The 70519-nt window shown below is 49.7% G+C and overlaps 2 protein-coding genes across 2 annotated transcripts in view; both read left to right on the top strand.

The window, feature by feature from the left end:
• The first annotated feature begins 13673 nt into the window (after positions 1 to 13673).
• On the top strand, positions 13674 to 43263 carry Tnfrsf1b (TNF receptor superfamily member 1B). The gene is made up of 10 exons (XM_051173633.1): positions 13674 to 13836; positions 30607 to 30709; positions 32530 to 32658; positions 33951 to 34103; positions 34545 to 34638; positions 34922 to 35157; positions 35792 to 35869; positions 36348 to 36382; positions 40054 to 40261; positions 41556 to 43263. Exons 1-10 carry the CDS (start codon positions 13759 to 13761, stop codon positions 41867 to 41869), a joined length of 1428 nt encoding a protein of 475 aa, XP_051029590.1. The 5' UTR covers positions 13674 to 13758; the 3' UTR covers positions 41870 to 43263.
• A 15965-nt stretch (positions 43264 to 59228) lies between these two features.
• The window catches only part of Vps13d (vacuolar protein sorting 13 homolog D), a 213117-nt gene continuing 201826 nt past the window's right edge, over positions 59229 to 70519 (top strand). Inside the window, exons 1-2 of the mRNA XM_051173625.1 lie at positions 59229 to 59259; positions 64046 to 64215. Coding sequence (XP_051029582.1) covers positions 64119 to 64215 — 97 coding nt within the window. The 5' untranslated portion in view covers positions 59229 to 59259; positions 64046 to 64118. The remainder of the gene's footprint in view (positions 59260 to 64045; positions 64216 to 70519) is intronic.

The following is a 70519-nucleotide window of genomic DNA, read 5'->3' as shown; positions in this document are numbered from 1 at the left end:
GACGATGCAGTAAGAATGAGACTCCTTTGTTAAATGGATATTTATCAAGCCCAAACTGCAGGCTCATGGTGCTGAGGGCATAGGCCATGCCCTTGTGGACCACTGAGAATCCGAGCTAACTCTATGCGGTGCAACTGATAAAGACCTGAAGGAATGGAATGATCCCAAGAAGCTAAAAGTTTAGAAATACTATCCAAAAAGCCCTAAAAACCTCAAATCCCAGACCCTGTCCTCGGCCAGTAAATAGGCGAAAGGTCACACTTCTTGCCATTTATCTGACTTCGTAAACTGCTTGTGAAACCTCTGCCCCAGTGACCTATCCTAACTGCCATTTGTCACCCCACTTAGGAGCCCACGCAAATGCAGACCTCCGGGGCTATAGAAAACTGATTGGTCTATAAAGCGCAGGCTTGGATGATTTAAAATGATTGATCTAAAAACTATAAAATGGTTTAAATTGATTGGTTCGCACCACACGGGCTCTTAGTGCTATGAGATGATTGGTTTGTGATGTGTGGGCGTTGTTGTAATCCTATAAAAGCTGTCTCAATTCTGCACTCGGGGTCTTCAGTCCTCTATCCTTGCGTGGCATATGACTGTGGACCCCAGTGCACTTGGAATAAAAAAGTTCTCCTGCTGTTTGCATCAAGACCGCTTCTCGTGAGTGATTTGGGGTGTCGCCTTTCCTGAGTCGGAGCGTGAAGGTCCATACTCTGAGGGTCTTTCAGACCATGGCACAGGGGGACCTCACAGTGGGTCAGAGTCACAGTAGGACTTGAGGATGTAGCCCAAGCTATGGGGATGTGTTTTAGTTATTTTTCTTTGTGACAAAATACCCGAGGAAGGCAACTTAAGGAAGAAAGGATTTTCTTTGGCTCACACTTTGGGTCCACCCTAGTAGAGAGGGCACAGAGGCAGGTGCTTGAGGCAGGTGGTCACATTGTGTCTGCAGTCATGGACAGAGGTGAACTCAGGTGCTCAGTTGGCCTTGGAATGGATCTGTCCACATTTAGGGTGCATCTGCCCACGTCCTTAGTTCAATTTAGGAACTCCCTCCAAGGCAAGCCCAGAGGTTTGTCTTCTAGATGCTTCTACATCCTGTCAAGTTGACTACTAATGGTCATGGGGGTGGGGTATCTGGAGAAGGAGGTGATGGATAGAGCATCAGGAGGAAGTGAGTGACAAAGAATGGGTAGTTTGTGAGTCTGGGATACACACTGCATGTGCTTTCCAGGTTGCTGAAGGGGAATTGGGGTGAAATGATATGTGGACTGAGTTTTTTTTTAATGTGCTCCAGGAAGAGAATCTGGGAATGCTGTGGGGGCAGTCAGCGGAAGTTGTATTGGCCTCAGGAGGGGCTGGAGAAACGGGGGTATGGGGTTTTCCTCCTAGTCTGAAGGGGAAGAGCAGAGCTGACATTTCAGGAAACTCTTGCCTGCATCATCAAGTTCAGAGTCTACATTTAGTTACTTATTTATAGCAGGAACTATAGACATATGCCTATGCATCACACCTGGTGTGTGTGCTGTTAGGAATGGAACCCAGGACTATGTGCCTCCTAGGCAAGCACCCTGCCAACAGAGCCACATCACCAGACCCTCTGAGTCTGCATTTGCTGAGTACCCAGTAGATACCGGGTGATGTGGGCTCTGATGTGTACAGAACCCTCGCCAACAGAGGCTTGCCACCTCTGTCCTGCAGGTGAGGGGAGGTGGACTCAGGAAGGTGAAGAGATTGGTACATGGTCAAGGCTTGATCCCAAGTTTGGGTGACTGCTAAATTGTTAGCTCAGCTATCTAAAGTAGCTTTCTCTCTTTCTTAATTTCACTGTTTATTTTAGTTAGTGCACAAAATAGTGGGTTTCAGTGTATTTTCATTTGTGTATGCTGTGGTATGACCTAAAATAGCCTCATTGGGAAGCTCCTTAGCAACTGAAATGCCATGTGGTTCTAAGAAGTAAAGATTGCTGGGTTCTCTTCTGGGGCACAAGGCTGTATTTCAATTGAACGAAAGTAAACGGGCATAAGTTATTCTGCCTGGCATACAGTAGGAGCTTAATATATGTTGAGTTTTCAGGGTAAACAGAACAGGCCTGGGGATGGGGAAGAAAATGCTGAAGACAGACTTCATCCCAAGGACCAAGTAGAGATAGCTTAGTCACGGTATCTTTGAGGAGCCCCAGGGCTCCTCCATCACTTCGTTCCTTTATTTGGTCTGTCTACAAGGAGCTGGTCCACACTGAGTCACTGTGTTCCACTCTAGTCAAGGCTACTGCAAGGTACAGAAAGACTCACAAACATATGACCTAGTGAAGATTGAGAAACTGAACCCAGGGAAAATTCTTTCTTTTTCCTTTTGAATAGAGGAAGAGGAAAGACTGGTTGGGGAAACCGTGGTCAGTGACATGGGGACTGTGGGCTTACCCAGCTCCTTGCTGATGAGCATAGGCTGTGGCTCACTCTCAGGAGCCAGCTCCGTCAGAGCAGGACACGGGAGGCTGAGTGCTGGCCCATGAAATGGGACTTGAGCCGTCCTGTGTCCAGCCTGGCAGGGAACTGACCCCATGTCCACCACTGCCCCTTCATCTTCTGTCTACTGGGGCTCTAAACGGAAGACTTAGCAATTTAGAAATGCAAACACTCCATGCTGGCCCTCAGTAGTCCCCCCCCCCCCCCCCGAGGCAGAGTGGTGGCAGAGGAAGCAGAGTGTGCAGGGCTGAGCTGAGCTACACAGGGCTTCATAGCTTAGAGGCCCACGCCCCCCTGGATTGAGAAACCGAGGCACAGGGACAAGTGAGACACACTGAAGTCATACAAAGTCAGTGGCCATAGAACAAGATGGATCTGTTGTTCAACCCCTCCCAAGGCACCATTCCTGGAAAAAGCCATATTGTTTTAAGAATGTCTTCCCAGCGGGAGACAGAAACAATGTGTACCCCTTTGATAAGGTTCTGAGGACAAACCAAAGTATGATTTTACCAAAGTTAACCCTGAAAAGTTTCTACAAACCCCCCCTCCCGCCCCGATAAGCCTCTCCACCAATGCAGCAATCCAAATCAGCCCAAATCAAACCCAATTAGAAAAAGCTCGTGTTTAATGGATACAACACTCCCGGATGGCCTTCTAGCACCCCCAAGAGAGGAGACAGGAAAGGGAGACTAGAAAACAGACTTGTCTGTTTTCTGCAGGAGTAGTCCTGAGCATCTCTAGGGGAGGGGGTCATCATTTGCCAGGCTTTCTGAGATGCAGCAGGGTAGGGGAGGGGTCTTGGGGTGGAACTTCCACCAGAGCATTCCAGATTCTTTGGGTGTATGGATGCCAGGGGCTGGGATCAAGCTTCCACCAGAACACACCCCAGGAAACTAGCAAGTTTATTGGGCTTCTTCACAAACAAGAATGAAGGGCTACTTGCAGGAGCCTAGACGACCCCACAGCTGTTACACTGGAATAGATTTCATGCCACATGGATGGTGGTTTCCCTATAACCCCATGGAAGAACCCTCTTAGTTAGTATTCACTAGTCTATGTACTCCAGCATCTCCCGAGACCACAAACCACACGCACTTAGGGTAGAATGGAGTTCCTGGGAGCTCAAATGAGGGTCCAGTGAGCCTTCTCATTCTATGGATGGATGTCAGCAGTCAACGGGCCAGATCATAAAGGACACTTGTGAGAAGTGCCCCTAATTTGATGAAGATGGTGGCCTTTTTGCTCCAATGAGTTCTGCATCCCTTATGTTCAGGGCACCTGAAGAACTTTAAGTTCTCTTTGAACTGGAGCTTCTCTGGAGTGCCTGGTGCAAGATAACAGGTAGCCATTGCCTGGCAAACTGCACTACACAGACTGGAAACTATAATGAGGTTTGTTCTCTATCAGGTGCCCACAGTATACAGACCACGAGGACTCATGGGAGTTGATTAAACTAAAAGGTGAGATTAGGAAGCCCTGCCATTTGGCTGTTCTGGAGTTACTGGGAACCCAGATGTGAAGTGGGCGGGGGAGTCAGGAGGAGGTGTAGTCTTCTGGCCCCAGCCACATCTAAATGTCCAGAGAGAAAAGAAAACCGTGGGGAGATGTGAAGGGAACACACGGGTGAACTGTGCTCATGGGTGGAGTAAATCTGTTCTTCCCCAGAAACTCACCTGTCAGGACGGTGAAACCTCAATTTAAATGTTCTACATTTATTTATATGTGTGTATGTGCACAAGCACGCATGGCATGGCACTCATGCGTGGAGGCTGGGGGACAACTTCGTGGAGTTGGTTCTTTCCTTCCAGAGTATGCCTCTTGGGGACCAAACTCAGGCAGTTAGACTTGGCACCAAGTGTCTTCACCGCCTGAGCTATCTCTAACTGGTCATGAGATCACAGTGCAAAGCACAGTTGGTGTTGGGGGGCTTTGGATTTAGTTGAGGGGGGTGAGGAAGGGGTGATGGTGCGTACGTCCATCTGTGCGTGTACAGAGGACAGGTGAGGTCATGTGGTGCCCTGCACTCTCCCTATTTTCTTCCCTTGAGGGAGGCTCTCTCACCAAAGCTGGAGCTAGGTTGGCCGCCAGCAAGCCCCAGAAATGCTCTGTCTCTGCCTTCTACAGCACTAGGGTTACAGGCATGCATGACCACACCTTTTTTGTTTTTAATGTGAGTGCTGGGGATTTGAACTCGGGACCTCATGCTTGTCCACCAAGCACTCTTATCCACTGAGCCATTTCCTCAGCCCTTATTATTATTGCTGTTGTTGTTGTTGTGGGAGCAGTCTTACCTTAAACCAATTATGAAAAAGAATAGCGAATCAAGAGAATTCGCCCTGTCTACTAAGCCTTCTTCAAGGCTCTGCTAACAACAATGTGGAATCTCTCCAGAAATAACAAGACCAAAAGAGGAGATGAGCTCTCTCAGGAGAGACCCCTGTACTTGCAATAAATGGTGGGAGGGTGGAATATTTGGCTGGTAGTGTAAGAAAGGCAGGCTGACGCTCGCTCTTTTTCAGAGTGGCTTTTTAACATTCTTACTAGGAATGAATGAGAATTTAAATTCTTCCTCATGTCTGTCGGCGCTTGTCTGATTTGATTGTTACTGTTTTAAAGTTAATTGATTTATTTTGTGTATGGGTGGTTTGCCTGCCTGTATGGCTGTGCCTAGTGCCCACAGAGGCCAGAAGAGGGCATTGGATCCCCTGGGACTACAGATGGGTGGGAGCCACCACGTACCAGGGTCCTGGGGATTGGACCCAGCCCCTCTGGAAGAGCATCCACTGCTCTTGACCACTGAGCCGCCTCTCCAGCCCCATTTTTTTCTGATAAAAAATTATGTCTAATCAATGTGAAATGTCACCTTACTACCGTTTTGATTGTCATTTCCCAACTGAAAAAGAAAGATGCTGGACACCTTTTATGCTTTTATGATGTATCTTCTTTGCAATTCAAGTGTTTTACCCATTGTAAGTTAGATTGGTTGATTTTTGTTTGTAAGTTATAAAGATTTATTTTACTCAAAGTTAATAAATAATTGTGTGGGAAAAAAAAAGACAGGCTGACAAAAATAAAGCTGGATCCTTGGATCTTACATACTGCGTAAAATTCAGGTGTTTGACTGGCGCAGCCATGGCAACTAAGATTATAATGCTAACTAAAGGAAAAGATAGGAAAAATATCTCCATGACTTCCAAGTAAGGAAGGCCCTTTCAACCATGATCTAATGGAGAATATTGATGGATGTTTGAAAAATGAGGAAATTTTCAGACCAGCGATGGTGGAAAACCTTTTAATCCCAGCACTCAGGAGTCAGAGGCAGGAGAATCTTCAAATTGGAGGCCAGTCTGGTCTACAGAGCAAGGTCCAGGATAGCCAGGGCTACATACACACACACACACACACACACACACACACACACACACACACACACACGCACCCCACTCCCCAACACACACACAGACTTTTAAAATGGACCTAAACATATCTTGGGTTATCTTAGACTCTTTTTATAACTGCCTTTATTTATTGGTGTGTGTGTGTTTGGGGGAGGAATGTGTAGGTGAACAACTTACAGGGGTTAGTTCTGTCCTCCCACTGTGTGGTCTCTGGGGATGGAACTCAGGCCATCAGGCTAGCCAGCACTCACTCTCTATCTGCTGAGCCCATTAGCTCTCTAGCTAAGGAAGTTTTAACTAATAAGGGGAAAGCATGAATAAGGACAGCAAACACATAGCAGAGGAGGTATTTATGATATCTGAAAAGGAGAAGGGATTAATATCTAGAAGATACAGGGAATCAGAGCAGATCTACAAGAAGACAGGAAATAATATGAAAGGGTGTTGAAAAGCAGTTCACAGAAGGGGAAACCCGAATGACTCAGCAGCAGCGAAGAGGTGCTTAGACTCAAGAACTTCAGAGAAATGCAAATGAGGCACCCGCGGGTTCCACTGCACACCCACTGCAGAAAGCTGGCTAATGGCGAATTCAGGGGAAAACGTGCAGAAATAGGAACTCTCTGGCCCTGCTGGTGGGGGTGTGACAGCGTGGGTGGCACAGAGGAATAGGGCAGTGTTAGGGAAATCGATACACATGTACCAGGCACCCTGTGGTCCCACAGCCGCTGCTCCAACATCCATAGGCCACACCAGATTGATTTCTTTACAAGGATGGATGGATTGTAGTAGTAGAGATGCTGTGCAAGAAGCTCTAGGTCAGGCAACACACACACACACACACACACACACACACACACACACACACACACGAGCCTTGTATGGCAAGATCTGAATATCATTCACTCTATCCTCTAGATCCAAAATCCAAAAAGCAAATGACCAAGAGGAGTTATATTAAAAACATTATGCTCAGAGCAGCTCAGAATCAGGGCACGCCTAGGAGATACAAGGAGACACAAAGGAGAGCGGAGGGGCATTTATAGAGGGGAGCACGGAAACGGAGGCCAGAGTCGATAGAGTATGTAAGGGTGAGGGCCAAGGCAGCCATTGCTCATCCACAGATGAGACCAGCATCTCCCTGTGTCCCTTAAAAATGGAGGGAGAGCAGGTGAGATGTTGAGGGGCAGAGAGGGTGAGTGGTCTGGAGAGAGACAGAGTGAGCTTGGGGGAAAGGAGAAGTAAAGTTGGAGGCATGAGGGAGGGGGGATTGGCCCTGGGAAGGGCTCTCTCAGGTATCAGGTGAGAGAAGTCGGGCTGTGGGGAGGCAAAATTAAAAGCACTTTGAAGATAAAGGGGACAGGGTTGGAGGTATGACTCCTTCCCCAGGGTTTACAGAGCTCTGGGTTCTGGTTCAAGCACCAAGAAATAGAAATAAAGAATCAAAGGGGACTGGAGATAAAACTCAGTTGGCAGCATCTTGCCAGCCCTCGAGAAGCCCTGGGTACCATCCCTAGCATGGCATGAATGGACACCCTGGTGAACACCCTGGTAATCCTAGCACCAGGGAGATAAAAGCAGGAGGATTGGGAGTTCAGGGGGCTTTAGCTACATAGTAAGTTTTGGGTCAGCCTGGGCTGCATGAGAGCCTGCCTCAAAAAGAAATCTTAAACAGAATTTGAAAGAGAAGAGGAGGGGGAGAAAAAGATAGTTAGGAGAGGAAGTGCTCATGGAGATGAGATAACACTGCAGATGTGGGTCCTGGGAGTCTGGAGTTGACAGTACACGACCCAGTGAAAATGAAAACGTGCACCACCTCCTTCCAGAAGCCCTGCTTTCTAGGTTTATCACCTGGGGAAACTCTCCCATGCCCCCAAAGTCCATACCTGCAGAGAGAGCATCGAAACAAGGGGTGGACCTTCCTTGGGGCAAGTACACAGCCCAACCACCCAGCAGGCGAAAGAGAAGTAAGCCAGAACTGAACTCAGCAATGTGGGGATGCAAGCATCTCAGAGACAATGCTGTCTGCAGGCAGGACCATGCCGCTGCTGTGTGGGTTGGTATAGGTGAATAAGCATGGCTCCCAGGAATCCCTCCTTGCAGATACCCAGACCCATGGATGCTCACATCCAGGAGCCCTGCTTTTCAGCATGCCCATGCTGTGCCTTATGTAGAAGCGCATGGTGCTTGCGAGTAACACACACATTTGCCCGTAGCCTTCCATAAAGTACCTCTATGTCTCTCGAGTACCTTTATCTCTTTATAAACTATCTTTATATAGTTACATAGTACACCTATATGAGTTTGGAGAATAAACAGAGAAAAGCTCTGTACGTGTTCTGTTCAGTATGCACACACAGTGGGTTTTTTTTTTTTTTTTTGGCTTCTAGAACATGCCTGATCCCTGGTAGGGTAGATCCTAGGATGTGAAGCCCACAGATCTGAGTGTCTGCTGGAGTCCTCTGTGTTGTTTGTTTTCATATGAAGGCCTAAAATAGACTAGAGAAACAGTCAGCTCAAAGTAGTTGTCCTTGGGAAGAGATTGCAAGAGTGAGAACTGGAATGTGAGTCAAGGACCTTTGGTTTAATGATAGAGTGAAAGGGTTTGACATACGGGGCTGGAGAGAAGGCTCAGCAGTCACGAGGGCTTGCTGCTTTCAGGGATTTTGGTTCCCAGAACCCACACAGGCTGCTCAGAACCACCTGTATCATCAGCTATAGGGGACCTGGTGTCCTCTTCTGCCCTCTGAGGGCACCCACAGACCATATATCCACCTGTACACATTAATAAAAATAAATCTTAAATTGGGTCCTCTGAACGAGCACTAAGCACTCTTAACCCCTCGGCCATCTCTCCACCCTCATCTATATAGTCTTAAGTGTGTGTGTGCGCGTGCGCGCTCGCTCGCGTGACATGTATATGTATTTGAATGTGTGTGTGGGTATATAGGCCTGCCATGGATGTGGGATGTGTATGTCTTCCTCAGCCATTTTTCACTAGATTTGCCTAGTCTGGCTAGCGAGCTTGCCCTGGCGATATGTTGTCTTCACTTCTCACATGTTGGGATTGCAGATTGGCTACCACACAGCATTTTGTGGGCGCTAAGGGTCTGGACTCTAGTCTTCAGGCTCATGTGGAAAACACTTTACCCACTGAACCATCTCTCCATGTCCTTCTTTATTTATTTCTCTTTAAATGGCGTTTATTGATCATACATAAAAACACCCTTATGTCACAACTATATACAATGTACATGGATATACAATGTAATCTATTCCTCAGAGGCCAAACCCAGGACCCTCCTCTCTTAGATAACAATTTAGCAATAAAATCTGACCAAGACTTTGGCAGCTGTTTTAGAGAGTCTGAGAAAAGAAAACTCAAAATGAGGTATTTTGGTGGCCTCGTAACAACCTTCCTCCAATTGGTTGGGCCCTCTGAGGCCTGGAAACCGGAAGATCTGTGTCCCCAAAGCCCTCCTATGTCTCAGAAAGAGATGGGGACAGGACACAGAATTTGTGGGTCAATACACCACCTTGCCAGCATGAATGACTAGCTTAGCCCAAGATGTGCAGTCACGAGTGCATGCTTGCATGTGTGTGTGGGTGTCTGCAGGCACGAGAGTGCGCATGTGCATGTGTGTGTCTGGGGGTTACAGGGGGAAGACAGCCAGGGGAGGCAGTTGTGAGTCTGTGGGTAACACCAGGCACAGCTTCCTGTGACTCACCAAGGGGCTGGCCCAGCACACTCAGGGTGTGGTGATAGTAAGTGCAGGCAAGAGTCGGTTAAGAAAGGTCCTTGCTGGGACCACTGAGGGGCATGGCAAGGGATCCCCTTGCCCAGAAGCAGCCCTCTTTGATGGGAGTCCCTGGACCTTTAGAGGCCACATCAGAAGGAGCTTGTTTTGTGGCTGTTTCTAGGAATTCACATAGACAAGAATATCAGAGATTTTCCCTCTTAGTGGAAGCTACCTCTCCCAGCATACTGAAAGCCACTGAATGCTGCACCTACGTCTCTGATGGTGTCTCTCAGTCCCAGGTATGTGTGAGGGCTCATTAAAAACAAACAAACAAACAAAAAACAATCAGACCATCGAGGGGATGGGGAGATGGTTCCGTGAGTACTTTCCAGGCAAGCAGGCAAGCATGACACCCACTGTTTGGATCCCCAGCGTCCATGGAGGGAAACCAAAGCACAGGGATACGGTGGCCCTGCTGTAATCTTAGACTCAGGAGGTAGAGACAGGACCTGAAGAGCAAGGTAGCTAGACCAGCTAAGTAGGTGGGCACTAGGCTCAAGTGAGAGCCCAACCCGCACATATAGGGAATTGAGGAAGACACTTGACGTTAATTTTCAGTCACAATGCTCATGTGCTCATCTGTGCCCCTGAGAGTGCACACACACACACACACACACACACACACACACACACACTGTTGCAGAAGGCATTCTTCCTAGAAAACATTGCCATCTTCCTCAGATCTGCTGTGCTGAAAAGATCCTATCACAGCAGGGGCCTATGGACTGGTGAATTTTCCTCAGACAAGAAGCAGGTGGGGACGGCCATTGGATCCTCACCTGACATTCCAACCACTGCTCCAAGACATTTGTGCACAGTTCTGTCTGAATTGCTGCCGGGGGCCTGGGTGTGTTCCCAGAAGTGCCAGAGGACTTGGTTGTAGAAGCCTAGAAGAGGAAATCTATCTGTGTGGCCGTATGGAAGTTGTTACCCTTGCTGGGTGAAGATGCTCTGGTGTGGGTGCACCGGGGTCACCCATGTTCTGTAAGGAAGTCCAATAAACTGACCAGGCTGACCATGGGTAGAATCATATGAGGAGGAGGTAGGCCAACACAGGCACACCATACACACATAAACAAAAAGTCATGGGATCCTGGCACCGTAGCCTTTGGGATACCGTTTCTGGTTCAGTCTCCCTGGGTGCATATGGTGGGTGAGTGTCTTAGAAGCTGAAGCTGGAGTGCTTCCTCCCAGAGGCTTGCTAGGATACCTGGCATGCAGTAAGTGCTCAGTTATCAGCGTGGGCAATCCTGCACACCTTGCCTTTCCAAGGTAAGTCTTCTGTTTGTAGAAACAGAGCTGCCGGGTTTTGGGGTGTAAGATGACAGGAGGGTCTCTGAGGGTTGGAGATGCCCTGGAAAGTGTGGAGAGGCTCAGGAACCCCATGGATTCATATGCTTTGTCTGCAGCCCCTGTGCAGGCCACCATCCTATCTCTGCTAGTCCTATATAAGAACAACTGGGCCTTTTCTGCACTATTGGGCTTATGGACTAAGAGATGCATGGTGGGGTGGGTAGAGCCAAAAATTAACTGGATTAGACTAGAGTCCAACCCTGATGCACACTCACTCACTCACTCACTCATTCATTCATTCATTCATCCATTCATCGATTCATGCCCCGTCCAATTGGTGTTTTGAGACAGGGTTTCTCTATGTAGCCCTGGTTCACCTTATATTCACTGTATAGATCAAGCTGGCCTTGAACTCACTGAAATATTCCTGCCTATGCCTCCTTAGTGTTGTCATTAAAGGCATGCACCACCATTTTTTTTTAAATCTTATTGCCTCCTGTGTGTACTTAGAAGTTTTCATTCACTTCTGCTTTATTGAGGCCTACCTTCTGTGTGTTTCCTGGGTACCAAGTGAATAGCCAGGACTGGATGGTGTACCTGGGCTGCAGAGGGACTGGACAGTGGAGTGGCATGAGCAGTAACTGCTGGGAAGGGGCTCCTTGGTACAACGGCAACTAAACTGGGTTTGCCTCTAAGGTACCCCCCCCCCCAGCTGTGCAAGGACGGTCCTACGAAACTGCAAGACCATGTGTACCAACAGCAAATGTTGGTTACCCAGAGTAACCCTCCAGTAACTGCTAGTTTCATGATTACTAATCATTAGTGTGAACCACAAGTGACCCCTGGTGAGCATTTGCAAGGCACCTGCACTGACCGCTAGGTTAGCAGTCCGGGGTGGGTCGGCAGGCTGTGGTGTTTTCACAGATTGACAGTTGATGCTATAAAAAAGCAGTGACTAGCATTAAAGGCAGGGTAGAGGCCCCATGGTTGGTGTTGGTGGCTTCATGAGAAGAGAAACACACACACACACACACACACACACACACACACAATTCACATTTATCCCTTGGCCTCTTGCTATGTGAATTTTTGTCAGCGAGGTCATCATCAACTGTGACTCCTTGATCTTTGACCAGAACCATGAGCCCAAACCATTCCCTTCTCTTTATAATGAACCCAGCATGTGGTGCTGACTTAGGAGCTGCAGAGTACAGACTAAGATAGGAGCTCGCCTGTGGCCTCCTATGTGTGCTTTCTGGTGGCATTGTTCCCTGGCTGGAGAGGGTGAGTCTGCTGGACCAACCAGTTAGGGTCCAGGGCAGATCACTGACTCTTGCTTCTGTCTGGCGACACCCATTCCTGGCTTTCAGCTTTCTCAAATAGACCGGAGCACCCCTGAGATGTCTTCCGTAGGAGGCTTAGGGACCAGAACTCTCCCTGTCTGCTCAGTGGCTGCCCCTCTTCAGGGTCAAGGCTGTGGATATGTCCTGTGTCTCAGAAACATGTGGAACCAGGTGATTTCCCAGGCTCCTGCCCATCAGGTGGGATTTTCCATCCTGAGAAGGTTCACTTCCCAGTTCCTCTCCCAGGACCTAGAAGTACCATCCTGCTGTTGCTCTACCAAGGGTTATCGGCTGTAGGGCTCTCTCCTGTCAGCCTATACTGTGTGTGTGTGTGTGTGTGTGTGTGTGTGTGTGTGTAGGAGGGGCAGAATAGTCACCTGTCCCACTGTCCACCCCACCTCGCCCAGTGCCGCTTGTTCAGGGCTGGAGGGATAATGCACACTGGCCTTTGGCTGGCACTCAGATGGCAGGTAGAGCCAGCGCTCTGATGAGATCAGTTCTAGAAACATGACTTCCTGGGTGGCCTTCTCCCTCCGCCTTTGTTTACCTGTCAGCCAAGGGGCTCAGAAGAAGAGGGCAGAGTCTGCTCCCACCGAAGGCTCCAAGCATGCTCAAGGGAACTGGAACAAATGAAATGTATTAAAAATAGCTGTACCTGTGCAAAGCCGTACACTGTACTTGTATACACCAAGTAAGCCGACACATGCCACATGTTATAGGAGCCATATTATATAGCGTATATTAATAAGCTCCGTGGAAAAAGGCAAGCATTCCCATGTAGCTAGTCTGGCTCTAGGGCAGTGGTTCTGAGCCTGTGGTGGCACCCTGTTTGGAGTCTCGTATCCGGCCTCCTGCATTTCAGTTATTTCCACCACTATTCACAGCAGTGGCACAATTGAAGGTATGAAGCAGCAATGAAAATAATCTCATGTTCGGGGAGTCACTACAAGATAGGAACTGTGTTAAAGGGTCTCAGCGTTAGGAAGGTGGAGAACCATTGCTCTAGGGGGCAAATGACTGAGAGCTCTTTGGTCCTCCAGAGTGAGTGTCAGCTTTGGGGCTGTTCTCCCCAGTGTCCTGCCACTGGAGAGTGGGACGTCAGTGAGATTTGGGACACAAATACAGTGGATACCTATTACCAGTGCCAGTCCCTTCCTCTTCACTGGGAAGGTGACCCGAAGGGGAAGGGGTGATGGAGAGAGCCTGAGTCACTGGGGGCCGGGAGAGATGCTGGAGAAAGAGGCCCAGAGTTGCTAGGCGAGTCCAGGTGGAGGTGCCAGGGACAGCAGAGGACACTGTGAGGGGGCGTGTCTTCGGGCCGTGGCCCCACCCCTTCCCGCCTCCACCTCCCATGGTCTGCCCTAGCTCAAAGCCTGGGGCTTTCGCTTTCAGTCACCAGCCAGATCGCAGCAGAGGCACTAGAGGTCCAAGCTCAAGGGCGGGAGCCACCGCCGTCCCTATGGCGCCCGCCACCCTCTGGGTCACTCTGGTCATCGGACTGCAGCTGTGGGCCACCGGGCACACCGTGCCCGCCCAGGTGGGTGATTTTCAGGGTCGGGGGGGAACAGCCACGCATCGCATCACGTAGTGCCCATCGTGACTACAGCACAATTCCGGGACAGTGCCAGAGGCCGTCCCATCCCCAGCCTGACATGCACCATGCGCCTTTGGGGAGCGACCGCGGACTCGAACGAAGACTGTCACATTGGGAGCCTGGGGTGGAACTCGGGTCCCAGCAGCCACATATTCCAGAAATGCATTGTGGCTCTCTCCATGAGCGCAGACCCGGCTTGGGTAACACCCAGCCACTCATCCCTGCGATGCTGCGAAGTCCCTTCTCTCCTCCACGCTTGAGGCAGGAAGGACCTTACTGGGGTCATTGTCCCACTGCCCAAGTGCGTTGCCTGTTGTGTCTTTCTTGGAAACCCTGGGGCTGCTAGTTGTTGTCGGGCCAGGAGTCTAAGTAGGCGCTTAACGTAAGAGTCGGGCCAGGAGTCTAAGTAGGCGCTTAACGTAAGAGTCACTTGGGCAGTGAGTCATTTCTCTGCCACTTACCCAGATCCCTTCCAAGGATCCGCCTGATGTGTTCAGGGGCCATTTCAGAATGATCTCTGTGTGCCGGGGACAGTGGAGGTCAGGGCAGCTACCCAAGGAGCTCCAGGAAAATGGAGAGTAAAGACCCCAACCTTCATTCAATTTCTCCTTACTCACACCAAGAGCAAGGTCAAGTCTACAGAGAAGCCCTTTTATTTTATTTTTCCTTCCTGTCTCCATTGTTGGTAAGACGGACTAAAGGGAACACAGCGTCTGGGTAAGGCCCAGAAAAATCACCGTTTTTGAAGGGTATGGAGGAGGGAGCTTGCTACATAGGATATGCCTTCGCTTTGCTCCACAGTTGGGTAGCTGGGCATGCCTTCTGCCCACCCTGATGGACAGAGTATATTTACCTGTCTGCTGGGAGAGGAAGGGGAGAGGTGGCTTCTATGGTGTCCTGAAATGACTCAATGGCTTAAGGTCACGATGGATGTTGGGCCTCAGAGAGGTATCCAGGGATGGCCTGTGGATCAAGAGGGTCCCAGTTCTGAGGGCTGAATGTCAATGTGCGAGGTTGTGGTTACCAGCAGACTGGAGATCGTGCTCTGAGCTGCAAGGAAGGGTAGGTTTTTGGGCACTGAGCTCAGGCCTGTCCCTGGGACCCCAGGAGGGGTAGCACAGGCCTGTGGGACTCAGGCGGAGTGCTAGCATGACTGTGATGGGAAGGGCTTCCCTCCTGCTTCCTTCCCTACCTGACCAGTCCCAGGTCAGCTTAGACTCCTACTACCTTCTGTGACTGTGGCCACGGGCTCTTAGCTGATCTGCCCATTCCTACTCGCACAATCCTTCTTCGACAGGGAGACCTTGCTCAAGTCCAGATGCCTGTCTGCCTGTCTGGGAGCCTCTGTGGCTCCTGGTAGTGGAGGCAGAGCCCTCACCTTCCAGGTCTGGAATCGCCTGCTCACATGCCCCTATGCCCCGTGAAGCTGGTCACTAGGTGCCTGCCATCGAGCGTGTATGAGCCCTGTGCATGTTTTTTCCGCTCTACAGCTTTAACTCTTCCAAGCCTTTTGTAAATACCAGTTCTCCAGAAAGGCCTGTATACATGGGACCTGGGGATTTAGGTTTCACCCAGCCAGTGAGGCATCTGTGCTGTGCCGCCCCCCCCCCCACCTGACCAGGAAGTAAGAGAGTGAGCTGGGGTCCAGGACCCCAGACCTAGCCCCCCACAGCTCATGTCCCTATCTGTCCACAGGACCCAATGGGCGTGGTCAGCACAACAGGTGCGGGTGGGGTGGATGTCTCACTACAATTCTCCTTTTAGTGTAAAGAAAAGATTTAGGCTTGATACAAAACTGTATTCAAAGACAGTGAATACCAAGTATGCTCTAGGAGAAGGAGAAGTAAGAACATACACACTTAAAACCTAGTCTATTGCCAATGAGGTAACAAGAGCAAATGGCAAGAACTACAAGCCTGTCTACATTCCCACTTAGCTATGACCTGTTCCTTAGAACAGAGATTTCACGCTACCTTTTGTTCTCTGTCTTACCTGCCTTAAAGATGGAAGGGGCCTGGAGCTAAGAACTGTGCAATCCTCCTTCTCATGATTAATTCCACAGTAGCCTCTGGGTTGGGACACAGGCACTGTGTTGGGCACATTGCCACAGAGAAGCATGGAAACTTCCCTTCCAGTTGTTTCTACAAGGTGGGTCCCGCTGTTCCACTGAAAGGGTGAGAATGGGTGACAAGCTGTGGCATCTCCCAGCACCACAGAACTGGGAGGTGGGGTTTGAAGGCAAGCTGGCCTTACTCCCAGTGTTATTTCCCCAGACCATCTTTACCTGTATCCCCACTCCTATTCCTGTTATGGGACTCAGAGATGTTGTATGTAGCTAGACTGGGCAACAGAGAGAGCCTTCTGGAGCAGGTCCTAGGGGCAGCAGGCTCACTTTACCCTTGGGGCTCTTGTCCTGTTTGACGGGGAACCCACCATTCACCCCTTCATTTAGTCTTTCATTTATTTGGTAAATAAAAGCATGTGAAGACAGGACACTTGTTCTGAGCAGGGATAAGCCATCCCTACCCTGCAGTCTTGGGGCTGAGGGCTGCTATTTGCTGGTTGGGCCAGAGTCAGCAGCATCTCAGGCTGGCACAGGAGTAGAATCTGGTACCTGCAGTATTGCTGGGCCTGAGGGTTTTTTGCTCCTTTCCTCGTGTCTTTGCCCTCTTGTTCACTGTTTGAAATCCTTCTGAGGCATCTGTATTGTGACTGAGGGTGTAGCCTGGTGACTGGGACCTTCAGATGGTGGTGGCCTGGTGGTCAGGCACCCTGATTCATTGCCATCCATCCATCAACTCTCCCAGTGTTCATGGCTACTTGCTTCACACACTACCTACTGCCTAGTTCTAGGAAGCCACCTCCAGAACCCCAAGAGCCACACTGCCAGCTTACATACCTTACAGATGTAGGTTTCGCTCAAAACTGCCTTTGCTTGCCTTTTTTTTTTTTTTTTTTTTTTTTTTTTTTTTTTTGAGACAGTGCCTCATGTACCCAGGCTGGTCCTCAGTTTGTTATGTTGGTTAGGACGACCTTGAACTCCTGATCCCCCTTCTCCGTCTCCAGTGCTGGGATGGCAGTTGTGTGCCACCAATACCTGACTTACGTAGGCCAGGACATGTGTTTCTGCATGTTAGGCAGGCACTCTACCAGCGAAACTATACCCTGAGTGCTTGCCTGGCATTCTTGGGTCGAAGAATAGCCTGGACTATTGTCCTGGTGCTTGGCCCAGGGACTTCCTGAAGCATTTGTCTGTCCCAAGGGCTAGGTGACACTTTGACACTTTATGGCCTTTGCTATCCAATACTAGAGGAGTAGTCAGGGTGGCTTTGATGGGGGGGGGGGAAGAGGTTTGTTACCATGTCTGGTATATGAGTTGCTCTTTCTGAGAACTTAATCCCAGCACTCAAGGAAGTACGGACAGAATTATCCATTCAAGGCCATCCTTGGGTACATAGGGAGTCTGAGATAACCTTGGGCTTCATGAAACTGTCAAAATAAAAAAAAAAAAAAAACAAACAAAAAAAAAACAAACAAAAAAACAAACCAAAAACAAAAACCAAAATGTCTGACTAAATGTCAAAGACATTTGGTTGACCTTTGTAGTGACTCGTGACCCCATTCTACAGCCAAATGTGACAGGTCGATGGGTAGATCCAGGTTCTGGTGGCCTTCCTCTTTCAAAGTGTCTCAGGGCTCCTCCCCCGTGCTGTGGCAGATGTGATGGGGTGGGACCCTCTCCCTGAACAGCTCGCCCTCCCTACCCCTCCCTACCCTAGGCTATGATGGGGCCAGGCTCTGGAGCAGGCAAGCAGTGGAGCTGGGGGTTTGGCTTGGGAGAGGCCCCAGCAATGTAAAGTGAAGTGGACATGCTACACTCCCGTTTCAGACCCGCCAGGCAGCGGCTTCCTCAGTCAGGGCCCAGTCACACAGATGCCAGCTCACCGCCTTCCTCCGAGTTCCAGGGGCTGTGAGGTCTGAGCCCACCCTCCCCCCATAATGGAAGCACTACCCCCATAATGGAGCCACAGATAGCCTGTCCTGGCTTGGTTATATGCAGCACTCATAGCTAGGCGGGGAGGAGGGACCACAGTACGCTCAGGTCAGGCCCCCATTTCAGGGAGCCATAGGACCCCAAAGCGTACGTGTCAGATATCCAGTTACCCCAAGTTCCTGCCTCAGTGACTTTGCTGCCTGGAACTCCAAGACCAACTTCCTTCCTGTCACCTTTCCTACTATACTTCCTGCCCCATGCCCCTTAGTTGGGCCCCTCAGATCACTTGCCTGCCTGCCTGGGGTCCAGGACCCCGTGTAGCAGCTATGTGGTCAGGAAGTCACCACCCCACCCTGTCAGTGGCAGGTGCTAAATGTCATTTGCGGGTGATGAGGAGTGTGTTTGATGAAGACATGAGGTGTGCAGAAGGCCTTAGCTCAGTGGTTGTCAACTGTGGGTCCCGATCCTTTTGTGGGTGGAACGACCCTTTTGCAGGAGTTGCCGAAGACCATCTTGCATGTCAGATATTTACATTATGATTCATAACAGAAGCAAAATCACAGTTAGGAAGTAGCGGCGAAATATTTTATGGTTGGAGGTCACCACAACATGAGGATCTGTATTAAAGGATTGCAGGATGAGGAAGGTTGAGAGCCACTACGTAATTATTGCCAGTAGATCCCAGGCTCTCTCGAAGCTCTCTTCCATCTCTCTCTCTCTCTGTGTGTTTCTGACATTCTGTTTACTTAAATGACCCAAGATGGGGAAGCCCTCTTCTGATGGATGCTGCCCAGTCCCCAATGCCCACCATGTGACTTCTAAGACAGCATAGCCTTGAGGAAGGAACATGGCCTGGGTGTTAGCAGAGCAGTTTACCAGCTTGCTGTGTGTCCTTGTGGTTATTTAACCTCTCTGAGCCTAAACCTTCCAGCAGCACCAGTCTCAATGTCTCAGAAGACTGGGGTGTGGGGGTGCTAGCTAAAAAGTCAGCCAAGAAAAGAGCTGATATCCTTTTCCTTCTTTTTTTTTTTCTCACTTTTTTTTGGTATGTACATATGCATGAGTGGTGTATCTGTACATGTGAAGGTGTGTTTGCATGTATGAAGATGCATGTCTATGTGTGCAGGTGCCCAATTGTCTTCCACTTTATTTCATTGAGGTTGGGTCTCTTGCTGAAACGGAGCTCACTGATGGAGTTAGTCTAGCTATGCTGTTTGTTCTGAGATCGCTGTCTCTGCCTCCCCTATGCTGGGTTTATAGTTAGCTGCCACATCTCTCCAGCCCTTCTCGCTCACTTTAGTCCCTCTTGTTTGGGCTTGAATTATTTCCCTGCCTCAGGCCCCAATGGCATCAGGATTCCATGGCTGCCCGTCAGTCAGCTTGCCCAAAGCTGGGATGCTGATGTCCCAGACAGGCCTGGAAGTCATGGGTTTCCTGCCCCTGGTTCCCTAGAATTTAACACCTTTCATGTGTCAGCAGGGAGGCGTGTCCCCAGATGCTGAGGAAGTCAGAGTTTCACAACAGCGAGCGAGCGGCAGAACTATCTGGGAGCCTGTAGGTTCAAGGAAGCCCTAGTGGGGCGGGTGTTTCCTCGAAGAATCTCTTTGTCACCCATAAAGGGCACACTTTGGTGCCAATTCTGGCCTGACAGTGTATCTCCTTGTCCTGGAGCAAAGGGTAGGGCTTTGGGGTTTGGGACCCACCCGTCCTGTGGGACAGAGGCTCTGCAGCTCCCAGACCCACCCTTCTGGGGCCCACATATTTTTTCCCACCTCGATACCTTGTGATGTCATAGCTGACGGTGACACCGCTGTGGTTTGGGCCGCTTGGCTCTGAGCCAGGGAAGAGGAAGTCTGCTCAGCTCACCAGTGGGAGGCTGTGAGTGTGAGCGTGTGGGCCATGCTAGGGCTCTGGTGAGGAGGTGTGTTCCCACCTGTGTAGCTCTGTCTGACCCTTGCCAGCTTGAGCAGGGTGAGGCAGACTTCGTGACCTCTCTAAGGTTTTCCACATCCACCCTGTTTCTTCTTGTTTTCTGAAACAGAGTCTCCCTTTGTAGCGTTGGCTGCCGTGGAACTTGCTTTGCGGACCAGACTGGTCTCAAACTCATAGAGATCCACAGATCTTCTCAAACTCATAGAGATCCACAGATCTTCTCAAACTCATAGAGATCCACAGATCTTCTCAAACTCATAGAGATCCACAGATCTTCTCAAACTCATAGAGATCCACAGATCTTCTCAAACTCATAGAGATCCACAGATCTTCTCAAACTCATAGAGATCCACAGATCTTCTCAAACTCATAGAGATCCACAGATCTTCTCAAACTCATAGAGATCCACAGATCTTCTCAAACTCATAGAGATCCACAGATCTTCTCAAACTCATAGAGATCCACAGATCTTCTCAAACTCATAGAGATCCACAGATCTTCTCAAACTCATAGAGATCCACAGATCTTCTCAAACTCATAGAGATCCACAGATCTTCTCAAACTCATAGAGATCCACAGATCTTCTCAAACTCATAGAGATCCACAGATCTTCTCAAACTCATAGAGATCCACAGATCTCTGCTTCCTGCGTGCAGGAATTAAAGGTTAGCGCTACCGCCCCAGGCTCCGTTTCTTCTTTTTAGAGCGGGAGGGGTTAGGTTTGTGGGTGACATGCTGTTCCTCATTTAAGAAGGCCTCCTCCCAGCTGGCACGTTCAGTGTGGGAGGCTGCAAGAGGCCATGCAGCCTGAGTGAGCATGCTCTCCTGTTAAAACTGAGTGTTCCATGAGCTGCTCAGGGGTGCTGGGTCCTTGAGAGGCCCAGGGAACCACCACTGTGTTTTCTTTGAGATCTGGGGCCCTGGGTTAACCCCGTCACTCTGTCAAGATGTGGGGAGACCCTTATTACCTGGGGGTAGTGTTTGTCAGGGTGGCCAATGTGGGTTTCATCTGACCTTAGCCTTAGGACTGTAGTGACCTGGGGTGCAGGAAATCGAGTTGGTGAGGTTGGGAGGTCTTGGAGGTAGTTTTACAGGCTGTGCACAAAGACATTTTCTGTCTTCTCGGGACGGGGTAGAGCAGGGTAGAGTTATGCACTCTGCGTTGTGGAGTCTGGGGCCCAGGCCTGGTGTGGCTCCCACTTTGGGCAGGAGTTGGCTCCTCAGCTCTTGTCTCTGTTCTGAATCTCCATCGCCCCAGCCCTGACCAGGTCAGTAAGGACCTCTCAAAGCCAGCATTGGAATCCAGACCTGCAGTTGTTGGGAGGGGGAGGATGGGCGAGGCTGGGCAGCTTGAGCAGAGGGTGGAGTGGAGCTCTGGGCTGGACAGTGAGTCTATGGGGAACGGCTCTGGCCATTAGCAGAACCCCTGCCAGTGGCTCAGCTATCCCCGGTGCCTGACCTCCTCAGCTGACCTGCAGCCTTGGCTTCTGTCTACAGCTCCCGGAGCCAAGGTTCCTAGTGGGGCCGCCACCAGCTGTTCCCTCTCAGGCTGCCTGAGGCTCTGGCCATGAGCCTAGGTCCTGCTCCTTCCGGTTCTCTCTGGCAGGCATCCAGCCCTGTCTACTCTTCACCCCTAGGCCTCTGTGCTTGCCTCCAATGGCCTGGTCCTGCCGTCACATGGTCACCTTCTCTTGTCACTCTTTGACTCTCCCCACACTCTGCCCTCCTGCAAGAACTGTGGGAGAACTTTCCCAGCCTTGAGTGCCCAGCATGGTGGACTGGAGGTGAGTGGATACCAGGTGGAGGCTGGAGGGCTAGACCATCATCTGGGGCAGGAAGTTTGTTAGAGTCAACAATGACACACGCGGCTGTGTGTCTGTGGTAAGTTTGTGAGAGAAGTACATACATTAAATGGCTGTTGGGGCAGGTGTGGCAAATCGCATCCTTAATCCCTGCGGAGGTGGAGGCAGGCCCAAGAAGTATGTACGGTTGCCAGGCTCACACTGCAGAGAAAAAGACCTTTATATTTGAAAATACAATAACAGGCTGGTGCTGGGGAGACGGCTCAGCAGTCAAGGGTTCTGGCTGCTCTTCCAAGGACCTTGGTTCAATTCCCAGCACCCACACAGCACTCCCAACCATCTGTCATTCTAGTTCCAGGAGAACTGATTTCCTGGGGTACCAGGCACACACATACAGGAAGAACTCTCATACACATAAAATTTAAAACAATATGTGGGATGGTGGAGACACATGCCTTTGATCTCAGCACTGGGAGGCAGAGGCAGGTGGATCTCTGTGAGTTTAAGGCCAGGACAGCCAGGGCTACACAGAGAAATCCTGTTTTGAAAAACCAAAACCGAACAAACAAAAAAAGAAAGAAAAGAAAAAAAAAACCCCAACAGCAGCAATCCAACAACAATGACAACAGCAACAAATGGGCTGGGGAGCTGAGTCAGTGGTCAAAAGCACTTGCTGCTCCTGTAGAGGACCCAGCTTCTACTCCCAGCACCTACATGGCAGTTAACTGTCTATAAGTCCAGTTCCAGGGGATCCAGTGCCTATTCTGACCTCTGCAGGCACCAGGCATGCACATGGTACATAGATAAGCATGTAGGCAAAGCATTCATACACATAAAATAAAAATAAATTCGTCTTTTAAGTATGTAACAAATATTCAAACGAAAATACGACAAACAGGTGCTGGGGTTACAACTGTGCAAGAAACAAGTCATGCTTAGTGTGTATTTTAAATTAACAATTACATTGAATAATTAAAAAATAAACCCCACAGAAAAACAATTCCTTCAAGGTGCCTGCCAATTAGAGATGTGGTCTGAGTTCAAAGTCAGGCTTCCTGACTCTAGTACCTGTCGCCAACTACCACACCCTTTCCCCGTCAGGAGATGAGCCAATGGGAGCCACTGATAGTTTGGAGGCAAGGAGTGGCCTGGGTCAGAGAGTAGATGAGCTAGCTGGTCATTCAGGTCTTAACAGGAAGGGCAGAATGGGTTGGAAAGGCTGGAGGCAGGGAGGCATTCTAGAAGCTGTGGTGGTGATTCCAGTGAGGTGGGGAGAACCACAGAGCGAGGGAGTCGTGGGAGGGTTGACAGAAGAGGAGGCTGAGGGTCAGCGCATTTTTTCCCTGCATCTCCATCTTGCACAGCGGATTGCTGCCCAGCCTGAGATGCATGACCGTTTTGGTCATTGTGATTGGCAGGCCCTGAAATCACTATGTATTGGAGGATGGACTTGATCTGATTCTCCTGGCTCCTTGTCCCGGGTGCTGGCATTGTAGATGTGCAACACAGTACCTGGCTTTTTAGTGCAGTGTTGAGCACAGACCCCAGGCCTTCATGGGTGCTGGGCACCCACTCTGACAGCTGAGCCGCGCCCCAGTCTTTTCTAGGTCTTTCACAGCCAGCCACAGGAGCAGCCTTGCCACAGTCACCCTGGCCTCCCACTCTGACTGGGGTGGAATTGAAGCTGGTGTCTGTGGTGTCTGCTGAGAGCCAGGCATGGGTCTGATGCATCGCGTGCATGGAGCACACTTCCATCCTCAGCCTGTGGGGTGGCAGCCTGAGGGGTGAGAGGGCCAGGCCTGCTCATGGGCCTACTGCTCTCCCCAGCCAGAGCCTGGCTTCCATCCTTAGGGAAGCAGAGTCACACTTTGGCTACTACCCAGATGTGATGGTGGTTGCTTGAGGCCACTACATGGGCCTCCCTTCAGTTTCTGGGGTCTGGGGACACTGCCTTGTCCATTTCTTCTCCAATTCTCATGTGGGTCAAGCTTAGCTCAATGAATCAGCAATGAAATCTTTTTCTTTTGTCATTCGCGCTGCATCTACTGGACGCCCGCCCCGGCCTTGTGCAGCACCCAGCTCTTGGCACGCGCTGGCTCGGTGAATCAAGGCCCTGGGTATGGTTCACCCGGCTCTGTTCTCATTCTTTAGATGCCAAAACCAAGGTGGGAGAATAAGAGAAGGGGAGTCAAACCAGGTTGAGGCTCAAGGAGAGATCGCGTTAGGGTGTCAGGGGCAACAGAAGGGAGCCAAAGGATTAACCTAAACATATATGGTTAACTTAGGAAATGTAGAAAGAGCCCTAGGTCGCCACAGGTGCCTCTTGGGGGATTCTGGCCATCTGGGGTTCAGATTTACATGAGAGTGAGTTGATGGGGGTGACTCCAAAGAAACTGAGAGGTTGGCTCTGCAGAGTGTGTGGTCGGGGTTTGGAAGAGGAGTGTGGGAGATGGAGGCTGCGTCTCAGGTGACAGGTGAGCTGAGGGTGAGCAGCAGATACTGGAGAGGGTTTGTTCCAACCTGAGGGCAGCTGTTGCTGCCCAATATGTTTAAGTAGTGCCAGTCTTGGAAGTAGAAAGGTGGCTTAGGTCTGTCTTCAAAGGGACGTGTGCTGGGGACCAACAGTGAGGAGACTTGTTGACAAGAGTTACCCAGGTATGGAGGAGAGCCAGCAGGAGATGGAGACAGCTGCTCCAAAGAGCCTCGAGGAGGTGATAACGGAAAGGGCGGGGCATTCTCCATCACCCATCACCGAACCCAGTGCTACCTGGGGGCAGACACCTTGGCATACAGCAGGGAGCCTGGCCCTAAGAACCGGATCCCAGAGTGGGTTTCCTGTCTGCTGCCGCTCACTTCTGAAGCACATCACAGGCAGCAGCTCCAAGGAGAGATGTGTCACCCCTGGGCCACCCACCTGTGATGTGGTTGGTCCTTCCTGACGCCAATGCTCTTTGTTTCCATGATGGTTGACAGGCCTGGCCGCTTAGGCTTTGCGTGGCTGTGACAGCCTAGCTTGATGTGGCTGTACCCTCACAGTCCATGGGGCTCCTTTAAACCTCCAAGGTCAAGACTGAAATGTCCCCCTCCACCTGCCATGCAAATGATGTGGTCTCTCTAGTGCTCGAAGATAGCTTCCGGCTGTGTGGGGGGTCCTTGTGCAAATGTCGCTGCCTGTCCCCGACAGCTGTCTCGTTTACCCTGGCATGTGGTCTCTCTTTTGTCTGGAAACATCGTTGAACTGTTTACCACCATGTGAAGCTAGACAAGGCTACAGGCTGTGAAGTACTTGCTGTACAAGCATGAACCCTTGATCTCTAGAACCCATGTAAACATACCAGGTGTAGCACATGCTTGGTATCCCAGTGCTGGGGAAGTGGAGATAGGCAGATCTTTGGGTTCACCAGTGGCCAGTGTAGACAAATTCATCCACCACAGACCCAAGGGAGACCTTGTCTTGAAACTCAGGTGAACAGTGCACTGAGAAGAGTCCACTGGGGTTGCCCTCCCTCCCTCCCTCTCTCTCTCTCTCTCTCTCTCTCTCTCTCTCTCTCTCACACACACACACACACACACACACACACACACACACACAGATCACAGGGTATAAAATTGTCAGAGCCATGGATGTGGATATAGCTATAATGAGCTCCCAGCCTGCACCTGCATTGAACTTCTGCATCGTGAACCAAGCTTTGTTTAGTTAGTTTTTGATTGCTGTGAAGAGACACCATGACTCACTCAATTTATAAAAGAAGGCATTTAATTGGGGGCTTGCGGACAATTTCAGAGGGTGAGTCCATGCCCATCATGGTGGGGAGCATGACAGGCAGGCAGGTATGCTCCCAGAGCAGTAGCTGAGAGCTAATATTTGATTCACAAACAGGAGAGAGAGAGAGAGAGAGAGAGAGAGAGAGAGAGAGAGAGAGAGAGAGCCATGGGCTTTTGAAACCTTGAAGCCCCCCCCATCATTTCACACTTCCTTCAACAAGGCCACACCTCCAAATCCTTCCCAAAATGGTTAGACTAACTGAGGGAGCCATTTTCCTTCAAGCCACCAAAGGCTTGTGCGGGCCTCAACATTTGGTTCAGAGAGAAAATTGGAGCAATTCATGTGAGCGTGCCCAGAATGGCACCTCACACAATAGGTACTTGTGCTGGGTCTAAGCTTTTGCAGTCCTTCTAGCTCGTATAATGGCTGTGCTGGTGGGAACACATCCTTTACCACCAGCTGAAGGCTCTCCCATGTCAATGTCACCTTCTCCCTCTTGTTAAATTCCTGTCTCAGTGGCAGATCCACGCCCAGGGAGGGGTCTTGCCATTTACCATCCATTCATCTCTCAGTCTGTCCATCTTACATCCATCCATCTGTCCGTCCATCCTTCAGTCCTTCCTTCCATCTCTCTCTCTCCCCCCCTTCCATCTATCCATTTTTCCATCTATCCATTTCTTTATTCGCCTCCATCCATCCTCTTTCCAGTCTCTGTCTACCAGGTTAAATCCTATCTGTGCAGTGGGTGTTAGTTCTTACCATAGGTTTCTAGTTCTGACCTGGAGGGTTACCTTTTGCGAGGGGCAGAGCCTCTCGCTCTGGCTGTCCTGGAACTCTCTATGTAGTCCAGGCTAGCCTTGAACTCATAGAGATCCTCCTGCCTCTGCTTCCTGAGTGCCAGGACTAAAGACATGGGCCACCTCCCCACACCCTGTTTGGGGCTTTGTCTTTTGAACAACTGGCTCCAGTAAACATGCTGAGAATGGCAACAATAGTTGGGTTCATTTCCTCATTTCTCGGAGTCAGATCCTCACGGGCTGCGGGTGGGGGCAAATCTGCATCTTCCCAATGCAAAGCAGAAGACTGGAGTCCTCTCCAGCCCCATGAAGCTCAGGATTTATCTGGCCCCACCCCCTCCCCTCCCACTCTGCATGGTCCCCTTAGTGGCCCCAGGCCCAGCTCCCCAGGCTATGTTTTGGGTCTCTGGGGAGCTCCCCGAGCGGGAGTGACCTTTTGTTCTGTATTGTGCAGGGGCTTTCTGTTCCTCATTGTTTAGCCCTGACTAGGTTGTGGTTTGGTATACTTTTTTTCTTTCTCTGTCCAAGAGAATAAACAGGCCTTGAGGTTGTTGAGGGAGGGCTGGGCCCCTATGCCAGTCCCTGGAGAAAGCACCAGGGACCTTATTGATAGTGAACCTGGGTACGAAGAGATCCCTGGGAGGAAGGAACTGAAGGCCATGGGGTCCAGCTGGCTACCAGGAGCACTTGTCCGTGGGTGGGTCAGTGAGACAGTGCAATTTGGCGGAGCCAAGGCCTTTTCCCATCAGGCCCTCTAGGTCTGGAAGGAAATTGTCCCCTAGCCAAAGCAGTGTTTCTCTGGGCAATTAGAGCTGCTCAGGGCCCAGATGAGGTAGGGGCTCCTGTGGTCACCATCACCCAGGATACTGGAGGGGATAGATAGGGTTCCCATGAGATCCAGCCCACACCCCCCCCCCCTGTGGGGAGGGAGGCTGCTGTTTGAGGAAGAGGAAAGGGTGGAGGGAAGGGAGAAGGTACTTAGTTAAATGAGACAGTTTCTCCAGAGAGGCTAGACTGGGAGTTTTGTGGGGGACACTGTGATTTCTGGGGTTCAGCGTCCCTCCCCACGTCTGCTCTGTGTGTCCTTCCTCACTGCTTCTCCCAGCTTACCTTGCTCTGTCCATGGGGTGTGGTAATCAGACTGAATGGAGTAAGCAGAGCTCTCTGCTGCCTGGGGAGAGTCCCTCCATATTTTCCCTTTCCTCTTTTGGAGGGGTATGACCGACCCCCTATCCCCGAGACTCCCCTGTAGGTGTGGAGGGGGCAACCAGCCCCACTGACTCCCTCTGCCCTGGACACAGGCAGCGAGGCCCCAGAGTGTGGAGCACCCTTAGAGTGGGTGCTCAGCCCCAGTGTGTGCACACGTGTGTGCCTGTACTCGCATGTGTATGCCCCTGTCTAGAAGGAGCTGCAGTGCCTTTTCAGACTGGGTACCCATCATGGCTGGCTCTGAGGCTTCCCTCACCCAGCTGTCTGCATGGCCTTCCTGAAAAGATGGCTCTGGTGGGGGACTCAGAAACAGGCCATGGCGGCAGGTGCTTTTCTGCTCAGGCCTCTTGGCTCTAGTGCCCAGGGTGAGGACCTCTCCCTCAGGAAATGACATTGGGATTACTGCCCTGCTCAAGGTCTCCTTTTCTGTCTGGATCTGGGTAGATTAGCTCTCACTGCAGCTTCAGAGCATAACCCCCATCCCTCAGGCCCAATTTGGGAGTACTGGGAGAGCATGGAAACAAGTTGGGGTCTGCATTGGGTTGTGCATCCAAGGTAGTGACCTGCAGAGATGATGCCCTCTGGGGGCACACGTGGACTTTGGCTAGAAGGAGCATGAGACAGCCAGAGCCCAGGGCAGGACCAGAAGGACCAAAGACTGGGAACTCCAGTACCTTGAGTCATGGCCCCAGGTGGCTTCCAGCTGTTATTAGTGAATGACTTGCTGGCTGAACAGGAAAGAATACTAGGGAGCAGCTGGCTTGTCACCGCCTGCTGGCCAGGGTAGTGATGCTCTCAGACAGTGCTAGGCACCTTCTCTGACTGACTCGTTTACAACTGCTGTTCAAGGGAACTGATCAATGACTTGGTTGTGTCAGTTGTCAGATATTCTGTGTATCTCTCTTGCTCCCGTGGAGTTCAGTCAGAAACTGAGGTCCAGAGAGGCGGAAACATTCGCCTGTGATCCTACAGCTGGCAAGTGGTAGAATAAGAAAATGAAACCGTGCCTCTCTAAGTCTCTATCAGAGGACTTGTCACCGTCACTGCTTCAATAAACGAGCTCCTATTGACCATGTGATGGAAGCTGTTGGTACCAATAGAGTATAAACCAGCCCTCAACTTTGACCTAGAACCACCCCCTGGTCATTTTCAGGTGACGTCGTCGGCAGGAACTTTCAGGGACACTGGGTGTGTGTGAACCACCCTCTTTGTGCTTCTGGATCCGCGCCCGTGTTTGCTCATGAGCTCACATCCTTGCAGAAGTGGCTAACACATGCTTGTCCCTAAGGGCTCCGATTGCCATCCCGACTCTTGGAAGGAAGGCTGGCGCTCAGGCAGGTCCCCAGGGTACTGGGGCAGGCACAGTGCTGACAGCTGCTGCTGCTGCTGCTGCTGCTGCTGCTGCCAGGGCACACTCCCCAGGGCCACCTGGAGATCCGAGGGAGGGCGCTGTGTTTCTCACTGCTGGCTCTGTGCCATGCCGGTGCTGTTTCCTTTTTCTCTCCTCCCCTTCTGTCTGCCTTGTCTGTCCGTCTTTCTTTATTTAAAAAATGTGCATGTGCCCAAGTGCGTGTATGTGTGCCATAGGCATTCGGGATGGAGCAGAGCTTAGAGGTAGAGTCAGACGCCCCGGACCTGGAGTTGCAGGCAGGTGTGAGCAGCCGTGTTGGGAACCAAACCCAGGTCCTCTCTCTCCAAGACTAACAAGTGCTCTCAACCACCGAGACTTCGCTCCGTCTCACCATCATTCCTGACCTTGCTGGTCTCTCCAGGGAGGTCCTTGGCACAGCCATTGAAAACATGGGCAAGATGGGGCTGGAGAGGTGGCTCAGTGGTTAAGAGTCCTGCCTGTTTTTCCAGAGGACCTGGGTTCCATTCCCAGCATCCACATGGCAGCTTACAGCTGTCTGTAACCTCAGTTCCAGGGGATCTGATACCTTCACACCAATACACGTAAAATAAAGTTAAATAAATAAAAAAAAAAAAAAAAAAAACATGGGCAAGAGAACAGACAGGACCCAGTTTCAAATTTCCACTTACTGTGGAACCCTGGGTGGGTGATACGCTCTCTTTATACTCCTGTTTCCTTTCTATACACCAGTCATAGTGCATCTTGGCTGGTTGTTGGAGACCTGCATTAATACACCCATCTCAGGTTCAGTTTATGGAAGCAGAGCCTGAGCTGTGGCCTCTTGTGACAGGAGAAGGCTCTCAGTCAAGAGGGTGGGGTGACAGGATGTGGCAACAGGGCCACATGCTTGCCAGCCAAGAGGTATGGGCGTTGGTCCTGGTTTGAGGACAAGGTTAGTCGGAAACTTGTTCTTAGACAATGCTGCAGCCATTCCTGCCCTGGTCCAGACCTTTCCAGCCCATAGGTTTGTTTCCATCCTGTATTCACTTCCTGAGGCAGCTCTGCCATGGCCTATGTCAGAAGCTTGGGTCCAGAGGTGACGAGGCCACTGCCTCTGCTCTTTGCATCATAGGTGTCAGCATGTGAACATGTGTATGTACACCTACATGCATATGCATGGATGTGAGTACAAGGAAACACGGCGTCACGTCAGAACAATGACACAAATATTGTAAGGGGCCATATCCATGTAGCGAGAGCCCAGAGCAGGAAGAACCTATAGGAGGAGGCAGACCTCAGCCAGAAGGACAGAGGGACAGATGGGTAGGCATCCTAGAAAGAGAGCAGCTTTGTGTAGAGGACCTTGTTTCTGTGATCAACGCCATTGTCTTAAAAAAAAACTGTGTCTTCTAAATCTGTCAAGTCATTTGAAGTAGGGACTAGGACTTCTCTCCTGTCTCTAGGTTAAGGGAGCATCCCTCCATGGGGGATGTGCCCGCAAGGTCTTTTTGTGCACCAGGGATACATCCTGGCTCCACTGCTTAGGTGGAAGGGAGGGAGGGAGAGAGAACTGGAAAAAGAACAACAACAAAAAAAACCTGTCTTCTCTGAACCCTACTGGGACTCATCCAGCAAGAAGGAAGGCCTAACGTAACCCACTCCCTGGTCCAGCCTCTCCACCCGCAGACACAAGTGTGCCCTGCTGAAGAGAGAGGGAGGAAGGGAAAAAGCCAGGACTCTACTTCCTCAAGCCTTCCTCCTCCTCCTCCAAAGCCCAGAACCCATCCAGGAGGCCCGGTGACAGGTGCTCTGGAGCCCAGGGTCATGAGCTGACGGCTGTCTCACTTGCTCTCTTCCAGGTTACCTTGACACCCTACAAGCCAGAAGCTGGGGACACGTGCCGGGACCCGAAGGAATACTACAACAAGAAGGTTCAGATGTGCTGCGCTACGTGTCCACCTGGTGAGAGGCAGATGCTGGGCGTTTGGACGCTGGTGCCGTGGAGAGAGTGCTTGTCCAGGGATGGTGAAGAGGGCCTTCAGTCCTCACTGAGCTGCTTCCAGGGACACACAGTCTAGGGTCCATTAGTCATCTTGCCCTGGGCTTTTGCATATGTTGTTACCTCTGCTCAGCACACTTCTCAACGCCTCCTCTTGGTTAATGCATCCCTACATTTTAGACACTGTCTCCTTGTCCAAGAAGCCTGCCCCATACCGCAATGATGGCCTGGTTCTTCCCAGAGCCTTACTGTGTGCTCCTCTAGAGTGGAGACTGTAACTTGGTCCCTGTGCAATTCTCGGCACATGACTTGGACCTTATAGGTGTCCTGTACATAATTATCAGGTGAATAAGTGTGTACCCATTTCATAGATGGTGGATCTGAGCCCTAGCCCCAATGTGGAGGACTGAGTAACTGGCCCTCAGGGATGAGTACCCATCAAATACACGCAGTCACTTGAGTAGCATTCATAATGCACCTACTATGTCTTCAATTTGCTTGGATTATAACAGAACGCCCAGCAGACATTCCTCCCTTATCTTTTTTTAAAGTAAGATTTATTTATTTTTATTTTACACATATGGGTGTATTACCTGCATGTATGTCCACATACTGCATTCATACAGTGCCCTTGGGGGTCAGAAGAGGCATTAGGTCCTTGGAACTGACAGTACAGATGCTTGTTAGTCACCGTGTGGTTGCTGAGAGTCTAACCCCGTCCTCTGGAAGAGCAGCCAGAGCCCTTAACTGCTGAGCCATCTCTGTAGCCACTGTCTGCTTCCTAAAGGAGGGCAGACAGATTACCTAAGAGATAATGTGGTGCTGTCTGCAGTGATGGAGAGAAGGCTAAACAAGGCTGATGGAGGCAGACAGGGCTGTGGGCTCCAGATGAGGTTGGGTGGTCCAGGAAGGCCTCTCTGAGCCCTGCAAGAGAGCAAGCCCCACAAGCATGCAGGAGACAGCAGACCAGGAAGTGAGTGGGAAGCCCCAAAGTGGGAGTCTGTTCAGTGAGCTCAAGGAACCTTGAGGTTGGCGTGTGTGGTCCAGAGTTAAAGAAGAGAGTGTGATGGGAGGAAGGGATGAATGCCGAGATAAGAGCTTGCTGAGATGGCTTAGTGTGTAAACACACTTGCTGTGCAAGCCTCATGACCTGACTTTGATAATAATAATGATAATGATTTGATTAAGTGAGAGAAACAGAGTCACCATGAAAAATTCAGATTTTATTTACTGGTGGTTTTGTGCCATTTGCTTAACCCAGTGGGTAGGAACACAGGTCACTTTGAGAGACCCCAAGGACAGTGGCTTTTATACTGACTAGAAGAGTGTCTAAGAACTTACAAGCTTAGAATAGCGGTGAGCTTGGCAGAAAAGGAATGGGAGAGGACCTGGAGAGAAAACAACATACCTTAAAGGTTTGCCCTGGTGATCTGCCACCCCCAGACTTTTAGGAGTCCCGTGCCATTGGCTACTGCACAGCAACTGACAGGCTACTAGGTGTAACATCCTTGTTGCCACCTTTTCCTTATAGTTCATACAGCAGAGTAGAGAATTTTAACCAACTATCAAGAAGACGGGGGTTGGCAACTATGCAGAGAGAGAGAGCGGAGAGGGAGGTATGTACAGAGGCGGAGATGGCTAGGGTCCAGTAGATGTGTGAAGAGTCCATGGAGGCAATGATACTTTTTCGGAGGTGCTTTCTGGCTGGGGCTCAGAACCCTGGCATCTAAGGACTTGGCTGAGAACTGTCTTGCGCTGAGACTTTTGGTCCTTGTTTTCTCAGGCCAGCATGTGAAACACTTCTGCACCCAAACCTCAGACACGGTGTGTGCTGACTGTGAGGAGGGCACGTACACCAAGCTCTGGAACAGGCTTCCCACATGCCTGAGCTGTGGTTCTCGCTGTGGTGATGGTGAGTGGCCTGAGCCGGATGGTCCCAGCACCCTCCTTGATCACTAGCTCTTGCAGCCTAGGAAGGTGGGTGGAGTTACCTTGGGCCAGTTGTTTTCATCTCCTGGGACCTGAGTGGCAGGTACTGTTCTTTACCTATGTATTCATGTGGCTGGAACCTGGGGCTTCGTGCAGGTAATACACACACTTTTTAGCTGTGCCACACCAATTCCCAGAACTTGCTTTAAAATTTAAAAATATTTGCTTATTTTTATTGTTTATGCATAGGTATTTTTACCTATGCAGGCCAAAACAGGGCATCAGATCTTCTGGAATGAGTTACAGACCTTTGTTAGACACCATGTGGGTGCTAGGAACTGAACCCAGGTCCTTTGCAAGAACAGCCAGTGTTCTCAATCAGAGAGCCGTCTTTTCAGCCCCCAACTTTGGTTTTATTTGCAGTTTTTGGGGATTGAACATAGGGCTGGGCTGTGGTACTCTATCATCAGGTTACCTCCTTCCCGAGCCCCTTACTTTGTAAAAAGAATCTTGCTCAATGACTCAGGCTGGATTTGAACTTATAGACTGCCTGCCTCAGCTTCCTGGGATTACAGGTCTGAGCCCCCAGACTGAATTGAGCTTTCAATTCAGGGTTTTTGTTCTGTTTTATTGATTTTTTTTTTTTTTTTTTTTTTTTGTTTTTTGTTTTTTTTTGTTTTTCAAGACAGGGTTTCTCTGTGTAGCCTTGGCTGTCCTGGAACTAGCTCTGTAGATCAGGCTGGCCTCAAACTCACAAAGATCCACCTGCCTCTGCCTCCCAAGTGCTGGGATCAGCGGCGTGTGCTGCCACCACCACCACCACTGGGCTGTTTTTGTGGGCTTTTTTTTGAGATAGGTTTTTGCTGAGTTGCCCAGGTTGGCCTAGAACTTTCCACTAGGCCCAGGCTCACTTTAAACTTACAGTCATCCTTTTGCCTTAACTTCCCCAGTGTTGGGATTACAAGTATGTGACACCTTGCCTGGCCACTTATAGGTGACATTTCCTTCTAGATCCCCAGTCTTGCTTGGGTCTCTGAGGTGGGAGGAGGGGGGAGGGGAGAGGCCATCTTTGTGTCAGGGCTGAGGGTGTAGAGCCTGGGAGAGCAGAAGTGTATGTTCACACTGTGGCAGAGCTGGGGGTGCAGACAACAGCCCCGAGGGACAATGTGGACAGGGTCCTTTGGGCCTATGCCCAGGGACCTACCAGCTCTGGCAGGGAGGGCAGCGCGGGTGAGTGGAGGTAGAAACGACCCTGGCTGTCCTCCCCTCCTCCAGACCAGGTGAAGATCCGTGCCTGTACAAAACAGCAGAACCGAGTGTGTACCTGCAAAGCTGATATGTATTGTGCCTTGCCAACAAATGCTGACAGCTGTCGACAGTGCCTAAGGCTGAGCAAGTGTGGCCCTGGCTTCGGAGTGGCCAGTACGAGTAAGGACCCCTCTTCCTTTCCGGAATGAACATCGCCCAGATGTCACAGGCATCGACCTCTCAGCCTCATGGAGGAACCCAGCATCTGTGTATATGTCTACCAGCACCCCTAGTTAGGAACCTGCTGTGCGTTAAAGTCTAACATAGATCCAGATATGAGTCATACTAAGCTCTAAGTTGGTAGGAAATCAGATGAAGCAGAAACATAACCCTGGAGAGCAGGTCTGTGTACATGTATGGGCATGTGTGTACATGCATGTGTATGTGTGTTTATTGTATTGCATGTGTACAGATGTGGGTGCATGTGCATATGTGTGTATGTTAAGATAGAGACAGTTATAAACAGGACAGGCCTCTCTTGTGACCCCAGTGCTAGGACACTCCCCACCTGATTGCATGAAGTATTCATGTTGTTGACAAGCTCTGGATTTTCTCTTCAAGGATCTGCAAATGGAAACGTGGTGTGCAAGGCCTGTGCCCCAGGGACATTCTCTGACACCACATCATCCACAGATACATGCAAGCCCCACCGCACGTGAGTGTTGATTTTCTGGGTTCTGAAAGAGCAGGGAAGGTGACCCCTGAGTGAAGTGACTGGGGCCCAGGACATAGGACAGCTTGCCACCCATTGTCTCTGAGACATGGAGGCAAGGCTGGATAGGGCAACTGAGTGGAGGTGGAGGGCGTGGAAGGGGTACTGCTAAGAAGGCATGCTCATACTCAACTGCTTGGACATTGACATCTTGTCCTCCGGCCTGGTGCCCTGGAATAAGCTCACTGTCCTCTGTGGCCTCCTGACTAAACCCCTCCTCCCTCAGATGTAGCATCCTTGCCGTCCCCGGAAACGCAAGCAGGGATGCAGTCTGTGCACCTGAGTCCCCAACTCTGAGCACCATCCCAGAGACAGTCTACATCTCTCAGCCAGAGCCCACAAGATCCCAGCCCCTGGAGCCGGAGCCAGAGCACAGCGAAACTCCACCCACCGTCTCTGTCTTTGAGAGCTCGACCCCCAAAAGTGAACACAGCACCAATGGTGGCATCTCTCTTCCAGTTGGTGAGTCCCCGTCTCCAGTGTGACCCGTCTGCAAGTGACAGGCTTGCAAGTGCACAGTCTGAGCTATTGGGGAGGCTGAACCAGGGGAATTGCAAGTTCTAGGCCAACCTGGGCTACAGAATGTGTCCAAGGTCAATCTGGGTGACTTAGTCAGACCCTGTCTCAAAATAAAAATAGCTTTAATAAGGAGCCAAGGATGTATCCCAGTGAGGGAGTGCTCAACTAGCTTGGGGTTAAATACCTAACAAAAGTAAAATAAAGTATAAAAAGAGGCACTTTCTCTCCTCTCTTCTGTGGGTGAACCTGGGACCCTGGGCTCGGTCCCCTAGAGCAGATACCGGTGTGGAGGAGCTGAGTCTGTAAAGGCCTGATGTAGTCACAGGGAATCCCTGGGTGGAATGAATCCATTTGGCTTACGAGGCTATGGACTGATAGTGTCTCGGGCTTCCCTCCTGAGGTTAGCATGGCACCAAGTCGGAGACCCCAGACTGTGACCCTCTGTCTGCATGTGGTTCACAAATGCGTATCTTTGGTTTATCCCTGAATCTGAAGACATTGGGCTGGACTTGTTGATCTCAGCACCAGCCCCAGATGCCTGGCACCTTCGTTTCTGAATACTCTGCCTTCTTCCTAGGTCTGATCGTTGGGGTGACAGCTCTGGGTCTGGTGGCGTTAGGGCTGGTGAACTGCTTCATCCTGGGGCAGAAGAAAAGTAAGGTTCTTCTCTCTCCCTGTTTTCCAGCCTCCCTGCTTCCCCTCACTGCTTTTCTGGGTGACTTAGTTCTAATTGGATGTGGGGTGTCTAGTACAGAGTGCTACACTATCATAAACTCAAATGGATCTGGAGACTGTAGTCGCTTGTTCCCTAGGAGCTTAGAGGCTGGGACGGAAGGTATATCCTCTAACCTGGCCACTGGAAAGCAGTGTCGAGGCTATCCCAGGGACCTGAAGTCTCTAGGATTCTGTGATCTCTGCGGGTGGAGTGCAGTTGAGGCAAGGCTACAGCACAGGCTGGGCTGGAGGATGGCTGGCAGGTAGAGTGTAGTGGCTAAGAGTAAGGTAGGCTCATCTGTGGGTCTTACCTGCCAGGCCTGGGTCCACTCCACCAGCTTGATCCTAGCCATGCTGTCTCTGTTAGGATAGATGTGCTGACGCCCTGCTCCTGACTTGTCCCTCTCTCTTCTTTGTAGTGAAGCCCTCCTGCTTACAAAGAGAAGCCAAGGTGGTGAGTATCCCTCTGTGGTCCTCCCCTCCCCCTCCCGTTCCTTTTCTAGGGTGCTGGGCCATCATACAAGCAGCACTGAATGGGTATGGTGGCACATGCCTGTAACTCCAATAGCTGGTACAGATGGAGCCTAGAATATCAGGAGTTTAAACTCCCTCGGAGCTAGCTAATATCTAGCCACATTCCCGTTGGGAAGAAACAGGCCGGCGCTTCCCTGGCTGGGCATAGCCAGGCTCTTTCCCTGAACTATGCCTGACTCCTCACTGGTCCCCATGAGTAGGGCGCCCCCACTCCTCACTATATAGATGAGGAAACATAGGCTTAAGAGCTACTGTCACTCTTGAAAGGCTTAAGAGTTAGGTCTGTGGTATGTGTTGAGGCTCAAAGCCTCTGAGCAGGTGGGTTTGGCAGACACATCCAAAGCTGTCGCAAACAGACCTCTCCCAGCAGGGCCTGCTTTCCAAGGTTCATCACCAGGAGTTGGAGAGCCTAGATACCGCCCTTAGCCCAGTCCTGTACCTTGTCAGCCGCCTGCTCAGAGCCCTCTTGGGAGCTCTGTGGATGGTGTCCTCATGTGCTAGAGTGAGGCCACCAGGCAGGACCAGGCTGGAGTGAGTGACTCAGCTCCTACTCTGAGGGCTGGGAAAGTAGGATCATTTAGGAAAGCAGCATGTGAATTCACCCACGCTTCCCCCAGGCGTGCACATGGCCTCGTGTTTAGTCCCCAGCAGTGGTCGGGTACCGAGCTCATGCCAGCACTGTCTGGGACACAACACAGTCTGTGTGATTACTGCCCCAACTTTACGGTCTTGGGACACATGGCCCAGACACTCGTAAGTAACTGTCCGTGGTGTGATTTAAGAAAAGTGGCTCTCGAGAGAAACACACCATGTGACAGGGTTCAAGCAGAAGGGCCTTTTATTGTTGTTGTTGTTGTTATTATTATTATTATTGAAAGGGATCATAAAAGGGGGAAAGGGAACAGGGGAGACTGACCTCTGGAGACAGGAGCACCAGGAGAGAGGAGAGAAGAAAGAGGGGGAGAGGGACAGAGAGGGACGGGGAGAGAGAGAGAGGGGGAGGGACGGAGGGAGGGACGGCAGGTGGGCGGGGCCCTTTAAAAGGGAACATAGTGAATGTGCACAGGTGATGCTCTTAGTAGCTGCAGCTGAGGGCGTATCCTGTCAGAACCCCAAGCACAGGCCAGCACAGATGCTTGGAGACTAACAGCCCTGAGGTGGCACAGCTGATGGGTGTGGCCTGGAACACAAACCTAGCATGCCTCTCACTTCCTAGCATACAGTTCCGGGGCCATTCTCAGGCATGCCCACGTGACCCTACAGCCTGTGAGGAGCCAGCCATGCCTCTGTCAGTCCTTGCTCCAGATAACAGGACCACGCCCAGAAGTATTGAGATGTCAGGCAAGCTGAGGTCCTTGGTACTCACTCTGTGGGGTCCCAGCCTGAGTCACAGGACTGTGATGGTGTCAGTACTTGAACATTGCAGCTTGTGGCTCCCAGCTGGGAGGTAGCTGTGACCTTTTTTTTTTTTTTTTTGTTTTCTCTCTCTCTCTCTCTCTTTCTGGCTCTAGCCACAGGCAGAGAGGGGAAGGCCCAGAAAAAAGGCCCTTCTCAGGAGCTGGGGAGTATGACATTTATGAATGCTTCTGCAGGGCCACAGGGTAAAGCTGGGGACTAGGGTCAGACTATGAATTCAGAATGTTTTCCATCCCTTCCCAACTAGGGTACCTGGCTGACAGGACCCCAGGGGAGGCAGGAGAATGCAGCGTGTATTGCTTGCACATGCTGGCCTGGGTGCTCTTGCTGAGCCCACCAGCCAGCTATGTGATTCTGAGAAGGGTTCACCTTTTGTGGGCTTTGGTGGCCTCATGGGAACAGCTTGTACAGGACCCATCTAGTCCAGAGTCAGGAGCTGTGAACTGGGCAGGAATGAGGCCTGAGGACTCACATGAGCACCTAGGAAAGCCATAGCAATAGTGGGCAGAGCCCTCAGATGGCATATCAGTGACTCTCTAGAGAGAGCACCAGCCACAGGAAGGATAGCCAAACTATTGCTTCTGTGTAGACTACACCTGGCATTGCGCCTCCCTCTGGAGGAAGGCCAGGGGGTCCCAGGCCTGGCCTGGCCACTTTTCCAGCTGGTGTGGACAGATAGTGGCCTTGGGGTGGTATATCCAGCTGTCCTCCACATGGGTCACTGCGAAAAGGGATTTTGTCTTAAGTCTCTGGAGCTGAACCTTAGACACACAGAAAAGGCACGGTGAGTTTTAGCTTACAGCATTGTATCCTAACCGTGACCTTGGGCAAGAAATCCATTCTTGACATCTGCAGAGTGCGAGGCTAGACTGAGCTCCTGAAAGATCTGAGGTAGCTGTGCCTCAGGTATAGGAGTAGGTGCTCAGGTCACGTACAGTCTTGTTGTCATTCTGTAAGAAGCCACAGGGAAGCCACAGAACATCCTCTGGGTGAACCGTGGGAAGGGGAAGCTGAGATGGACCAGTGAGGAGCTCTGTGAGTGGCCCGGGCGAAAGGACTCCATGAACTGGGCTGATTCATCAAACGGAAGGAACGGAGCTTAAAGGTGTCAAACTTTGAGGACCAAGTCGGGCCTCTGGGACAGCTACTTAGACCTGCCTGTAAATCAGGAAAGCCACCCTTTGCAACTAAACGGTGATGGTGGCTTGGTTGCCCCAAACTTGATTATTTATGGGCACTAAAATTCATACTTTAGGTTTTGGGAATGTTGTTATTTCAGACAGGGACTTGTGTAGCCCATATTGGCCCTAAGCACTACCTGAGGGTGGCTTTGAATTTCTGATGCCCCTGCCTCAGTCTCCCCACTCAGTCAGTATGGGTACAGACACGAACCGCCACACCCTGCTTATGTGGTGTTGAGGACGGAACCCAGGAGCCCTGTATATAGTCTTTAGTCCTTCCTGTTCCTGCAGAAAATGTGAGTTCAGTTCCTAGTACCCACCTCGGATGACTCACAACTACCTGTGACTCCAACTCCAGGAAATCTGATGCCCCTTTCTGTCCCTCCAAACACATCTGCAAACATGTGTACCTACTCACACTAAGACAAAAATCAAACATGTATACACACAATTAAAATTTTTAGAAAAAGACTTAAAGAAAAATGTTACTATCTTTTTCTTTTTTTTTTAATTGGAGCTGTTTAAAAGCATGAAGGTTGTTCCTGACTGGCAGGCCTTGCCACCCTGTGAGTAGGACTTCTGCTAAGTTCTTATAAACAGTATCTTGTGCAGGGCTTATTACACAACCGTCCTCGAAATTCCCAGAGGTTTGGTTTTCCCAATGATCCTAGACATAAGCTATAACTGTTCCTTTGTACATGGAAAGATGGAGGCCCAGAGACTTTAGGTAACTTTTTCAAGATCAGACAGCCAGTGAGTGGTAGAGTGATAAACTTAGACTCGGGTGATCTGCATTCAGGCTGGGACATCTCTCTACCCTGCTGGATGACTTCAGAAAGTCGACTTTTCCGTTTCCTCATGTGGACTGAGGGCATGGAAACAGTGTGTGGTGTAAGGCAGAAATGTGTAAGCTGTGGAGTGTGTGTGATGGGGGTGGCAGGAAGGCAAAGACACCAACCAGCAGGTGGCTCAATAGTCTCCCTTTTCCTCCCAGCCTCACCTGCCCGAAGAGAAGTCCCGGGGCCATGGCACAGGCCTAGAGCAGCAGCACCTGTTGACCCCAGCCTCCAGTTCCAGCAGCAGCTTGGAGAGCTCAGCCAGCGCCACGGACAGGAGGGCGCCCCCTAGGAGCCAGCCCAAGGCAGCAGGCACGGAGGAGGCCCGAGGGTCTCAGGAGGCCTGTGCAGGCTCCAGGATTTCGGGTAAGAGGCAGGAACCAGCTGTCTCTCTCCCGCTCTGTGCAGATAGGTAACCCTCCACCTACTAGCTGGAAAAAGTGGGAAATGTCCTTAACACATCTGACAACCGTGATGACCGGGAGCTGTGGCTCTGAGCCGCCGCCTGTCCTGGGAGGGGAAACTGTGTTTCACTGGTTCTGAAAAAGGTCCAGGTGCACAGCGTCTATGCAATGTGTGCGTGTGTCATGTTCCCACTGCTGCAAAATCTCAGCTCAGACCTGGGGTTTGTGTGCATTCCTTGCCTAATCTCTGCCAGTGTCCTGGAGTTGCCCTGTGGGGCTAGCCTTGGCAGCCCGCAGCTTCTGTTCCCTGCTCTGGGGCATTATAGCCACTTTGGGTTCTAGGTTCGGCCCCACCTTGCCTTGTGTCGGTCCTCTCTCTGGCTCACCCATGCCAGATGCTCCTGCTTTGTCATTCAAGACTCCCATGTCTCGTGGGGGGTATTACCCCAGCCTTCCACCATGTCATTCCCAGCTGGTGTGGCTATTCCTCAGGAATCCCCAAGGCCATGCTCTCCTTCCACAGGATTTTCCTCCCCTCACTGGCCTATGCGATTCCCTAAAGCTAAGATCCTGCTTACATCCCTAGGCCCAACACTGGTCTGACTCTAGATTTATTTTTTTTGTTTGTTTGTTTGTTTATTTATTTGGGACAGTGTTTCTCTGTGTAACAGTCCCGGCTATCCCGGAACTCTCTTTATAGACAAGGCTGGCCTTGAACTCAGAGATCATCTGCCTCTGTATCCTGCTTGCTGGGATTAATAGTGTGGGCATCACACCTGGGTTAGCCTGGCTAATTTTATTCCTGGGAAGTTGTGATACACTGGACACTGTACCTGCTTATCAATACTAAGAAATAATTACTAATATCATCCCATTTTCCAGATGAGGAAATTGAGGTGAGCAAACAGGCACAATGATGGTCAGTGATTAGACTAGAATCTTTGGTCTCTTGGTCCTTGGCCTACTGCTCTTTCTTTTGTTTTTTCTTTTTTCAAGGCAGGGTCTCTCTGTATTGCTGTGGAGCCTGTCCTGGAACTCGCTCTGTAGGCCAGGCTGGCCTTGAACTCACAGAGATCCTCTTGCCTCTGCCTCCCGAGTGCTGGGATTAAAGGCGTGTGCCACCAATGCCCAGCTTTGCCTACTGCTGTTTCCCACAATCTTAACCTGCCTCTAGAACAAGAAGCAAACTGCAAGGACTTCCCCACCCTAAGATCCCCCGGCTCACATGCCCCCTCCTCCCATCTTGTGCTTTGCAGATTCTTCCCACGGCAGCCATGGGACCCATGTCAATGTCACCTGCATCGTGAATGTCTGCAGTAGCCCTGACCACAGCTCACAGTGCTCTTCCCAAGCCAGCACCACAGTTGGGGACCCAGATGCCAACCCCTCAGGATCTCCGAAGGATGAGCAGGTTCCCTTCTCCCAGGAGGAGTGTCCTTCTCAGTTCCCGTGGGAGACGCCAGAGGCATTGCCAAGCCACGAGAAGCCCTTGCCCCTTGGAGTGCCTGATGTGGGCATGGAGCCAAATCAACCAGGCTGGTGTGACCAGGTTGCAGCTAAAATGGCCTGACCCCCTGCAAGGGCGACACCCTGTAAAAGGACCCCTCAGTTCTTCTAGACCCTCAACCCATAGGACTTCATGACTATTTCTGGGTCCACTTCCCTAAGCAGCCTGCCCAGCCCCACCTGCAGGCCAAGTGAGGGCTGAGGCAGCCATTGTGGGGGGAAACTTCTGCCGTGGTGTTCTATGGGGCGGGCAGTCCCAGCAAGTCCTTGCTCTTCTGTGATCTCTGGATCTTCTGGGCTCTTGCCTGGCTCTGGCTTCTGAGAGGCCCCGGCAGCTTTCCTTCCCAAGGAGCTAACACCCTCTTCCATACTCTTGGGTAAAGGATAGTGCAGCTCTTCAGCCTGAATGCTGATACCGCAGGACAGTCCCAGCAGGAAGGAGGAAGTGGTGGCTTCATAGGGCACAGGGGCCCTTGAGGTTAGTGCTGGACTCCTGGGCAGTACCCCCTCCAAACCCACCTCTGCCCTTTTGATGCAAGAATCAGATGCACTGATTCCCCGCAGGCAGGGTTTCTCTGCTGTATGGTGCTGGGGCTGTAACTCTCCGGTGTTAGAGTGTGTTGCTAGCACACCTTAGGTTCGATCCCCGGCTCCGCATTGAGAAATTAAGTACACACAGCAAACAGCTGGTTTGCACCCTCTGCCTTTGACTGTCACTCCAGTGGGCACACAGAAGGCTCCAGCTCCTCCTCCTGGCCTTTTAAGGAGCCCTTCTAAGGCCACACCTTCCTTTCAGGGAATCTCAGGGACTGTAGAGGTCCCAGGCCCCTGCAGCCACCTGTCTCCTCCTACCTCAGCCTGGACCACTTCCTCTAACTCTGTACCTACTGTGACCCTGAGTGCATGTCTGTTTTATGCATCGTGGGTTGGAACAGCTCAGGACATCAGTTGAACAGCCCATCTGGAAGCAGCTGAAGCCTGCTATTATGCCAAAGGATTCGAACCCATTTTCTAATCAACACGTTCCCCTAGCATGCCCAGATCTGGAAGGAAATGGTTCAGGAGACTCAAGAGGCAAGTTCAGTCTCAGGTGCTTGGATCCCATGTTCACAGATTCCTTTGGATATGAAGTTAGTAGTTAAACTATTGGAAGTCTGTTACCATGGAGACTCAAAAAGCTCAGCGCTCTGGAATCAAGACTTACTTAGGACCTATCTGTTAGGTCTCTGCAGTGCGCCAGACCGGAGAGGCTATGGAACACGTCTGCACCCTGGTGGCCTGTCCTGGGATAACCTCTGACATCCTAAGCAACAAAAGCCTGAACTGAACACTCTGGGTGTTGCCTCAGTCCCCGTGCTTGTGTGGATCCCAACAGGATGTGCTAAGGAGCATTTGCCCTTTATGCTGGACAGAATTGATTCCTGCTTATAAATGCTTTTTGTTGCTGTTTTGCACTGATTTCCTGGCTGTGTCTGGGGGCTAGTTTGGGGTTTGTCTGTGGCCCACCTCCAATGTGTGAGGAGAGATGGGGTCATGTTTTGTGGGGTCCAGGAGGTTCATGTAGTGAATGGTTCTGGAACCCCCCACCACCACAGCCCACCTTTTAAGATGCCCTTGCTGAAAAGCTGGCTGCCTCCCACTTGTAGCCTGTGGATGCTGAGGCAACTGCAACCAGCTAGTTTCCAGTATGCCGCTGTCTCCAGCTCTCTCACCTGAGTCTGGCCTCCTCATTGTATTCTGGGAGGGAGGTGTTATGCTATCTGGGAAGCCCTCACCATGGGTCTGAGCAAAGACTGTACCACAAGCCCACCCCTGGGTGCTTAGACCAGCTCAGGGCTCTGTGAGCAGAGGAGGGGTTCAGGGAACAGTTTGGGTGGTGACCTCTGACACATTCTTGAGGGATGAGCAGTTTTCCAGAACTTCTCTCTCTCTCTCTCTCTCTCTTTTGTATGTATGTGTCTGTGGGGTGGTATGTGTGTGTATGTGTGTGTGTATGTATGGTGTGTATGTATATGTATGCATTTCTGCATATATGTGTGTCTGTGTGCAGAGGCCAGAGGTTGAATTGGGGTATTCTTGGTCATTCTCCATCTAATATATTGAGGCAGGAGCTCTCATCTAAACCCAGAGCTAGTCTAGCTTACTTCAGGGATCTCCTGAGTCTGCCTGGAGTGCTGGGATTACAGGCAGGCTGCTGTGCCTGCCCTGCGTTTCCATGGTTACTAGAGATCTGAATTCAGATCCTCATGCATGTGTGCCAAGCGATTTATCCACTACGGCATCTCTCCAGGTACTCCCCCTTTCAATAAGTTAATGTTGGACTGGCAAGATGGCTCAGTGGGTAAGGGTGATTGCTGACAAAGCCTGAGGACCTGAGTTAGATGCTCAGGACTCCCCCAAGTTGTCCTCTGACCTCCTCCTCATGCAACATGCACGCTTCTGCACATGTGTGCACACACATACACACAATAAATATAATAAAAATTTTAAAATAAGTTGATTTTATTTTTTGTCATTAATTTTTTTGTTATTACAGGGATTGGGATTACATTTGTGTTTATGCTGTGTCTGGTGTATGTGGTACTGGGGTTTGAACCAGGGGCCTTGAACATGCTAGGCAAACACAGCCAACTGAGTACATGCCCAGCCTCAGACTTAACTTTTTGGGTTTTTTGTTTTGTTTTGTTTGTTTTTGAGACAGGGTTTCACTATGTAGCTCTGGCTATCCTGAAACTCACTGTGTAGACCAGGCAAGCCTTGAACTCAGGGTTATACCTGCTTCTGTCTCTGGAGTCCTGGGATTAGAGATGTGTGCCACCACCGCCAGCCAAACTTTACTTTTAACTGGTGAATTACCATTAACATTGTTATCAAGGAGACAACTATAGTGGAGTAAAGTCTCCATAGGCATGTGACCACCATTCTGTTTCCTTTAGGGATCCTGTACTTGGCTTTGCCACAGCTCTGTTTACTAAAGAATGCTTAAAGAGTTCCAGATCCCCTGAGACAGTGGCTCTCAGCCTGTGCATCATGACTTCTTTGAGGATCACCTATCAGATATCCTGCATATATTTGCATTTAGATTCATAACAGTAGCAAAATTACAGTTATGAAGTAGCAAAGAAATAATATCATTATTAGGGGTCACCACAACATGAGGAACTGTATTAAAGGGTCACAGCGTTAGGAAAGTTGAGAAACCACTGCCCCAAAAGATAGTGGAGGTTGCTAATAACATTTAAAGGAAGATTTAAACATTTTGCTTTGTGTTTGTGTGTGCCTCTGTGTGTGTGTGTGTGTGTCCTGGAATTTGGGTTATAGACAATTGTGACCTGCCAAGTGGGTTCTGGGATCTGAACTTGGGTCTTCTGCAAGAGTATCAAGCACCCTTAACTGCTGAATCATCCCTTTAGTCCCAATAGAATTTGTTTTGTTTGAGGCAAGGTTTCTCATTATAAAGGTCCTAGCTATCCTGGAACTAGCTCTGTAAACCAGGCTGGCCTCATACTCACAGAGCTCCACCTGCCTCTGACTCCTGAGTGCTGGTAAAGGCATGCACCATCACTGTCCAGCCCAATATAATTTTTAAGTCATTTTTTAAAAAAATTTATTTATTATGTATGCAGTGTTCTGCCTGCATGTATGCATATACGCCAGAAGAGGGCACCAGATCGCATTATAGATGGTTGTGAGCCACCATGTGGTTGCTGGGAATTGAACTCAGGACTTCTGGAAGAGTAGCCAATGCTTGTCATCTCTGAGCCATCTCTCCAGCCCCCAATAGAATTTTTTTTTTAAGTTTAAAAATTTAGCATTCTGCCAGGTGTGGTGCACACATCTTTAATTCCAGAATTTGGGAGGAAGAGGCAAGTGGATCTCTATGATTTAGAGGCCACCCTGATCTACACAGTGAGTTCTAGGCCAGCCAATACTAAACAGTAAGTCCCTGACTCAAAAATACTCTAGAATTCTTGAGGTCAGAGAGCTGGCTTACTGGGTAAAGGTCCCAAGGCCCACGTGATGGAAGAAGAGAAGTGACTGACCTCCACTCATACACCCATACACAATAAATAAAACACACACAATTTAAAAATGTTAAAAATATGTAATATACTTGGCTGGGATAGAGTGTTAGCCCAGCACTGGATACATTGGGTGGCCTGTAATCCCAGCACTAGGAGGCAGAGGCAGAAAATTCTGAAGTTCAGTCATTCTTGGCTACAAACCTAGTTCAAAGATAGCCTAAGTTACATGAGAACTTGTCTCAAAAAGGAGGAAGAGGAAAGAGAATAAGAAAAAAAAAAGCTGGACTGTAGTGGGGCATGCCTTTAGTCTCTGTGCTGGGGAGGTAGAGGCAGGAGGATCTCTGTGAGTTTAAGGCCAAGCCTGGTCTATATAGAGAAAGTTCCAGGACAGCCAGGGCTACACAAGGAAACCCTGTCTTAAAAAACAAAACCCAAAACAAAAAGACAAATCTAGCATTGTTCTTTTGACTAGACCTGTTACAGATCTTATGCTAGTTACTGCTTAAGCCGTGGTTAAATACATCGTAACACTGTATCAAAGCAGGAAACAGCTCTATAGTGAGTATTGCATTGAGGAAACACCGAACAAAAGCAACCTAAGGAAGAGAGAGGGGTTTTTGGCTCCTGGTTATAGAGTCCAGGCCATCAATGAGGGGAAGGATGGCTAGACAACAGGAACAGAAGGTATCTGGCTACATTTTCTCTGCAGTCAGGAAGGCGAGGGAGGAAGGGAGAGACAGACAGACAGACAAGGAAGGAGTGAGGGAGGGAGGGAGGAAGAGAGAGACCATTTAGTTCCATCCATGACCTGTAACCCTTAGAACGGAGGTTCCCAACCTGTGGGTCTCAACCCCACAGGGGTCTCATATCAACTATCCTACATATCAGATATTTACATTACAATTCATACCAGTAGCAAAATTACAGTTATGAAGAAATGAGCATTAAAACAAAACAAAACTCATGAACTTTCTTGTTGTGGGGGGGGGAGTGGGGAGCAAGGGTGTGGCTGAGTCAGGGTCTCACTATATAATTTTGGCTGGCCTGGCACTCAACTAAGTAGACTAGGCTGACCTTGAACTCATAGAGATCTACTTGCCACAGCCTCCAAAGTGCTAGGACAAAAGGCATGCATCACCACGCCCAGAACTTCATGAATTCTCTGTTGAAAAATCTGGCCCTGAAGATTGAAATGCCAAGGCTGTGGGTGTAGCTTAGTTGCAGAGCGTTTGTCTGCATTCTGTGAGGCTCTGGCTTCAAGCCCAAGCAAGCATAGAGAAAGAAAGAAAGGAAAAAGAAATCATGACTCAATCATTGATGTTAATTTTGAGACACACAGTTTCATCCTCATGACCACAGAGAAGCTAGACAGGCTAGGTCTGGAGCCACGTCCCAAGTGGGTCAAAGCACAGGTGCACATAGCTAGTGAGCAACATGATCCCACACCCTGCCCTGAGTACATCATCGGAACCCAGGCCATGGCGTTTTAAAGCGTGCTTCATGCTTTCTCAGCAAGCTACCTACTGGAGCAGGGAAGCCATCACTTAAAAGCTAGCTCTTACTCCGGGCAGTGGTAGCATCCACTTTTAATCGCAGTGCTCCAGAAGCAGAGGCAGGCGGATGGATCTCTGTGAGTTCAAGGCCAGCCTGGTGTGCAGAGGGAGATCCAGGACAGCCAGGGCTCCACAGAGAGACCCTGTCTCGAAAAACTAAACAGACAAACAAATGTAGTGAGATATCCACCCCGTCCGCACCTGTTGCACTGACCACGCCCATTGGGGCATAGGGCAGGTGCAGATGTGACCTGTGGGGTCTAGGTCTGGGGTCCTGGACCCCAGCTCGCTCTCTTACTTCCTGGTCTGGTTGCAGAGAGCATCTGGGGGCATCCTTGGAGCAGGAACCCGCAGCGGTCATCTGTTTCTGGTGTAAGTGATTTCTTCTTAAATAAACATCAATCAGCCTACATTGTGTCCCAGAATCTTATTTCCCACGCAATATTCAAACAAACAAAAAGACTGCACTGGTGTGGGTGTGAGGGAGGCTTGGGAGATACTGCCTCCATTAGGAGCACTGGCTGCTCTTCCAGAGGACTGGAGTTCGATTCTCAGCACCCACATGGCGGCTCCTGAGGATGTGATGCCAATGTGCCGGACCCTTTGTTAAATTGATTTCCTCAGGACATTTTATCATAGCAACAGAAAGGAAACTAAGATGAATGGTGAAAGTGCTGGAAGCATACTGAACTGGGCCTGTCCTCAAACACGCCTGTGTTCCCACCAGAGGCATTGCCCCATCCCGCATGCCCGCCACCAGAAGCTAAAGTCACCTCTTATTGGTAAAATGTCTCACCACTGTGAACATGTATTTAGAGCAGAAGCTAGGTAAGGGCATGCATGCTTGTGTGTCCGGTGTGCCTGTGTGTCCTGCTGTCTAGCCAAGGTAGGAGTGCTTGCTGCTAAGCCTGATGAGCTGAGTTCCACATGGTGGAGGGAACTGACTCCCACAGTTGCCCTTCGAGTTCAAAGACTGCAGTGTTAATATGGGTTTGGTGGTGCACACCTGTGAGCCCAGCATTTGGGTGATGGAGGCTGGAGGATCAGGAGTTCAAGGTATCCTTGGCTACGTAGCTAGTCACCACGTGGGTGCTGAGAATTGAACCCAGGTCCCCTGCAAGAGCAGCCACTGCTCTTAACCACTGAGCCAGCTCTCCAGCCCGTGGCATCATCCTCCCTTTCTCCGGGTTTTCCTTGTCTGCTTAGAGTGATCTTTTTGTCCCCTTTGCAAAACAATGTCCTACGTCTCAGCAGAAAAACAGAAGATAACAGTAGTTGGTGGCATGTGAACAGAGTGAAACCCTGTGTAACCTACAGGCACCTACCGCGGGGGCAGATGGGTTAGAAGTCCCTCAGAAAGCTACACATACGAAATGAGCCCTGGATTCCGTCACAGGCACTGAAAATAAACCAAACATAAAACTATCAGATGCTCCAGAAATGTCACTTCCAGAGACCTACCCAGAAGCACTGCCAATGCATGCCTGGCTGGGTAACTGATCGGACATTGCCACTCCCCAAAGCATTGTCCACAAAAAGAAGCAAGGGGAACACCACAAATGACAAAGATAAAGTGTAGATTACACATGCAATGGGGTATTCTCCCTTAAGAAGGAAAAGGGCTGGGCTGGAGAGAGGCCCAGCAGTTAAGAGTGCATACTGCTCTTGCAGAGAACCCAAGTTCAATCCCCAGGACCCCTGTGATCACACCAGTTGGATCACAAACATCTGTTACTGCATCCCAGCTCCAGGGGATCCAACTCCTCTAGTCTCCTTGGATACCTGCATTCATGTGCACATGCCATATACATAAAAGAATAAAAGTCAGAACCAGGCACGGTGGCACATGCCTTTTGATCTCAGCACTTGAGAGGCAGAGGTAAGTAGTATTTGGTCTATGTGGTGAGTTCAAGGCCAGCCAGAGTTACATGGTAGAGGATCTAGTCTCAAAAAACAAATACAAACAAACATAGTGAGATCCCATCTTTTAAAAATGTATGTTTGTGTGTATGTTAGAATGAAAATCTCAGAAAGAGAGAGAGAGAGAGGAAGACACTTGGTATCAGACTCTGGCTTCCACATGTACACACGCACGCACATACATCTATATATGCACGATGCACAGCCATCCACAAACACGTTATACACATGCACATACAACTTAAATAAAAATAATTAGAGGTTAAAAAAAGGAAATGGAAGCTGAAGAGATGGATCTGTCAGCAAACTGCTTTCTGAGTAAATATGAAAACCTGAGTCTGTACCAAGTACCTGAGGTTAAAAAAACAAAACAAACAAACAAACAAAAAAACCCAATCAAAACAAAATGTGTTGGAAAGATGGCTCTGTGGTTAGGAACACAAACCTGGGTTCGGTCCCCAGCAATCACATGCCAGCTCACAGTCAACTTTAACTCTAGTCCCAGAGGACCCAACGCCCTCTTCTGGTCTTTGTAGGTACTGCACATAAATAAAGAAGAAGCACCAGTTAGTATTCAGGCATCTGCGCTGGCCTGTTTTTTGGGGTTCTGACAGGATGCACCCTCAGCTGAAGCCACTGAGAGCACTGCCTGTGCACAGTCACTATGTTCCCTTTTAAGAGGGCCCTGCCCACGTCCCATCCTCCTCTCTTTCTCCCTGTTCCCCTCTCCCCCCCTTCCTTTCTCCTCTCTCCTGCTGCTGCTGTCTCCAGAGGCCAGACTCCCCCATCCCTTTCTCCTTTTTATGATCCCTTTCCCTAATAAAAAACTGCTCTGCCTGTCACATGGCATCTTTCTCGGGTAACCACTTTTCTTAAACCACAACAGCATGCACATGAAAATGTTCCATATACACACACCTATACATTTGTGTGTGTGTGTGTATAAAAAAACAAAAGGAAGGGATTACGATATGCAATATGACATGAATGAACCTAAGGGCAGTATAAGTGAATGAAGGTTATCACACAATCCCGTGTGACTCCTCCACGAAAGATGTAGAAGAGTCAAATCTGTAGCTGGGAAGCAGAGTGTTGGCTGCTAGGGGCTGGAAGTAGTCAGCAGGCCACTATTGGGGATGGCATTTCAATTTTATAAGGTAGAAAGAAAGAGTTCTGGAGATGGTCAGTAGTGAGGGCATCACGGCCAGCCGTGTGAATGGTTAAAGGGTTAATGGGAGAGGCGTGTGGCCCAGGTGGTAAAGTGCCTGCCTAAAAGGCACCAAGGCCAGAGTTCCAGCCCCACCTGGTGCGGTGTGCATGCCTTCAATCCCAGTCTTCAGGAAGCAGAGGCAGGACAATCAGAAGTTCCAGGTCATCCTAGGCAACAAAGTTGGAGGACAGCTTGGACGCCCTGTCTCAAGAAATCAAAACAAAATAAAATACTACAAGCTGTCCTTGCCAAATGCTGATGACCAGGTGAAGGAGTATTTGTCATGTTCTCAGTTGATCTTGCTTTCTAGGCTCTGGGATACGACAGCTACTAAAACAGAGCCTGCCCAGGGAAGCAGGTAGGAACGAAACAGAGGACCAGACAGATGATGATGTGTGGGATATGAGTGACAGAGGAATGGGTACCATTTTGGATGAGTGGTCAGAAAGGGACTGGAGCAGAGGCCAAAGAGGGGGGGGGGGGAAGGAAGCAGGCCTCTGGCTCTACTCGGACAGATAGGCGGGGTGCAAAGAGGGGATGCTAAGGTGGAAGCGTCAAAGAGCATCCCCCCCACTCTGCAGATGGAAGCAAGAAGCCAGTCATGTGCCAGTTCTTCTCCACTCTCCCAACCTGGTTCTTCCTTCTGCTTGCTGGTGTCCCAGGAATCTGCCTCCTGCACAAAAGACTTCCGCAGGAGGGGAGGGAAGCCAGCCTGTACTCTCTCCTCCTTATGTGCACTCTGGTAGCTCCCACCTGCCAACAACAGCTGTAGAGTTACCCTCTACTTAGGTGAAGCCTGGATTCTGACTTACACCAAAGAAAATATTTTCCGGGGTAGCTAGAGGGCTCAGCAGGTAGAGGTGCTTGTCGCCAAGCCTCACAATTTGAGTTCGAACCCATATGATGAAAGGAGAGGACCAACTACCTAAGTTGTTCTCTGACCTTTATCCTCTCACCATGGCACTTAAATGTAAAAAAAAATTCAGGGGCTGTAGAGATGGCTCAGCGGTTAGAGCACTCTCTGTACTTACAGCAGATCCAAGTTCAGTTCCCAGCACCCACATCAGACAGATCACAACTGCCTGTAACTCCAGCATCCGGGGATTAAGAACCCTCTTCTGACCTCCATGGGCACATGCATACTCTTGTGCATATACCCACACACAGATTCACACATGCATGTGAGTAAAAGTAATAAATCTTTTTATAAAAGGAAAGAACTTCAGAATGAGTCAGGATGAAACCAAGTTGGGATTTGTGTGTGTGTGTGTGTGTGTGTGTGTGTGTGTGTGTGTGTGTGTTTCTGAACCTCCTGCCTCCAGTTCCTGAGTGCCAGGAGTACAGGCTTGTGCCACCATGTTAGATTTATGTTGGGGATTCAAGTCCAGGACTTTTCATCTGCTAGAAAAGTGCCCTCCCAGTTGAAATACACCCTTGATAAGACATGGTTTTACTCAGTAGCTCAGCTGAACTAGAACTCACCGCCTGGCCCAGGCTGGCCTCCAATTCAGACTTACAGCCCTACCCTCCACCTCGACTTCCTGAGTACAATCATTACAGGCAGAGGCTGCCATACCCAGAGTTGCTGTTCTTAAATTACATTTTTTAAAATGTATTTATGGGGTTGGCATACACATGCCACAGTGCTAACGTGGATTGTCAGGGAATAACTTTAGGGAACTGGTTCTCTCCTTCCATTATTTGGGTCCCAAGCATTGAACTCAGAGGGTCAGGCACCTGTACTTGCTGAGCCCGGAGTTGGGGGCCTATTAACACATATAGTAAGGAGGCAGATCCAGAGTACAGCAGTTCAGAAAGAGTGGCTCTTAACTGTTGTAACAATAGTGCATGTGTGTATGTGTGTGTGTGTGTGTGTGTGTGTGTGTGTCTGATTTTGTCATTTCTGAAGTTGCACTGTCCAAAAGGTATAATTTACAACCATATTTAAAGATTAAGTAAAGATTTAAAGATTAAATTAAAAACTGAGATAGCTTACTTATTTTTCTGTGTAGCTTTTCTTTTTGCAAGTGAAATTATTATGGGATTTGTTGTGGCAGTTTAGGGGTGAGGAGTCCTGATAAGCTTAAACTCAAAGGTCATGTGCATTTTGGCACTCGTATAGACTATAGTTAACACAGCGCTCACAAAGGGAAGATTGTCTCTGCGCACGTGGTCCTCATAGGGGTGTGTATGTGTGTGTGTGTGTGTGTGTGTGTGTGTGTGTGTGTGTGTGCAGTACAGAGGCCAGAGGGGAATCCTGGGTACCTTGATCTGTCACTTTCCACCTTATTCTCTACTTTGAGACAGGGGCTGTCACTTGGAGCTAGGCTGGCGGCCAGCAAGTCCTAACGATTCTCCCCTCTCTATCCCCCCCACCCAGCACCAGGGTTATAGGTATGCAAGTAGCCACACCTGGCTTTTTTATGTGGGTTCTGGGGATCTGAACTTGGGTCTTTGTACTTACACAGCAAGTTGTTTTATCCACCAAGCCATCTCCCAGCACCTCCTCACAGGGGCATTGACTGCTATGTTGAAGTCCTCGACTCTCAGCCAGTGAGAAAGGCAACCCAGATCCTCAGGTGATGGTCTCCTTCCCATTTCCTTGCTTCCTTAGTTTTCCATCCTCCCATTTCCCTCATCCCTATAGCTACCACCCTGCTCTGCCTCTGCCCCTCCCTTGGCTCTAACAACTTCCAACTGGCTTGTGCTTTTCTGGGTATAGATGGTCAGCTCTGTGTTCTCCTCTGCTGGACTGTCCTCAGCAAAGATGGCCCGTGACCCCCGGTTCCTGTGCTCTGTCTCCTGCAGAGGGACCCATGTAAACTTGCAGCTTATTGCACACGTTCTGAACATCACCCTGAGATTCTGGGGCCATCCGTGCTGCGTGACACTATTCCTGGGGAGATGTGAATTGGTGTGTCTATCACCTCATATGGTGAAGGTGAGGATCCTTACTACCTGTCCAACTTGGGGAACAATATGTGTATTGGGGTTCCTTGCAGGAGTGTGGGTGAGGGGTTACAGGAGCAGCGATGACATTGCTGAAGCTCACCCCAGCAAGAGTGATAGCTCAGGAGAGCTGGAACCCCGGAGCTCCTTGCTGCACACCTTGCAGGCAACTCTGAAGTCGTAGGTTCAGCTCTGCTGGTCCCTCAGCGCTCCTCCGGGAGTGTGGTAGTTTGACTGAGAAATGTCCCCCATAGGCTGAGGTGTTTGAATCGTTGGTTTCTGGTTGGTGATGCTTTTAGGGGAGGTTGTGGAACCTGCAGGAGGTAAAGCATTCCTGGAGGAATTACATCATTGGGGGCGGGGTTTGAGAGTTCCTAGCCTTGCCCACTTCCAGTTTGCCTTCTCTGCTTCTGTTTGCAGTTGAAGATGTGGTTGCTCAGCCTTCCTCTGTGGCCACGCCTCCCCCACCATGATGGAGTCTCCCTCTGGAACCACAAGCCCACACAAACTCTTCTTTCTAGAAGTTGCCTTGGTCATGACATTTTATCACAGTACCAGAAAGTAACTAAACAGGAAGGGAGGGACCTAGTGTGTCTGCTTAGTTTCAGGGATTCCCTGAAGCTTTTGAGTTGCTTACCTCGTTTTAGCTAGCCCCAGAGGACATAACTAGGCAACAACCCTGTTCTAATCTTTGAGCTTCTCCACTGTTGTAAGAGGTTTAAGCCAGCACTAGCTCCCTTAAGACACTGATGTATGAAGGGGTGAGCCGAGAGCGTGTGGCATGATTGGTAGAATGCTTGCAGCCCTGGGTCTGATCCCTGGCCCCTCGTTAGCCAGGAGTGGTGGTGCACCCCTGGCATCCTAGCACTAGGAAGATAAGAAAGAAGATGTTCAAGGCCATTCTTGACTACCAAGTGAGTTTGAGGCTAGGTGTGGGTTATCTAAGACAGACAGATTTATAGGGAGCTCAGGGAGCTTGAAAGGGAGGGAGGAGGACTGAGCAGACCCATTAGGTCAGGGGCTGATAAAGGGTTGCGGGGAGGGTCGTTGCCTCTTTAATCTCTGGCTCCTTTCACCGCCGCCAGGCACTGGACACATTCTGAGGATGGGCCTCAGGGACCTAGCTATGACTCACACCATCGAAGACTTAGTGGATGCATCTGGTAATTAAGTACAAGAAGGCACAAATTTGGAGCAACTGAGGCAGCCATGTGACTGAAGTCACCAGTTAACAGGCCAGGTGCAACCCCTGCTGATGGTTTTCCTCAGGACAGGGTAAGCAGTCTGGCTGAGGGAGTGTCTGCTTGCTCCTCGGTTTTGTAGCTCATCCCATTACTAAGGGTCATGCCGATGCAGTGACAGCAGCCAGAACCAGTGTCCTCCTGTCCTCAAAGCTGACCTGCCAAGGAGTGAATCTTGGCTGTTACATTCACTTCCTGTCTGTGTGACTGATAGCGGGCAAATGATGCCTGTTGTCCTTATCTGGAAATTGGGGTTAAGACAATATCTCCCTCAGAGGGAGGGATGTGTTGAGTTCCTGTAAAATGCCTAAAACAAATACCTGGTCCACAGCAAGAGCTTAGTTTGTCTACTGTGAAGCTTCTGGAAAAGTATCTGAGGACAGCGCAGATAAGTCACAAACAGAGGGGTGGGTGTGGGTGGGACAGCTGGAGTGTTGGTGTTTTAGTGAAGCCTGGAGGTCCGATAGCCCGGAGAGTATGAGGAGATAGAGCTGGGGTTGGGGAGGATGGTCTTAGCAGCACAGTACAGGAAGTCGAGTTTCAGATGCCACAGGAGCGTGGGAACGGTTCTATCATGGCCAGATCTTAGAGTTGGGAAACCAGGCTTGCGCAATTTCATCTGGGAGACTGTTCAGGGAGAAAGGAAGCAGGCCATTGTCTGCTTTGTGGAGGAAGACCAGGAAGCCAGGCTGGTGGGGTGGGGCTGGTCGGGCGTGGCTTGGCGTTTATCTAAGGAGAGGGCTGAGTGCTTGTAGCAAGATGTTGACTGCGGGAGGCTCCAGATAGCCAGTTCCTTAGAAATGCACAAGAAAGCCAGAATTTCTCAACCTGTGGGGTGAGACCCCTGCAGGGTCACATATCAGATATTTACACTGGGATTCATAACAGTCTCAAAATAACAGTCATGCAGTAGCAAGGAAATGACTGTATGGCCGGGAGTCACCACAACATGAAGAACCGTATCGAAGAGTCACAGCCTTAGGAAGGTTGAGAGCCACTGGACTCTAAGTTAAAGGTGGCTGTGCCCCAGTCTACCACCACCTGTCCTGAGAGTGTGGCATGCATGCCTCTGCCTTTCAGAGCTGAGAACCTCCCCTGTGAGCCAAGGGCTACATTCTGCCATTTGTCCTTTCCCATGTCCCTGGGGTGACAGAGTCACTCCTCCCTCGGCTGACTTCTGGCTCTGGCTTCTCAGCACCATAGCTGGCTGGCACAGGATGCAACTGAGTTATCAGAAGCAGGTCCACCGGACGCTGCTTGTGGAGAACACGGTTCGGCCACGTTCTCTAAGCACATACACACATTATACTGTCACACACACATCCCTGTCACGGTTTCTTTTAATGCCGATTACATGTTAAAATTATGTTTTGGATCCCTTGGGGTCAAAACAAATTTTAGCATGGATTTCATGTTTTTCTTTTCTCTCATTCTGCTTTGACTACTTGATAATTTCAAACCATCTCTGCTGCTTGAGGTCCTCCTGACCTTTCAACAGCATTCAAGAAACTGGGTGTGCACACACGCCCAGCACTTGGAAGCAAGTGGATCTGTGAGTTCAAGTCCAGCCTAATCTACATAGTGAGTTCTAGGAGAGACAGAGCTACATAATAGAGAGACCCTGCCTTGGCGTGCATGTGCCTGTACACACAAAGATTTAATAAAGATTTACTGGGGTGGGGACTGAGGACACAAAGACTTTGTTTTTTCGAGTTTCTCTGTGTAGCCCTGGCTGTCCTGGAACTCATTCTGTAGACCAGGCTGGACTTGAATTCAGAGAACTGCCTGCTTCTGCCTCTTGTGCTAGGATTAAAAGTGTGGGCCACCACTGTCTGGAAAAGACCTTATTTATTTATTAATGTCTTATATGTCTGAGTGTTTTGCCTACATGGATGTATGTGCATCTCGTGCATTCCCGGTGTCTTTGGTGGCCAGAAGAGGGTATCGGGTCCCCCTGGAACTAGAGTCACAAATAGTTGCGGGATTCTGGAACCAAACCCAGATTGCTTGCAAGAGCAGCAAGTGTTCTTAACTGATGAGCCACATCTCTCCAGCTCCTGGATTTTGTTTTGTTTGAGATGGGGACTTGCTATACTGTCCAAACTAACCTCAAACTCCTGGCTTGAGTATCCTCTTGGCTCAGCCTTTCAAGTGGGTGGGACTACAGGTGCTGGCTAAAGGTGCTTGTTTAATTTCTTACTAGCACATGCTAATAGAGAGCTCTCCCAAACAGCCCCTCCCCCAGCCTGGAGATTCTAAGCTAACTGACCTAGCCTTTGAGGCCCAAGGGCTGACTCTCTTCTGCATTTCATCAGGAGAGTCCCAGGTTTTGTTCCCACATGGTGGCTGTAAGGGGGAGGGGGGTCTGGCTTTGAGATGCCAAGAGGTCGGTAGATCTTACCTTCCTCCTGGGAATCCCTGCCTTGCTTAGGAGTGAGTCAGCTCACAATCTGAGAGTCACCTGCATCAGTGCGGCATTATGAGGCTGGATAATTACTACAGGGAACATATTGCTACAGCCTTGTTGTTCACCTTCCTGCATCTTCTGACTATGTGAGCCTTAGAGAGATGCCAGCTCTTGCTATTTCTGATAATGGAAGAGTGAAGTGTTCATTTGCTCATTCATTCATTCGTTTGCTTGTTCGTTCATTCTGTGTTGGTTACCTTTTCTCATCACTGTAGCCCAGTACCCTACAACAGCACCATAAGGGGGAAGGGTTAATTTCGGCTCACATTCTGGGGTACAGTCCTTCATGGTGGAGAAAGCATGGCCGTAGGGGTAGCTTGGTCTATGGCAACGACAAGGAAGCAGAGAGAGGAATGTTGCTGCTTAGTTCTCTTTTTCCTTTTTTATCTAAAGGTTTTGAAAATCAATTTTTGTGTACATGCATGCATGTGTGCAGGCCTGTCTGTCTGTGTACCATGTGAAAACAGTACCCCTAGAGGCCAGAAAATGGTGTTGGATCCTCTGGAGCTGGAGTTACAGGCAGTCGTGAACCATCTGCTATGGGCACTGAGAACTAAACCCTGTAGCAGTGATCTTAGCTCGATCTTAGCCGGTGAGGTGTTCTCCGCTGGCTGCTTTTGTCCTTTTTATTCAGTCTGAGATATCGACTCATCTTTCACATTCATCTTACTCCTCAGTTAGCGCTTTCAGGAAAGCCCCTCCCAGACACACTCAGACGCAAGTCTCCTTAGCGCCCTAGGAGTTCTGTAGTCCAGTGAAGAAGATGCTTGAGAATTCTTTTCCTCCCTTTCCCCTCCCCTCCCCTCCCTCCTTCCTCTCTCCTCCCCTTCCCTCCTTTCCCTTCTCTCCCCTCTCCCTCCCCCTTCCTCTCTCCCCTTCCCTCCCTCCTTCCCTCCCTCTCTCCCTTCCTGGCAGGGTCTTTTACCGGCCGGTCTCAAACTGGCTGTGTAGCTGAGGAGGGCCTCGAACTCCTACCTCCCCTGCCTCCACCTCCCAAGTGCTGGGAAGGCAAGTGTGTGCCATCACCTGGAGCTCAGGCAGTGTTTGCTGAGGAAACATGGGAAAAGACAAAGCATTTGTTCTAGAGTAACTGCCAGGGTTAGGAAAGATAACCAAGGGATAGGCAAATCCACAGATCATCTCAAGTAGCATTAAGTTCTGTGAAGAGCTGGGCATAGCGGTTCACATCCGCAATTCCAGCTCTCCAGAAGTGGAGGCAGGAAGGCCATGAGTTCGAGATGAGTCCTGGGCAAGCAAATAAACCAACCAACAAACAAGGTCTATCAAGAAATCTAGCAGCTGGAGACATGGTTAGCAACCCTTGGCTACTCTTGTAGAGAAGGAGTTTGGTTTCCAGCACCCACACAATCACTATGTAGCCCAAGTTGGCTTCCAACTATCGATCCTCCTGAGTGTTCAGAAGGAGGAGAATGTATTTTAGCTGAAAACTTTGCACTTGTTAAGTTTGTGTGTATGTGTGGGCAGGCCCACAGAGGCAGAGGACAGCTTGTGGAATCAGTGTGCTCCTTCTACCGTGTGGGTGGTAGGGATTAGACTCAGGTGGTCTGTTCTGGCTGCAAGCTCCTGTACTGGTTGAGCTCTCTTGCCGGTCCAGGAGGTGAATTTTAATAAAAGTATAGCGGGGGAGGGTGGTTTAAGTAGAAAAGGGCACAGTTTGAGTAACAAGAGTTCTGTGTCAGTCAAGGGGTCACTGTGGGTAGGGCGAGATGGAAGTTGGATGGAAAGCAGGGTGTTTTTGGAGGCCCAATACTGTTTGAACTAGGTTCATTTATATCCCTACACTCTCCTGGAACTCAGTTTATCAACCTGTGAAATGGGGCTGATTGGCTTGTTGCACCTTAAGCCCCCAGCATCCTGGGAGGGGTCCACAGCCTTGCAGGAGCGGCTGCTGACGCTAGGGGGCGCCCCATCGATGGCTCGGTGCTCGGCTGGCCAGGCGCAGGCACACAGCCTCTCGATTGGTCGGGTCTGGCGCTCCAGCCAGCGCCATTGAGGAGTGGCGGAGAGGAAGCAGAGCCGGGTAGGGCGGCAGCCACGGCAATAGCTACAGCGACAGCGACAGTGACAGGTAGGGGGGCGGCGGGCAGGGCTGAGGGTCTCACGAGCGGCGCCCACCGCGATCGCCACGGCCGTGCTCAGACGGCCCCGCTCGGCGTCCGCGGCAGCCGGCCTCTCCCGGACGGAGCCCGGGCGGCCTCGCGGGGACCCCGGATCCCGAGTGTCGCCGGCACCTCAGGCCCGGCTCGGGGCTCCGGTCCCTGCAGCCTGGCGACACCCCTGGATTGTGGGTGTCACTTCTCCCCCAGAGGCCTGATACCAGCGTGCGAGCGTCCCTCCAGCAGCACCCCCCAGCGGGGCGTCATCCCTTCCCTCAGTGCCTCCATCCCATCCCCTCTGGGGTCAGCCTCTGGGTGGGGACATCAGGCCTGGCCCCCGGGGTCCCTCCCTTCCCCTCGCCACCTCCAGGTAGGAGACCCTTCGCCTTTCTTACTAACCTAGAGACTACCCATCTTCTCTAGGCTTGGTGGCTCTGTCCCCTGCTGCAGCCAGGCTTGGGGTTGTGACAGCCGCCGGAGATGTGGGAAGGCAAGGGAAGCTGTGCATTCCTGTGGAACCCCTTGCAGTTGTCCCCTTGAGACAGAGCTCCCGGGATCCCTCAGCTCTCAGCCCTAGCCGCCTCGCAGAGGACTCCCCAGGTCCAGTTGCCAATGCTTCCTTCCCGGGTCTGGCCTCCTCTCGGGAGGGGCCTGGCTCAAGGTCATGTCCGGCTGTCTGCCCGGGCTGTGGGGCTGATCCCAGATCCTCAGTGTCACTTGCCACACTGGATAGGGGAAGCCAGGTGGGGGTTATTGCGGGGCAGCTGCCTAGAAATCCTGATGGACCTGAGCATATAAACACTCTGGCCAGTCTGGCAGCCCTTCCTGAAACCGGATTCCTTAGGGCAATCCTTGAAGTGGCCTCAAGCCTGTTCTAGATGCTTAGCAGAGCTAATGGATGTTTCCTGGCGTGGGCCTCAGTTTACTGAGCAGAGGGACATCTTAGTGCACTAACCATCCATGTCTTTGTAATGTGTACCTCATGTTCTTCCACAGTGAGAGTAAAGTACAGTAGGGCTTGAACTTGTGACAAAATACAAACGACAGTACTTTCCTGAAAAAGTAAAATTATTTTATGTGTGTGGTGTGTGCGTAGTGTCAGAGGACAACCTGTGTGTGTGTATGTGGTTTGTGTGTATGTGTGTGTGTATAAGTGTGTGTGTGTCTGAGTATGTGTGTGAGTGTGTGTATGAGTGTGTGGGGGTGGGGCAGAGGACATTGTGTGTGTGTATGAATGTGTGTATATGAGTGTATGTGTGTGGGGGGGTCAGACGATAATGTGTGTGTATGGTGTGTTGTGTGTGTGTGTATGTGTGTGTGTGTGTGGTGAGGCGGAGCAGAGGACAACGTGTGTGTGTGTGTGTGTGTGTGTGTGTGTGTGTGTGTGTAGCTTGTAGGAGTCTTCCCTCTCTTTTCACCTCTTGGATTCTGGGGATTAACCTCAGGTGTTCAATCTTGGCATCGAGTACTTTTACCTTTTGAGGCATCATGCTGACCCGATTGACACTGGTTTCTCTTTACTGGGGAAAGATCTGGAGCTACACTTCAGGGAGAGCTGGAGTTTAGGGCTGAAATTAATGACAATAACAAAAATAAAGAGTACTCCAGCCTTGGCTGGGTGCCCAGGACTGTCCGAGGCTCAGATAGTAAAACAGGCTAGTCAGTTTCACACTGTGTTTTAATGGATTTACCTTTTCGAATGACAATAGAGAAATGTTTCCTTTTTTTTCTTTTTTCTTTTTGTCCTGGAACTAGCTCTGTAGACCAGGCTGGCTTTGAATTCACAGAGATCCCTCTGCCTCTGCCTCCCGAGGAGAAATGTTTCTTTTATTTAAACTGTGAAGCGTTTTTGACTAAAAAGAAAAATTTGTTCTTGTTTTCTATTTAAACAAATACTGAAGGGTCTTCCTCAGATTCTTAGTTTTATGTCTGGAGCATTACAAAAAAAAAAAAAATTGTTTGGAAGAAATGTCAATTATTCTGCAAAATGTTTGAATAATACTATTATTTAGTCAGGGTCTCAGTATGTGCCCTGGCTGGCCTGGAACTCCCTATGTCGATGTAGACCAGATTGGTTTCAAAATTTAGAGACCTAAAGCTGGGATGTGGTCATACATGCGTTTAATCCCAGCACTCAGGAGGCAGAGGCAGGTGGATCTCTGTGAGTTCAAGACCAGCCTGGTCTACAGAGTGAGTTCCAGGACAGCTAGGACTACACAGAGAAACCCTGTCTCAAAAAACAAACAAACAAACAAACAAACAAACAAAAAACACAAACCAAACCGAAACAAAAAACCCCTCAGAGATCTGCCTCCTTCTGCTTCCCTTGTGCTGGGATTAAAATTATATACCACTACCCTGAATAGTTAAATGATTTTTAAGTGTCCCTGACAATAAACAGATCTTTCAGGGAAGTGCTAGATACCAGTCTGCCATGGAGACTGGTTCAACTCTTAGGGGGCTTCTGCCTCAGGTCTTCTTTGTGTTGGTAGCCTTTTCCTTGGGGTGAATGTGTCTTCTGGCACTAAGATAACTCACTAGTCATTGGGCAAAGTCCTGGGAAAGGATCCTGATAATAGTCTCTTTCCAAGTGGGGCATATGCCACAGGAAATCTGGAATGTCTGGTGTGGTGGCTGGTGAGCAACATGAATGGCCTAGAGCAAGATTTACAGCTCACAGTTCTAATTGGAATCCACTAGCCCAGTCATCCGAGAACCCACCTAAACTCTGTTTTTGTTTGTTTGTTGGTGGGCTGTTCTGGAACTAGATATGTAGACCAGGCTGGCCTCCAACTCAGAGACGTCCATTTGCTACTGGGACTGAGATGCCAAGATTAAAGACATGCACCAACATTCTTGGCTCCATTTAAACCTTTTTGTTTGTTTGAGTCTCTCTCATGTTACCTTTTTGAAATCATGTTTATTTATTGTGTGTATGGGCACTTGAGTCTGTGTGGGTGTGCCCATACCACACACAGCTTGCCTGTGGAGGTCAGAGGACAGCTTTCTGGAGCCAGTTTTCTCCTTGCTGTGTGTCCTGGGGATGGGATTCAGGTCCTGAGGTTGGCAGCAGATGCCATTACTCTCTGAGCTATTTGGATGGCCCTTATGTTAACCTTTTGTAATAGTAAAAATCATCTATATAACCTCAGCAAAGTCATCATCTTCTTCTTTTTTAAATTATTTTATGAATGTTTTGTCTGTATGAATATCTGTGTACCATGTGGGCCAAAGAGGGCATTAGATCCCCTGGAATTGGAGCTGCAGATGGTTTGAGCTGGGAATAGACCTAGTTCTCTGTAAGAGAAGCCAGTGCTCTTAACCAATGAGCTGCCACTCCAGCCACCCAGGCAAAACCTTTTTACAAATATTTGCTGAAGTACCTTAGTTATTCTTATACCAGATGAAATGAAAACTTACACTAATTGCCAATGTTTTGATAAGCTTTAGTGTGTTTATAGTGTTTAAAAGAATAGTTTACTTTTTTTTTTTATAATACCGGTATGCACAATATTACACCACTTATTGTAACAGGCAGTTGTGATTCAATACTGAATCTGAATATGGAGCCAATGACCAGAGGGTTTCTGGTGTTTGTTTCTGGTGTTTGGCTGAAATAGTTCATTAGGGCAGCAACATCTTCAGGGTGTAGCTGGGGATGTAGCTCAGTTGGTAGGGTGCTTGCCTAGCATGCTCGAAGCCCTAGAATCAATTCTCAACACCACATAAACCAGACGCGGTGATGCATACTTGTAATCCCGGCACCTCCTTGGGAGCTGAAGACTAGAGACTCAGAGGTTCAAGGCTATAACCTAAGCTATATGGTGAGTTCAAGGTCAGCCTTGGATATATGAGACCCCATGTGAAAAAAAAGAAAAGTAGCAATAAAGCACTGCCTTCCATTGAGATGATTTTATGAATGAACCTAATGAATAAATTTGCAAATTTTAATTAGGACACCTTAGCTAGTGCTGTAGTGTGTGAATTTCGTTCACATAGCCTTCTGAACATTTTTGCTTTGATCTAGGTTCCTGCTTCTTAGCATTTGGGCCAGATGAGTCCGTGCTCTGTGGGGTTGTCGTGAGCACTGTAAGATGTTTGACAGCTTCCACAGTCCCTTCTCACAAGATAGCCATCGCAGAATCTGAACTAGAGAGCTGGAGAGACATTCGGGGGCTAAGAACACTAGCTCTTGCAGAGGATCTGGGTTTGGTTCCCAGCACCCCCATGGAGACTCCCAGCCCCTTTTAACTCCAGTTTCAGGGGATCTTACCAAGTCTTTTGGCCCCCACAGGCTCCTGTGTGCATATGGTGCACTCACACACTTAGAGTAAAAAAGGCACGTATTCAGACGTTGTCAGATTGGCCCTGTCTGAACCCTAGGGCAGTCTGAACCCAACTCTAGTCCCCAAAGGAAGTGTTTCAAAGAATAGCTGCCGGTGGTTTTCTTAAGTTTCTGAGTGGTCCCTGTAGCTGAAGACCAGTGTGGGCGCTGCTCTTCCGCTCCCCCAAGTCTCTGTAGGCTCGCCCCTTGCATTCATCCACTTGCAGGCAGGCAGAACTGGCAGTCAACACAGAAATACATCCAGGTTTTGTTGTTGTTTTTGTGATCTTGCTGGCTTGGAAGTCTAGACCAGGCTGGTCTGGAACTCACAGAGCCCCACCTGCCTCTCCTCTCAAGTGCTGGGATTAAAGGCGTGTGCTACCACACCCAGCCAACCTGTGGTTAATTTCCTTTCCCCCTCCCTTTTATTATAGATTCTGTGACCATGAGAGACAGAACTAAAGACTGACCCATGATTTCTAAGCCCCTTTTCCTGAGGAAGTAGTCATGTTGGAAGGTCTTGTGGCCTGGGTTCTCAATACCTATCTGGGGAAATATGTCAGTAACCTGAACACTGACCAACTCTCAGTTGCACTTCTGAAAGGTAAGCACACCTACTTACTCCCACAAAGTGTGGCCTCTCTGTCTCTCCTTTCCCTCCCTCCCTTCCTCCCTCCCCTCCTCCTTCCCTCTCTCCCTTTCTTTCCTTAACTAATTTAAGTGTATGGGATGGTAATCCATGTGCCATGGTTCCTATGTGGAGGTCAGAACTTGTGCAAGTGGGTTCTTCTAGCATGTGGGTTCTGGGGTGGGTGGCAGGGATTCAAACTCATGCTAGCAGCCTTCCTGGCACCTGCCCTTACCCCCTGAATCACCTCACCTGCACTAGTTTACTTTACCTGTGGGTTTGTGTGTGCTAACATACATGCTTGCACACAGGTGAGAGTTTACAGGTATGTTCCGAGCCCAGAAGTCAACTCGGGGTGTGTCTTTCTGCCACTTTTCCATCAAATACTTTGAGACAGGGTCTCACGATGTATTCCTGACTGGCTAGCTAGGAACTGATCATGAGGACGGGGGTTGGTTTTGAACTGAGAGATCTGTATGCGTCTCTGCCCCCCAAGTGCTGGGATTAAAGGTGTATGCAACTATGTCCAGCTATTTTTTTTTTTTTTTTTTTTTTTAAAGGCTGGTGACAGCTTTGCTCCAGTTAGGTTTTAGCTTTATGGTGGCAGGTGGTATGTCATGACAGTGTCCCTGAGTTTGGCTTCAAATGAAAGTTACTTATTAGCTAGATAATATTGAAATTCTGAGGCACAGTTTCTTTAGCAAAAGAGGGCAGTGCTCCTATGGTTGCTTTAAGGATCACAGGGAAACACCCAGGCTGCTCCCACATAGACCACATAGACATCCGCTCAGGGTTATTTCACCTCCAGGTCTTTGATGGAGCTTTTGAGAACTCTGGTTTGCTTAGTAGTTTCTTTTTTCTTATTAAATTGGCTTCTGTTCTGGGAATTGAACACAGGTCCCAGTGGATGCTAGGCTAGTGCTCTACCACTGAGCTATCTCCCCAGCATGTTGTCTTGCTTAGAAGTAAAGTACTCAAGACTTGGGTCGTGGTAGCCTTTGCTGGCCAGCGTGTGATGCACTCAGTTCTATGATTTGATGTGGGAATTGGAAAGCATCATCTTTCCCCATTTCCTCTTTTAAAAATTTAAATTCTCTTTGCTCAGTTCAGAGTGGAACTGTTTATTGCATATAGAGAGAGAATGTAAGTTTGAGCTGGGCATGGTATACACTTTTTTTTTTTTTTTTTTTTGGTTGTTCCTGGCCAGCCTAGTCTACATAGAGAGTTTCAGGGCAGCCTGTTCTACATCTAAGTCAGCCATGGGTACAAAGTAAACCCTGCCTCAAGAAGATAAAGTTTGGCTGCCAGCATAGCAAAGACAAATCTAGTGGAGAGGAAGGAAGCACAGTGTCCTGGGAACAGAGTTTGCCCAGGCCCAGGCTGGAGGGGAGGGCAGTGACTCCTGGGTTTGGCTCCTCGAGAGTGGGACTGGAGCTTCCCATCTCCGACCCATTGCGTCCAGGAGTTTCCCACCTCCATGCTCGTCAGGATTGAGTGTGGCCGTGGGAGCTAGTGTGGTTTAGTTGTCTTGTACTCTCTCTCCTTCCTTTAGAGTCAGAAATGTATTCTTCCCTGTCCTGCTTTCCCTTCTGTTCTGTAGAGGAAGCTAGTGGGAAGCAAATGGATGAGTTTGTAAGTAGTGTCAGTGTGATGTGCCCGGGTACCTCAAGGCTGCAGGCATGGTAACTGGACCCGGAGAGCATTGCAGACTCAACTTCACTAAGAGCTGGTATCTCCAAGTGAGGCAGTGTTTGCAATTTAAAAAAGCAGCTGGAGAGAGAAAGACCGAGTTCAAGCTGAGGGTGGTTTTTTTAATTAAGGGAAAAGGTTAGTAAAAAGGGGTTAGGAGCAGTGGGAAAGGGGGGAGGGGGAGGGGGAGGGAGAAAAAGAGAGAGAGAGAGAGAGAGAGGGAGGAAGGGGAGGGGGCAGGGACTTTTTAAAAGGGAATGATGAGTAGGCACAGGTGGTGCTCTTGGTGGAAGCTGGGGCGTGTCTTATCAGAGCTCCAAAGCAGGCCAGTAGAATGCCTAATACTAACAGTGGTCACTGACATTGAACTGATGGAGCTTTAAGGCATAGGATGAATCTCTGGGTTTACTAATGACAGGTTTCTAATCTCAGATTTCTAGGCAGAATGTATGCCAGGTGTGGTGCATCCTTTTAATCACAGTACTTGGGAGGCAGAGGCAGGTGGATCTCTATGAGTTCAAGGCCAGCCTGATCTACATGTGGGACCCTGACTTTAAAAAGGGGAGGGGGGAGGAGGACTGGAGAAGTGGCTCGATGGTTAAGAGCATTGGCTGCTATTCCAAAGGACCCAGGTTCAATCCTCAGCACCCACATGGTAGCTCACAACTGTCTGTAACGTAAATTCCAGTGAATCCAACTCTTCTTACACAGACATGTGCGAATGCCAAATACCAACACACATAAGAATGAAAAGAATAAAAAGAACATTAAGACTGCACTTACCCCTTTGTACGTTTGTAGGCACACATGCCACAGTATGTGTGGGGAGTTAGAGGACAGCTTTCGGGAGTTGACTCTGTTCCCACATGCACGTTAGAAGGGTCACATTCAAGCTGGGCAGGAAGCACCTTTACCCTCTGACTCACCACCCTGGCTCTTCCTGATGGTCTTTACTCTATAGCCCTGGCTCAACCTGACACTTACTGTGAAGTCTGTGCCAGCTTCAAACTGGTGGTGATCCTCCTGCCTCTGCCTCCCAAGTGCTGGGATTATAGACATGTGTCACCACACACAGCTTAGACAGAATATATCTTTTTTTTTTTTTTGTATTAGTTAACTTTTTTCATTTATTTTACACCCCATTGCAATTTCCCTTCCCTCCTCTCCTCCCTTCCCCCCTCCCCCCCTAATCCATTCCTCCTCCGTCTCCATTCAGCAGAATATATCTTGTAACAACTAAGCGTCATTCTGGTGCTTTGGGGTAACTTTTCTTACCTCCTCTTTAAGGTCTACTATTCTCTGGCCTTTATATCTGTGGACTGAAGCTCTAGCGAGGCACTGCTTTCAGCCCAGCGCTGGAGAGGCAGAGGCAGGCAGCTCTCTGTGAATTCCAGGCCAGCCTGCTCTGCAGAGTGAATTTCAGGACAGCCAGGGTTATGTTGACAGACCTGTGGCACTCGAGGCCAGCCTGGCCTACAAAGCGAGTTCCAGGACTGTTACACAGAGAATCCCTATCTCAAAAAACAAAAGCAAACACTCAAAAGTATGGGATGAAACCTTGAGGAATGTTTTTCTTTTGTAACTGGTATTAGTTATGAAAGAGCTTGGCCCCTTTACTTCCGCGTCGTGTGGAGGTGTCACTATGACCTGAGGGACAGTCATGAAAGGAGCCGACAGCATTTGTTGGTGTTGACATAGCTGGTAGGGATTGAGGGACAGGGTTCTAGACAGGCATGAGAGTGTACTGATCTAGCAGCGAACGTTTACTGTTGTGAACGTATGGGGAGACAGTGCTCAGGTGGACTGATGGTGGGTTCCTGTGACTGGACTGCCTGGAAGGGCAGAAGGGGGAAAAAAGAAAATAAACAACAAACTTTTTCTTATTTTGTTTTTTTGACACAGGTTTTTTTCTGTGCAGCCTTGGCTGTCCTGGAACTCTCTCTATAGACCAGGCGGGCTTCAAATTCACAGAGATCTGCCTGCCTCTGCCTCTGAGTGCTGAGATTAAACACATGCATCACTGCTGCCTGGCAAAACCATGCTTCATTTATTTACTTGTTGGTCTTTTTTAAGACAGGGTTTCTCTGTGGCTTTGGAGCCTGTCCTGGAAGGACTGTGTATTTTTATATCAGACCATTTGTGTCCAGTTGTGCCATTTACCAGCAACTTGGATGTGTTTCTCAATTTCTGCATGGGAGAAATTATTAGCCATCCCATAGGGCTCTGAGGGCCAAGAAGATTAATGTGGGTCAAGAGCTCCAGGCTCTGGGCTTGGGACCGATATGGAAAGATGAGGACAAGAAAAGCACGCAAGAGCCAGGCCAAGCCCTTCCATCATTGAGAAGCTACGTGTGCTGCACATGAGTTGTCACTAAAGGCCTCCTTCACCCCAGGGCGGTCACGTCCTGTGACCTGTAATGCTACCACGTAACCAGCTCCGAGATTTCTAGGCAAATGCTTATCTGTTAAGCCTCGTTTTCTCATCTCATACTTGAGACCCTGATATACAGGTTGAATAACCCTAGTCTGGAATGTTCTGAAACTTAGCACACTTTAGTATCGACAGAGCTCAAAGAGCCTTTGATGTTGGAGCACGGTGGTTGCATTTTGAATATTTTTAAAAATTAGCTCTCCTCCTTCACTCTCTCCTCCTTGCCCTCTCCCCTTTCTTTCCATTTATATTGGCTAATTGCCTGACTGGGGTGGGGTGTGCCCCATGGGGAATAGGTGAGGTGAGAAGGTGACTTGTTAGAGTCAGTTCTCTCCTTCCGTAGTGTGGTCCCAGGGGTCAAACTCGGGTTGCTACACTTGGTGGCAGTCGATTCTACCACCTCTAGCCATTTCCTACCCCTGGATTCTTCAGCTGGCCCAGCTGGCCTCAAACTTGCCGCGAGCTGAGGAAGACTGAATTCCCCATCTTCCTGCCTCCACATCCCAAGTGCTGGGCTCACAGTGTGCCCACTGCCAGCCAGCAGTGCTGGGTGAAACTGTGAGAGAAAGCACTCTACCTATGGAACAGCAGCCTTGGCCTTGAAGCGTTGACTTCTGTTTGGGAATGCTCAACCAGTAAAATCTGTGTAAATATTTTTAAATCAGAAAATCCCCCAAATCTGAAATACGTGAAATGCCAAGCATCCCAGACAGGGATACCCAACTTGTAGTCTTTCTTTGCCTTGTTATGAAGATTGAGTGAGATAATACATGTGCTCAAAAGAGGTGGCTCAGCAGTTCAGAGCACTGGCTGCTCTTCTAAAGGACTCGGGTTCAATTCCGGGCACCGACTGTCTGTGACTCCAGTCCCAGGGGATCTGATGCCCTCCTCAGGCCTCTATATGTACCAGGCACACAAGTGGCACAGAGACATCTATATGCATAAGGTAAAGTTAGAAATTAAAGTGTATTGTCTTAGTTACTGTTCTATTGCTCTGACAACCAAGGCAGCTAGTAAAGAAAGCATTTAAGTGCTGGCTTGCTTACAGTTAGAGGGTTAGTCCATGATTACTGTGGGAAGCTTGGGAGCCGGCCAGTAGGCACATGGCTGTAACTGAATCTGAGAGTTCGCATCTGATCGGGAAGTTGCAGATCAGACTGGGCCAGGCATGGGCTTTTGAAACCTCAAAGCCCACCCTCAGTGATACACTTCCCCCACAAGGCCACACCTCCTAGGGAACAGATTTCAAAATTAAGAGCCTATGGGGGCCATTTTCATTTCAACCACCACATGGATTACATCTTTAAAAAATTTCTTTTACCTGCTTGAGATTATAGTTATATCATTTACCCCTTTCCATTCCTCTTTCTAAACTCTCCGTTATTGCTGCCTTTCACATACATATATACATACATACATACATACATACATACATACATACGTATAGTGACATTGCTCAGGGGGGAAAGAGGGATTACATACAGTGAGGCCTCACTTACGTTGTAGATGCTGTCACTATCATTGTCCCACCTCAGCCTGCTCTCAGAGTCACTAACCTGTTGGGGAGGCAAATTAAACAACAATACAAGGCAGCCATCGCTGCATGGTTGCACTTCAGCTAGAGGCAGTAGCCGGATGTGAGGACTGGCTCTTGTGATCCCATCGCTTGAGAGGATGAGGCAGGAGGGTTGCTGTGAATTGGAGGCCAGGCTGGGGTACATAGTGAGTTCCAGGAGACTCTGCCTTTAAATACAAAAGCAGTTACATTATGCATTTGAGTGCACAGGAGAGGAGCCTTTTGTTTGTCTGTAGAGCCAGGGGAAAGCTACAGTGGGTGACTTTTGAGTAGACCGGAAAGGGTGTCAGGGGGTTGCACAGGAGCGGTAGCCAGCCACACTCCAGGTGGAGTGAATCCCAGGAGCAGAGGCTGCGAGTTTGTAGGCACAGGGGAGTCAGAAAGGAGAGGCTTTTCTGTACAAGGACTCTGTACTACAATTCCCCCTTGTTTTATTTTGAGCTCTCTTCAGCCTGGTCCTTTAAATAACTTGAAGCAGAATGAAGAGAATCTGGTAGTCAACAGAGATGACTGGGAAATGCCTGAGGCCTGAGTTCACTGCATTGTAAGTGACTAGATCTCTGGCCAGTGAGAGGTGAGGAATT

This window comes from Phodopus roborovskii, unplaced genomic scaffold (assembly GCF_943737965.1).
Source record: "Phodopus roborovskii unplaced genomic scaffold, PHOROB, whole genome shotgun sequence".
NCBI classification, from domain to species: Eukaryota; Metazoa; Chordata; class Mammalia; order Rodentia; family Cricetidae; genus Phodopus; species Phodopus roborovskii.
This window is presented reverse-complemented; position numbering and strand designations above follow the sequence as displayed.

Coding starts and splice junctions, on each gene's coding strand:
- Tnfrsf1b (XM_051173633.1), top strand. CDS start 13,759: ATGGCGCCCGCCACCCTCTGGGTCACTCTGGTCATCGGACTGCAGCTG. Junction 32,659..33,950: donor TGGTTCTCGCTGTGGTGATG/GTGAGTGGCCTG, acceptor CCCCTCCTCCAG/ACCAGGTGAAGATCCGTGCC. Junction 35,158..35,791: donor TGGCATCTCTCTTCCAGTTG/GTGAGTCCCCGT, acceptor CCTTCTTCCTAG/GTCTGATCGTTGGGGTGACA.